At 43.3% G+C, this 62,818-nt stretch overlaps 1 protein-coding gene across 2 annotated transcripts; it reads left to right on the forward strand.

The window, feature by feature from the left end:
• Positions 1 to 273: 273 nt before the first annotated feature.
• Positions 274 to 31,930, forward strand: LOC142074718 (putative bromodomain-containing protein 10). 2 transcript variants are annotated; one of them, XM_075135545.1, is made up of 8 exons: positions 274 to 1,213; positions 2,739 to 2,939; positions 6,128 to 7,566; positions 12,605 to 12,681; positions 17,186 to 17,275; positions 24,601 to 24,716; positions 27,631 to 27,818; positions 28,299 to 31,930. In XM_075135545.1, the coding sequence occupies exons 1-8, from the start codon at positions 636 to 638 to the stop codon at positions 31,916 to 31,918; spliced, it is 6,309 nt and encodes a 2,102-aa protein (XP_074991646.1). In that variant the 5' UTR covers positions 274 to 635; the 3' UTR covers positions 31,919 to 31,930. The 2 variants fall into 2 exon arrangements, 1 of the variants encoding a protein (XP_074991646.1); XR_012670678.1 differs by lacking the exons at positions 24,601 to 24,716; positions 27,631 to 27,818; positions 28,299 to 31,930 and adding an exon at positions 19,244 to 19,373 and having other exon boundaries at positions 17,186 to 19,105.
• The last annotated feature ends 30,888 nt before the right edge of the window (positions 31,931 to 62,818 follow it).

Raw genomic sequence — 62,818 nt, forward strand, 5'->3', positions numbered from 1 at the left:
GGATGACACACGCAAGCAGGGGCAGTTTCTGGATGGCAGGAAGCAGCTGGCGGGGTCCTCTTGCCCGCTGCAGGTAGTGGGAGAAGCCAGAGGAGCTGGATTGAACGCTAGCCGGTGCTTTCTTCGTCCCTCTCCTGAGAAGGGAGGGATGTGTGTGTGTGGGGGGAGGAGGTGATGACGCTTGAATGCCCCGTGAAGAGGGCGGTACCTGAGGACAAGGGACAGGGAGCTACTTCCGGAGTAGGCACAGCAGAAGCAGTAGCCTTCACTCAGTGCCGATGGGAGGAGGTGTGCAGGCAGAGCTGTGTGCAGGTTCAGTCGAGCCCATTTTACGTGGCTGACTCGGACCGGGACAGACCCCAGTGAGGAAGCTTGCACTAACGCTGAGGAGGGACGGGTCACTCAGTAGCCATGGCCGCCTACTCTCCTGTTGCTTCAGAGAAGTTAATGTTCCTCTTCCCACTTTAGGGTAAGGGTGAGGACGTCGGAGGGAGCGTGCTGAGAGACTGACTTGTGTACATAGGTGAACTCGATCTCGGTTTCCCGGCTTGGTGAGAGGGGGAGTAGAGAGGGCTTTAGCCGATGCTGAAGAGCTTAATTCCTGGGCTGAGTGCCCCCTTCAGGAGCGGTACAGTATGTGTGCATGCATACCCGGGGTGAGAGAAATGGACCTGGCACAGCCCATGGGGGCTGTGGGGAAGCTGCCGCCCGTTGCTCCAGACAGAGCGGTTTCAAAGGATCCAGCCCTAGCCAGCGGCCCTCCAGAGAGGGAGGAGGATCATCAGCAGGATGAGGATAATGATGATGATGTGGGAGGCAAGAACAGCAGCTGTCCCTGGGAGCAGAATCTAAGTCCGGAGTTGCAGCAAGGGTACCGCATACTGTGCGAGTTTCTTCTGGAGAAGCATCGTCCACTGACAGCACCTTTCCTGAAGCCGCTCGCAGATCAGGCATCCATCAGGGATGAAGGAGGAGGTGCATCCCAGTCAGGTTATGGCAGCAGTCGCTCCTTTCAGCAATCAGCTGGAATGTGGCTACTGAAGATGGAAGAGAAATTTTCCAGTGGGCAGTACACAGGGATAACGGATTTTGTGGCTGACTTCCGGCTGATGCTGGAGATGTGTTACCGGCTTCATGGTGTGGATCACTGGCTATCCAAGCAGGCCCAGAAGCTAGAGGTGATGCTGGAACAGAAGCTGGCACTGCTGTCCCGGTAGGTGTAACAAAGGATTGTGTTCAGAGGCTCTGGCAGGTGCTATTTATGTAAACCAGAGTTGGGAGTGTGTATTTGACCTGAATACTAAATACCAAAATGAAAAAAGGCTTATCAGTTCCTGGCTAGAGATTTTGCTTCTGACAGAGGCCTCCCATGACATATATGAGCGCTTGTTTGGATGTAATGATAAATTTAACTGTTTCCCTTATTTTTTGCTGGTGTAAGTCAATAAATCTGCCCAACTTCTATAGAATGTCTCTTTTAAATTGACAACCTTGTCTGTTAAAAGTAAATGATATCTCATATGATTTGTACAGTGTTATGTTACAGTGATATCCATCTTATCTGTAATTTAAATGAAATATGGAGCCCAAACTGCCTTGTTTGATACTGCTATTAAATGTCAGCATAGTACTTGATGATGATATAAAAAGGGAAGACAGTCCTTGGCCCATGCTCATTATAATCTCAAAAGGCAAAATGAAAACTATGGTATGGGTAAATACAAGTCCCTGGTAGCAATTTATTCTTTGGCCAAGACAAGTGGAGAATGGAAAACTTTCAGATATAATGTGAAAGGCCCAACTTGAGTCACAACTCAGGTATGAGTTTTCTTATTAGAAAACTGTGAGGTGCTTCTTACCCTGAAAGGTCTATCAGCCTTCTGTGGAAGGAGCTTTGTATTTTGTTTATCAAAGCTGCAAGTTGTATGGGGGAAGGGGGGGTAGGTGTTAATGAATACGTGAAGTTAAATATATCCACTGTTCTCAAACTTGTTAGTGACACAGAGCAGTGCTGCCTGCTGGTGAGATGGACCTTGCTCATCTAGTGGGAATGCTTAAGAAGTGAGGTGCGGAACCCAGTTGAATAAGCTGTAGTACATGCATTCTGGCTTGGTGCATTCTGGCTTGGTGCATCAACACTACGCCTTTTGAAACTGTTTTTTGCATAGCAACAGGTTTGGGGTAGAGGGGAAAGAGCTGAACCCTATGGGGCACGAACATTGCCAGTGTTCTCAAGTGAAGTTTGGTTTAAAAAAAGATTGGGAACTACTGACTTAAAGGAGTAATTGCTGACAAGGTAAGGAAACAGCTCTAACAGAGTTCCAATACTAGTCATGTTTCCCTGTACTGCAACAGATAAGATGAGGGATAACAAGGGTTTCCTTACCTTGTGAATCCATGTCTGACTTGAGTCAAATCTAACTTGGTTAGCTATTTATGTCAGCAATTAGTTTTTTCTAAATTATTCTCCAAATAATATTCAGTTACTTCTTTGAGTTAAATATTCACCATTTTTAATAGTTCATGTCTTTAATTGTCAGTTGATCGCTTCTAAATTTAAACTTTTGTAAGGGAACCTATATTTTAGAGCTGAAAAAATTGGCAATTCTTATCATGGCACTTCTGCTCAGGAAAAAAACAATTATTAATGTGATTATTCTGTGTTTGGAAGCATAGGTGTCAAACTGCTGCTCGTCAGGAACATTGTAATTGTGAATTGACTTGCTTTTTCCTTCTAGGCATTTGAGAGCAAAAACAACAATAGCTGTAACATCAAGAGGGTGCTATGGGCTGGAAGATGAGATGGGAAGGGCACGCACTTCAACAAGACGTCGTTCCACACCTCGTACTTTAGTAGGCTTGACAACAGGTGTCTTTGAGTCCATAATGGCTCAGGTTCTGAGGCAGGAAGAACAGCTGAGAGCAAAGGAGGAAAAGAGGTAATAGGAAAAAAACTGGGGGTGGGAGGAATTGTTTTTAATAATCTTGTCTTCATGTTTCTCTAAAGCATCTTCTTTAGGAGAATAAAAATTATCACAGAATCATTCAGGTTGAAAGGGACTTCAGGAGGTCTCTAGTCCAACCTCCTGCTCAAAGCAGGGTCAGCTATGAGGTCATACCAAGTTACTCAGCAGGGCTTTATCCAGTCTGGTCTTGAAAATCTCCAAGGATGGACACTGCATAACCTCTCTTGGCAACCTGTTCCAATGCTTGACTATTCTCATGGTAAAAAAGTTTCTCCGTAGATCTGGTCTGAACTTCTCTTGTTTCAACTTATGCCTGTCGTCTCTTGTCCTGCTGCTGTGCATCACTATGAAGAGCCTAACTCTGTTGTCTTGATGGGCCTCCTCATACATATTGAAAGGCTGCTGTTAGGTCCCCCTAAAGCCTACTCTTCTCTAGGCCTCTCCTCATAGGGCATGTGCTCCAGCCCCTTGACCATCTGGGTGCCTCTCCACTGGACTTGCTCAAGTTTATCAATATCTTTCTTGTCCAGTTTGGGCCCCCCAGTTCACAGCATTGTTCCTGGTCCTGAGTTTACTTATGAACCCAGGACTTCAATACAGTGCATCCACAAATTAAGTAATTAGTTTTTGATTTATCTTTTTCTTGGGGAAAAAAATGAAGCACTGTTGTATTGTGTGCACGTGACAAGGTTTTGGTAGCGGGGGGGCTACAGGGGTGGCAAGAAGAGGTAAGGAGCTGCCCTGTGCCGGACAGAGCTGGTTCCAGCCAGCTCGGCAACAGACCCATTGCAGGCCAAAGCTGAGCTAATCAGAGGAATTGGTGGTGCCTCTGTGAAAACATATTTAAGAAAGGGGAGAAAACACCAGTCAGGCAGAGGAAGAGGGAACAAATAAAGTAAGAAACAGCAGAGGGAATACCAAAGTCAGAGGAGGAGGACGTGCTCCACGGCAGAGCAGATATTCCCTGCAGCCTGTTGAGAACCCACACTGGAGCAGATGGATATTCCCAAAGGAATTGTAGCCCATGGAGAACCCATGTTGGAGCAGAGGGAGAGTGAGAAGAAAGGTGCAGCAGAGAGAAACCTCTACATCCTGACCGCAGCCCTTCCCCCATGCCCTGTGCCACTTGTTGCCTCACTGAAGGGACTGAGTGTAACCTGCGTGGATAACAAGGCGGGGAGGAGATGTGCTTGGAGTGAAGTTGAGCCTGAGAGGGAAGTTGAACCTGGGAAAGGAGGAGGAAAGGTGTTTTTCCTAAGTGTGTAAATGTTTGTTTCTTTTTTCTGTTATGTTTTTTTTTGTTGTTTCCCAATATCTGAATCAGTACTTGAATATTTGTATTATATTAATTGGCAGTCAATTAAGTTAATTTTCCCCAAGTCAAGTCTGTTTTGCCCGTGACAGTAACTGGTAAGCAATCTTCCTGTCTTTATCTTGACCCGTGAGTCTTGCTCTCCTGTTCTTCCTATTTTCTCCTTCTATCCTGCTGAGGAGGGTGGGGATTGAGCAAGAGGCTGGGTGGGAGTTTTGCTGCTAGCCAGGGCCAATCCACCACAACCGTGGTGAAGAGGAAGAATTTGGGCATAGCAGTTTGAAAATAAGGTCATGTAAATTCCAGTACTAGGCCACATCTGTGATTTGTATATCCCATATCTTTTTTCCAACAATGGTCAGTACTAGAAGCTTCAAAGGGAAAAAATAAAAAAAATTGAAATAAACCTGGAAAAATCTTCCTGTAGAGACAATTTTATCGTAATTCTATCTTTTAGAGTCTACTTTGTGCCCCGAGATGAAAATGTTTGTACATCATTCAAACATAAAATAAAACCCCTCTCTTACCAATGTAACACTAGATATTCTTATTATTCATACACACATTTTATTTGTATTATTCGTGCAAAAGTCCAATTATTCACTTTGAAACTTACCTAACATATCTTGTGTGCTAATAAATTTGCTAGTAACTAAGCTAAAGGTGATTATATAAAGTAAAAGCATTTTTTTTCCTCCCAAACTTGTTGTCTTTGAATTTCACTGTACTATGAAAAAAGTAAGTAAAGTACCTTGTCCATCTTTTAATGTTTTGTATACTTCTGTCATGTTCCCTCTTATTAGTGCTTTGTCTGAAGTCCCAGATTTCTCAGCCTCTCTGTGGAAGGTTTTTACGGGATTCTTGACATGTCTCTGAATACCCACTACTTTTGCTCTATCATTTTATTATTTTTTTTTTAGATAGGGGGACCAGAACTGAATACAGTGTTCCAGGTGAGGGCATACTATTTATTAACGTAATGACACTTTATTTTGAGACTTATTTCTTTAGACTGGACATTAGGAAGCATTTCTTTACCAAGAGGGTGGTCAAACACTGGGACAGGCTTCCTAGAGAGGTGGTCGATGCCCCAAGCCTGTCAGTGTTTAAGAGGCATTTGGACAATGCCCTTAATACCATGCTTTAACTTTTGTTCAGCCTTGAATTGTTCAGGCAGTTGGACTAGATGATTGTTGTAGGTCCCTTCCGACTGAAATAGTCTATTCTATTCTATTTATTATTTTTCCATCACATTCTTCATGCATCTTAATATTTGCTTCCTTTTTGACCATCACTACACATTGATTAGTAACACGTCTGTGGGGAAAAGGAAGTACTTATGTATATGTGAGATGCTTATAGTTAGGCATGTGTATTTGTGTACCAAAGTAGGAAGTTAGAAGGTTGGTGTCACAAGCCATAGTACAATCATTTGAAAGTAAGACTTCACTAGGTATTTGTTTTAAGAGATTTTATTTGGGTGATTGATGATCAAGTACATAGTCTGCTGATACAGGACAGTAGAAATATTGAAAGTGCCAAAAAAGAGAGAGGGGAAATATATTCCCCTCCCCCCAAAAAGAACACCCAAACTGTTGCTATTTGCTAAGTTGTTCTTCTGTTTTAGAACTAGTGGTGATGAGAAATAAGGGACTTTAACTTCTCATTTTGTAGCAGTGATTTTAGACCCACTCTATAATCCAAAATAAAGACAAATTATATAATAATTTATGTGCTATTTTGTTACTTTGAAATATGTATGTTCGCCATACCATAGTTTTAATTTCCCTTTGCTATTTCTTTTAGTATATCTAGTATCTGAATTTTCAAACTTTTTTCATTTGAATAGGCTGAGAGAGCAAGAAAGAAAAGAAGCAGAAGCAGCTAGTCGGAAAGAAATAGAAGAATGGGAAAAGTCGCTTTTAGCTCAAGCAGCACCTACAAGAATGGAGACAATGTGGGAAATTCCAGCTATTGGTCATTTCCTCTGTTTAGCTCAACAGATTTTAAACTTACCTGAAATAGTGTTCTATGAATTGGAGCGTTGTCTTCTGATGCCTCAATGTAGTGCTTTTTTATCTAAAATAATGACTTCTTTGTTAAGTCCTCCTCATCGCAGATCTACCTTGCATCGAAAACCAATCCTTCCTTATGGGACTTGGGAAGCAGCACTTAGACAGAAAGTACAGCAGTGGTATACTGTTGTAGGGCAAACTGACAACCCCAATGGCTGTGCTGAAAAACTTGGGCTATGTCCCCAGTTTTTTGAAGTCCTTGGAGAAGTTAATCCTTTGGAAGAAAAACCATTTCATGAGCTTCCATTCTACCAAAAAGTGTGGCTGCTAAAAGGTCTCTGTGACTTTGTTTATGAAACACAAAAAGATGTCCAGGATGCTGTGCTAGGTCAGCCCATCCATGAATGCAGAGAAGTAATCCTTGGTTATGACTACTTGGAGAATGCTTATGTTCATTTTCCACAGTTCTGTGGTGCAGATGTTCGGATTTACAGGCAAAAACCTCTTCAGGCCCCAGAATTTCCAACTCATGCCATCAAAGTAAAAAAAGTACCACAAATTAAATTGGAGAAAGTAAAATGTGACCCTGTAAACAAAAGCAATGAGGAAGTTGCATCTGATAGCAGAGAAGAGCTGCTACCTCATGCCAACACAGAACCAGGGAAAAATGTTAATTACAGTGTTTGCTGTCCAGGAAAAAAAAATCACTTGGATGGCTTTAGTGACACCTCAGAAAAAATAAAACTTAACTATGAAATAAAATCTCAAAGAGTCTATGACATCATAAAAACTGGTTGTTATAAAGAGAACTTGGTGAAAACAATTCATTCAGGAGAGATTGTTGGCTTTGGAGAACTACTTAGCACAGGAGAAATTAGGGTTGTAGAAAATGGGGAGAACTGTGATGAAACTTGCATAGTAAAAACTGAGCCCAGCCTGTCAAAAGAGAATACCCTGAAAACCTGCCAAATGCATGTCAATGACAGTCATAATGACAATCCAGACATGACTTGCCACAAAATTGCTAAAGAAACAGTATTGGAGAACTCATTGCAAAATAATAAGAAACTAAAACTTACTAAAATGCTGGCAAAAAAGAAGAAAAAGAAAAAAAAGAAATTGAAAGATGCTTTAAATGAAAATCTACAAAGAAAACTTGATGACTTGCAAAAAAAGCATGAGATTCATCCTCATCCATTCAAATCTTATAAACCTGAGAAGCAGAACAAGTTGCTTATAATCAAAAAGACAGCGAAACACGAGCACAAATCTGGTAAGTTGATTTTTTGTTTATTGCACTAAAAATAAGGGAAATGTTGGGGTTTTGTTTTGGTTTTTTTTTAGTGTGTTAGAAATTGTTCTTGGCTGAATAGGTCACATTTTACTTTGAACTGGGACAGCGTTATTGTATTACATGTTTCTGATGTTAATTTTAATGTAAGTTTCCTATTCCATAATACAAGCATATAAAACAGGCTCATCAGTTGATTGAACCATGATTCATGTGCAGACTTTACCCAGAGAGAACATAATTAATTGGGAGAGATTTTGTTACAAAAAGTATCTAGGACAATTAATCTGTTTCAGAAAGCATAGTTTAACTTGTAGCAATTGTGGAAATATTTGTCCCCTTTCTGACAGTATTACCTCATGCTAGTTGCAGAGAAATGTAGAGTAAATCATGTGAGGTCATGATTTTACTAGTAGAACTGTGTAATCTTAATTGCCTAGCAGTACAGATTTGACCACAGGCCCACGATCACATTTCTGCTAAATTAGCCAGACCACTTAATACAGACTTTCTGAGAGTGGTATTTTTTTAATTACAGATACGGCTCAACTAGATATTGTTATAACTTAAGAGTGGTACAGATGAGTTATACCTGATCCAGCAAGTTTTCCAGGATAAAGTTATCTTAAAAAAAATTTTTTTTACAATTTTGAAATTAGTAAAGTTACAAAGTGCTAAACCAGTACAAATTATCATGTGACTGAAGCATTTTTGATTTAGCATGAAGCACCCTAAAGCTGGATCTTCCATCTTGTTGAAGCATGGGCCAAGATATATGTTATGTTTTAATTGAGTGTTTCAAACATGGCATTTATGGAAGCAGCAGCAGGTTTACTTTCAGGATACTGTAATACTGTTGTATTAGGTTTACATGGCAAGGTTTTGGCAGGGGGGGCTGCAGGGGTGGCTTCTGTGCTGGACGCAGCTGATTCTAGCTGGTGCTGCAATGGACCCACAGCTGATTGAAGCTGAGCCAATCAGCGATGCTGTTGGTGCCTCTCTGATAACATATTTAAGAAAGGGTAAAAAATGCTGCATGGCAATTGTGAGAGAGAGGAGGGAAGAGGGGGAAAAAAAAAAAAAGCGTGAGAAACAATCCTGCAAACACAAAGGTCAGTGAAGAAGGAGGAGGAGGTGCTCGAGGCACCAGAGCAGAGATTCCCCTGCAACCTGTGGAGAAGACCACTATGAAGCAGGTTGTCCCCCTGTAGCCCATGGAGGACTATGCTAGAGCAGATATCCACCCTGTAGCCCATGGAGGACCCTACACCAGAGCAGGTGGATATGCCATGAAGGAAGCTGCAGTCCATGGAGAGGAGCTCACACTGGAGCAGGCTTCTGGCAGGAACTGTGGCCTGTGGGGGACCCATGCTGGAGCAGCCTGTTCCTGATGGACTGTATCCCATGGAAAGGACCCACGTTGGAGCAGTTTGTGAAGGACTGTCTCCCATAGTAGGGACCCCACACTGAAGCAGGGGAACAGTGTGAGGAGGAAGGAGTGGCAGACATGAAGTGTTATGAACTGACCCCGTTCCCCATCCCTCCTGTGCTGCTCACCAGGAGGAGGAGGTAGAAGAGTTGGGAAGAAAGGAGTGAAGTTGAGCCTGGGAAGAATCGGGGTGGGGGGGGAAGGTGGTTTTAGTTTTGTCTTTGTTTCTCACCATCCTACTCTATTTTTCAATGGCAATAAGTTAAATTAATCTTCTCTGGAGTCTGTTTTGCCTGTGATGGTAATTGGTGAGTGATCTCCCTGTCTTTATCTTGACCCCTGAGCTTTTTTTGTCTTATTTTCTCCTTCCGTCCCTTTTGAGAAGGGGGAGTGAGAGGGGAGCTTGGTGGGCACCTGGCAGCCAGCCAACGTTAACACACCACAGGTTACATAGGAGTAATATAGTATGGCATTTTCTAGCTTTTGAACATTTCACTTTGCAACAAAATAGCATTCCTTTAATATAGTTATGTTGTGTATATATATTTAAATACAAAATAGTCTTCTATATACAGTGAAATTGTTGGTTTGAAAATTCTACTTGGCCAGTGGAAATAGAGCAAGTGTGTGTGTATTTTTTTAAGCAGGTATTGTTTGTATCTGGATTTTAATTTAAAAAAAAAGGTTTAACTTTTATCACTGCAAATGTTGTCCTAGAGTGGAAACTGAGATAAAAATAAGTTTAAATTTATTAATATTTATTAATTTTAATCTAAATAGCTCCTGGTCCTCCAGAATGTTATTTTCAGTGTTGTAGCTACTGCTGGATAGGTAAGATGCTTGTAATACATCAGGGAGGTGGGTCTAACAACCACAGCTGTTATATAGCTGTAGCTATTTAAGAAAGTGGCCTCAAATATTTCAAACTCATGACTCTTTGGATATTTTTTTTTCAGTCTGAGAAATTAATTTATTTTGGTGAGGAGGGTTTTTTATCATTAACTTACCACATCATTGTGGAGAGAGAGACCTCCTGAGGCTCCTTCCAACCTGAAATATCCTAAGCGTAAGTGAATTTGAATATTTTTGTGTTAAAGATTATTTACTTGCTCAGTTTGGAAATTGGGCATAGGCGCACTGTTCCTGAGAGCTGCAATGCATCAAAGCATGTCTTTAAGGAATTTTCCTGAAAAGCTGTCAAAGAAAAAAAACCTTTAAAACCTGGAGAATATAAACAGTATTATTTTTTTAATTAGTGGGGAACAAGAGGCTAACTTTTTTTTTAATAGTGAGATTATAAATTCTATTGCTATAGTACTCCTTGGTCCTGCTGATGAAAGGGAAGGGCTTGGGAAGGAGTGGATGGATCCTGCAGGTCAACACCTGGTCACGCAGATGGTGTAGTCAACAGGGATTTAGCTTTTACAATCATCACTCTGAGGACTACTAGAGAGAGATGGGATCCACCTGACAGTGGGGCAAGAGCATCTTTGCCAACAGGCTGGCCAACCCTGGTGAGGAGAGCTTTAAATTAGGAATGACGGAACAGGGAGATGACACAACCCACAGTCAAGTGAGGAAGTGGTGGGTGCTGGCCAAAAGGAAAGGGTGCAGGATGATGGAAACAAGGGAGATGCCAGGAATGATAAAACAGGCTAAAGGGGCACCCACCTCAAATGTATGCACTCAAATGCACGCAGCCTGGGAAACAAGCAGGAAGACAGGCAAGGAAGATGAGGGGGGTTGCCCTTTATGTGAAGGAGCAGCTTGGATGTATGGAGCCCTTCTGTGGGCTGGATTGCAGTCTGACTGAGAACTTGTGATTCAGGATCAGAGATGAGGCCAGTAAGGATGACATCATGGTGGAAGTTTGCTACAGACCATCTAATTAGGGTGAGGAAGTGAACGAAGCATTCTTTAAGCAACTGGAAGAAGTCTCTATATCACAGATCCTGGTTCTTAGGGGGACTTTAACCTCTCTGACATCTGCTGGAAAGGCAACATGGAGGCATACAAGCAGTCAGGAAGGTTTCTGGAGGGTGTTAGGGATTAACTTCTTGATACAGGCATTGGATGTACCAAACAGGGGTAACACACAGCTGGATCTGCTGTTCACTAACAAGGAAGAACAGGTTGGGGAATGTGGTCATCAATGGTAGCTTTGGCTGTAGTGGCCATGAAACAGTGGAGTTCAAGATCCTGAGGGAATGAGGAAAGAGTAGCACAGTACAGACCCAGGCCTTCAGGGGAGCAGATTTCAGCTTATTCAGGGAACTACTAGGTAGGATCCCATGGGAAGCAGCTCTGAAAGGCAAAGGAGTTCAGGAAAGTTGGCAGGTCTCTAAGGACAGCATTCTCCAAGAAAAAAAATGGTCCATCACAATACTTGGGAAGACAAGTAGATGTACCAGGAGACCAGTTTGGCTAAGCAGGGAACTCCTGGTAGAGCTCCAATGCAAAAAGAGGCCAGGGACAGGCTACAAAGGAGGAATTTAGAAATGCTGCCCAGGCATGTAGGGATGTTCTCAGGAAAGCCAAAACTCAGCTGGAGGCGATGCTCGCAGGAGAAGTCAAGGGCAACAAGAAGAGCTTCTACTGCTACATTAGCAATAAAAAGTTGAACAAGGAAAATGTGGGCTTGTTGTTGAATGGGCCAGGTGATTTGGTGACAGTAGATGCAAATAAGGCTGAGGTACTTAATGCCTTCCTTGACTTAGTCTTTACTGGTGAATTCTCCTGGACCCCTCTTCTCTCCAGGACTGTCTCTAATGGATTTCTTCCAAGCAGTTCTGTAAACAGGTCAAATTCTACTTTCCTGAAGTCCCCTGTTGTTCCTAGCTGTATGACATAGCTACTTTGAAAAGTTATATGTGATATATTAACCCTGATACTTTGTGAAGTAAACCAATTACCTTAGGTTCAAGGAGTGTGGTGGGTTTTTTTTGTTTAAACATCTATATTATTACATAGTTCAGTTGGGTGGGAATTGCTTTATGAGAAGGCATTTGCTTTCTTCAGATACGTTTGATTTTTGCCACAGTTGAAACCAGACTGCTATAAAAGATGAAACTGTAATCTGCTTTCACATGTTAATTTTGGTGTATTCATGTGGGGATTTCTGCAAACTGCTTCTGCTTTGAGAATATATTTTAATATAATCTACAGAGGTTCCAGAGCCTAGTGTGTAGATTACTTTGCAGGGAACAAATTTTACAGGTAAGTTATATTATTTCTGAAATTTGTGGAGTAAGTTCTGGAGTTTGCTCCTCTCAGAACAGTAGCATGAATGATTCCACACACCACACCACACCCCCCCCCCCCCCGAATTAACGTAATGTTACAATAATTGTATTTATTTTAGGGGGTTGTAGTGGGGTTGTTCTTTGAAAGAGGAAAGGGGGGGCTGCTATTTGCAGATGCTTATAGTTTAATGTTTGATTTGGTTAAGTCTGTTTCTGATTCATTATGCTTATGTGACTTGTTATCAGCCATCTATTAATTATAATGTAACTTTCAAGGCTGTATGTAATTGTTTTATTAATGAAGGGCAAGAAACAGCATTATAAAGCTTTTCTCTTTTAATCTTGCAAGGAAAAAAATCCATATCTAAAAAAGCAATCAAGAAGAAGAGGAAAGCTGTTGCAAAGTCTACTGTACCAGAATTTCAGGTAAATTATTTTAGTTTTTAAGTACTTGAAATCTGAATGTTTTAAAGTAATTCCCTCAGTGGTTGACTGAGACCGCAGAAATTATAGTTAAAGGTGAATCTCATTTTTCCAATTGCAGCTAAGCAGATTTGAAAATTTTAATCTAATAACACTTTCAGATGTGAATTTTACTTTTTGTTGATAGAAAATGTTTTAGCATTTCTATTATGTGCAGCTTATCTTAACTAGTATTGTGCAACACTATATAACACATCAGTTAAAGCACAGAGCTTGAAAATCTAAGAGATGCTTGTAATTAATACTGTAGATGCTACCAAATATGTAGTTTTCATGGATAAAATTACTTGGGTTTTACACGATCGTGACATTGATATTTGAATTGATGAGATATAGCTTGATCAGGTAAAGGGCTTGGAGGAAAAAATTTTAGACTTGCGGACTCCTCTTGTTTTTACCTATTACCTCTTAGCTGTATGTGAACTTTAGACCAGAGAGCACTAAGAGAGTACTAATTATAATGTGGTTTTTATGATACTATAGCAGAAGTATTTTAGTTAGTACTTCAGCTATAAGTCACAATTCATCCATACATGTTTGCTTGAGTTGGAGCTCTCCTATGGTTATAAATATATCTTTTCATATTCCTTATGTTAAGAAAACAACCTCTGCTATTCTGAGCAATAAGGCCTCACTAAATTGCAGTTATCCTGCAAAACCCTCAAATTGAATCAGTTTTGTCCATGATGATGTAGTGTTTCCAGGTGGGGCTAGTAGAACTTCTAGAGATTAAAATCCCTTAATAGTGGTTGATGCTAAATAAGGGCCCACATCCTAATGTGCATTGACTTTTGTCTACATTCTAATGTTAGGGGCTAAAATTGCTCTTGGCGAGTCCAGAAAGTATGCAAAATGTTAAAAATGTGTAAATTTTTTTTGGCACATTCCCTGCATGCGTGTTCACTATTAAATTATAAATCCTGTTATGCATTATTAAACTGTTGCTTTTAAAAAAAATAACTATCCTACAAGGCATAGTCTGTCTAAAATAGTATTGAAAGTTTAGCCCGACTTTTTTTTTTTTCTTAACCTGTGTAAACTGTAGGATAACTAAAATGTATAACAATAATCTGGGCACTGTTTGATCAGGCTAAGTTCTGTCAATACCAGTAGTGCAGCTTTACTAGGGGACGACTTAACCATTGATTTCAATAGGACAAGCAGGGTAGATTAGGACTATTTTTCAAGCATTTGTGAATATTAAATTGAGTGGGAATACTACTGAAACTTAGATACTGCAGTGTAGTGTCCTTTCTTGATGCTCTCTAATTCACATATATGATGGCTGAACTTAATAAAATTATGTAAATGTTTATGATAGCATTTTTTTTAATCATTTGGTGAGGCACCTCAAGTCTATGCTTGATGTGCGATATGCAAAGGGAAGTGTTTTAATAACCATAAGTTTATTACTATTCATACATGGACATCAGTTTTTTTAATAAAAAAACACACACACCAACTTTTTGAAGAACGTAAATTTCTTTATGTTCATGCAGTCTACTGACATCCTCACACTGTATAGATCCTTAATGCACATACACCACTGATGCATTATTCATTTTATAAGAATAGATCCTAGTACTTCAAATCAAAACAACCAAACTTTAAAGCTAAATAAATTAGTATTAACTTTTAAAATATTTTCAATATAATAGTATACCCAAATTATATATTATATTAAAATATTAATAATCATATTCAAGAGGTAAATGTACTAATAAATCCTAACAGTGAGAATGCCATGTTAAAGAACTGTTTGAGGAAACATATGACCCATTTTCTCTGCTCTTTTTCATAGTTTTAATGTCAAGAACAAAACAATAAACACACAAATCGGCAAACAAAACTCCCTTACTTCTTTGTCATCTCAATCCTTAGCTCGCATAAGGAAAAAAGTGTGTAGATGCAAATTAAACTGTCCTTACAGAATAAGAACACATGAAAACAGAAATCATATTTTTAACATTCTGAAAATGCAAATGATCTGACAGGTGACATGACAGGTGATAAATCGTGTGTTTACAAGTTAACTATTGTGTACTTTTTTTAGAAAAACTGAGTCCCAAGTTTATTGTTACTTAGCAGTGTTTTAAAGATATTACAATAACTATACTGCTATAGAGAAAGGATACTAATTTTTTTTTCATGCAAATAAAATACATTCATGTTTGGTAATAAATGATCTTTCTTAGTCTTTCCCCTTTCCCTTATATATTATGTATGCATATAGCTACATATGCATATGATATTAATTTCTTTAAGGCCTTTTATGGTGGTTCTCAGTACAGTATCAGAGTGCTTCAGGTATTTTTGATGTATTTGACAATAGCTCCTCTAAGTTGAGCTTCTGTTTTATCAGTGAGGGAATTGAGGCACAAAGATAGTAGGTTCAAAAGTCAGGATCTATGTATTTGAGTTGTATTTCTCATTCATGATGGTATGTGCTGATGATGTGTTGATATGTGCTCAGCAATTTTGCAAATGAGATCCTAATGTCTGAAGTGAGACACTAAAAAAATGAGAAACCAAAGTCTTCACAGGTTGTTGGATTATCACATAAGAGCTCTGTCATAGAGCCAAAGGTAGAGCCAGTATTTCAGTTGACTCAGGCATGAGATCATCATTCCCCTCCTGGCTATCTCTTTCCTTACTCAGTTCACTCTATTTCTAACTCTGCAGCAACTGATGCAAGAATTCTATGGACAATATCCTTTTTTGCTTTATACTTCTGATTCATCCTCAATCCATGGTACACTGAATTAATCTGGGGTCATGTGGGAGGAAGAAAAGAAAAAGCCAGGTTTAAGATTGGCTATACATGACTATAACTCATTTGGCTGTATACCTTATGATTCAGTTATAACTATATCATTACTTCTTTTTTTTCCAAAGTGCTTGACTTTCTAAACTTGTACACTTTTGTAAAATAACAATGGTATAGTATCACAGTTTGTGGGCTTTCTTTTTTCCTTGAAGGAGTGTGAACCATTGAGTGTAATCCAGTTAGCATTTATATGGTTCATTAAGAAGGTTTGGAGTTTTAATATTAGAGGTATGTCCTGTGTATATAGAATCTAATAGTTACTCATAGCAATAGTATAATTATTTAAAACTTTACTTGATAAATGTAGACACTTAGTTTGAGTTGCTATATTTTCCTAACCCTCTAAAATGTACACAAACTATGAAAAATTGTAACTGCATTTTTGCAGTTTCTCAAATTTTGATATCTTACTAAAAGTATCTGTCCTATATTTTAATGATGAAACATAACAGTTACTCCTTTGGGGTTTTGGTTTATTTGTTTGAGTTTGTCCAAACTTAAAACTCAATGTGTTATTGAAGTCAAAATACATTGTCATGAATTAATGAGTTTTGAAAAAAAAAAGTAGCAGGTGTATGTTAATGACGTTTTGGGTTTTGTGTTCTATTTGTGTTTGACTTTACTAAAAGATTTCAACGTTGTCAGTATTAATGAAAAGCCTGAAGATGAACTTTGAATAATTTTTGATATAGCATATCTTTAAATGAATGACTAACCTGGATAAGGGGTTATCTTCTCAAAGTTAGCTTTTGGAAAAATATTGATGTTTCAGTTATTTTGTTGAATCTTCCCCCCTACCCCATATATATACACAGAGATGTAAGTCTTACCATGCAACAACCTGAAAGATAATAGCTTTCTAGTTTGTAGTTTAAAAGTCTATTATGGTCATAAATTATTGTAAATTAAAATGTTAAGACAACTTTTCTTTGTGCAGAAATTTGGTCAAGAAAATAACATGCATATTCTGAAAGGGAATGTTATGAAGCAAGACACTTTCCAAGATTCTAATAGGAGGACATCAGTACAATGTGATTACAGTACTTCTGTTAAAACCATATTTTATGAAAATGGCTGAATTTATTAGGTTACCTTGCTCATTGTAACCATATGCAATTCTGTCAAAGTAAGAGAAGTTGTACTAAGTATAACTGCATTACTTCCTTACTTCCACAGTGTAGCACAAGGCCTAGTGTGCTTTGGTTCACCAAGGAATTGCTTGGTACTCGAAGCTGCTCAGAGTCATTGTTATACTTGGGACAAGTTTCCTAGCTTGTAGTATTCACTGCACTATTTCCTTTAAGAAAATGCTTATGTTTTGAAATGGAAACTGACAGGCAGAGATATGTGTTACATCTGAAGGCTGAATTATCTTCTAATGAATTTGCTTTCAAGAAGTCCTGGATATTTTTGTGCGTTTATGTATAAATTGATATATGAAAATAAAAAACAAATGGTGGCCTAGAATAACAACATGTAGTTTATAGATTATTTTTTAAAAAGTAATTGTGTGGGGGGGGTGGGGTGTCCAAATGTCACATTATCAAGTGTTTGAAGTGTTTATGTGGGTTTTTTGTGTGTGTTTGGTTTTTTGTTGTTGTTTGTTTTGTTTTTTTTTAGCTTATTTGCACTAATCTTGATGAGCTCAGGGAATTAATCACAAAGATTGAGAATGAACTCGCGCATCTGGAGGACATGAAAAAGAAATCGGTATGTGACAAAAAAGAAAACTCTTGTATGGATATAAATCTATTCCAGTTATTTGCTGAGGCTTGTCAACAGAAGACTTTGTCTCATCAGTAGTTGCATGGAGCCCTATAAGGTTAATGTCTGGAAGTGTTATATTTATTTTCATCACCTCTTTATATATAGTGCTCAATTCACAATGTTGTCATAAGTAGAATTGATAACTACATATCAATGTTTTTGCATTGCCCAAATAGAATGTGGGTAGTGGCAGTATCTTAGAGTTAATTCACTCCTATTAATCATGTGGATATTCTTTCTCAAAGCCAGATTCTGCTTAACCAAGCAATGATGGGGTAGAGTTCTCACATTTGCTTATGCAGTGCTGATCAAATGTTCTCATGCATTGATGCTCTCATGTCATTTAACATGATTCCTGACACATCCTCTTTTGCAAGCAATTATATTTGGCTTTTTCCTATTCAATTAGATGGTCCAGGAAAGTTATCCTTTCTGGTTCTAGATCAAAGATTGATGGAAAAATTTTTCCTAGCATATATTCGATCACCTCATAGTTGTTTTAGGACAATTGGTATCCAAGATAAGAAGTGGTAGGTGCCATGCCCTCAACTTCCAGCAGAAGCCATGCCTGCTACTGACAGTCACATGTCCTGCTTACCCTGGAAGTCCCTACCCTCTTCTAGTCACGTAGTCTGTTTACTCTACCTCCTTTTGCTCCTGAGGGGCTGCCGTTTTATAAAATTGCATACCTCATGTGTTTTCACACTGGCAGGACCAGCCACCCCTTCCAGTTTACTTGTGTATTGGGTGTAAATAGCAAGGTTTTGGTAGCGGGGTGGGGTGTGTGGCAGCGGCCTGTGGATATGCCCATGCCAGAGCAAGTACTTTCCTGATGGGACTGCAGCCCATGGAACCCATGTCAGAGCAGAGGAAACAAGTAAGACAGAAGGAAAAGTGAAAGAAAAGAGTAAGGAACAAGGAGCAACAGAAACCACTATGCACTAAACCCAACCTCCTGCGCCTCCTGTCACCTCACCAAAGGGAATGAGTGTAATCTGTGGCAATAACAAGGGGAGTGGAGACTTGGAAGGGGGAGGAGAGGTGTCTGGAGTGAAGTGGAGCCTGGGAAAGGGTGAGGAAAGGTGTTTTCCCTAAGTGTTTAAATGTTTTATCTTCTTTGTTTTTCAATAGCCAAATCAGTAATGAAATGTTTATGTTAATTGGCAATAAATTAAGCTAAATTCCCCATGTTGAGTCTGTTTTGCCCATGACAACCTGGAAGTACATTAGAAAAGGAAGCCCCCTTGCACTACATACAGAGGCCATCATTTTTGACGACATCATTCCCCCCCCGCCGTATTTTCGTACTGCTCTGTGATTAGGTGGTTACCAGTTTTTGATACCATCATACTCATATGATCTCAGAGCAAGCAGAAACATATTTGGAGTGGGGAGTTCAAAAGCTGGGGGGGATGGATGGACAAGTCAGAACATGCCCAACTGCTACAGATCCATACTCGGAGGCCCACCAAGGGCCCCTCTGTGCAACCTCCACTCCATGCAAAGAAGAGATGAATCCTGTGAGCTGGAAAGAGAGGTCCACACGGGACCACCAGGATGACCATGCAGTATTAACTGGGGCAGCCTTTGGGCTTTGTGCTGTGCTGCAAGAAACGGGCAACGCTGGCCTCGAAAATGGAAAACCAGATGGAAAAAAAAAAAACCTACTTCAGAGGAACATGTATGTGGGGACAACAAGGAAAAGCCCCAAAGGGCTTCCTGAGACCAGAAGAACCAGCCAATGGGCCTGTGAATTGGAAACTATATTTCAAGGTAAGCTTCACACAGAGAAGGGTGGGTGGTGGAACTGGGGGAAGCTCCCTTTGCCCACAGCTGTGGGGGAGCTTACAGCTACCTATAAGACCAATATGGGGTGAAAGCTTGTGCTACATGTGTTTCCTTATCCTCTAGGTTGATGATGACTTTATAGAATGTTTTAAAAATCTCTGGCTGACTGAGGAGGAAGAAGACAGAAGTGTGCTGTGCACTGTTCATGTTCCTGTCTGGGCCTACAATTGTCAAAGAAAGGAGAATGGGTGTAGAAGGGACAGCGGGGTGGGGGGTGGGGGAAGGAAAAAGGCTGGAGAAGCCTGGCCAGCGACCAGCACCCCTCATACCCTGTTAATAAAGTTTCTCTGTCCGTGAGTGAAATTGTCCGATGTTTGATTTCTTTACATTTGTATAGCAGCAGCGTGTTAGCAGACGTGTCTACGCCTCCACTTCTGTTAAAAGACATCTACTATGTTCCTGGGGAGGTGGGAAGCTTTGGGGCTCTAAATCCCCTTTCTGAAGCTGCTAAAGGCAAATTGCCAATCTGAACAGAAGCAACCTGGCTTGCAAACCAGAATGCTTACAGTTTACATAAGGCAGCAAGAAAGCACTTTAAAAGAAAAAAGGTGATTGTGGCAGAGGTGGATGCTCAATAGCAGACAGACTTGGTGGATATGTGACAGTTTTCCAAACACAATGATGGTGTTAAGTACATCTTAATGGAGCTAGACATATTATCCAAGTGTGCTTGGGCCATTGGTTGAAAAGGCAAAACAGGTTCTGAAATAGCCGGGGCTTTTGAAACCATTTTTATCAGGGGGCATGCACCTCAGAAATTACAGACTAATTGGGGAAAAAGAACTTTTAAACAACCTGTAAAAGCAGTATAATGCTTATCATTTTATTGCTAATAATGAAATAAAAGACACTGTCATAGAGCATTTGAACGGGATGCTCAAAACCAAGATGTGGAGATATTTTACAGCACGCAGCACTTGTTGTTATATTGATGTGTTATCAGACCTTTTAAAGAGCTATAACCATAGCTTCTACAGAACTATCATAGAATAATCCAGGTTGGAAGGGACCTCGAAAGATCATCTGGTCCAATCTTTTGTGGGAAAGGGAGCCTAAATGAGATTATCTAGCACCCTGTCCAATTGCATCTTGAAAACCTCCAGCGATGGGGACTCTACCATGTCCCTGGGGAGGTTGTTCCAGTGAATGATTGTTCTCACTGTAAAAAATTTCTTTCTTATATCAGAGCCAAGTCTGTGGGCATGAACCCTTTAAACTCTGCTGGGGTTTGAAAAACTATATACAGGAATGTGATTAAAATTAAAGAATCTGTGCCTCTGCTCAAAAAGGGAGACCAGGTCAGAGTGTCTAGAACAAAAGAGAGATTTGAGAAAAGTTATGAGCAGACATTCAGGGATGAAATTTTCATAGTAGCTGAAACTGTGAGAAGGAGATAGATACCCATATACAGCTTAATAGACTACAATCACAAAGCAATTGAGGGAACGTTTTACCCTGAAGAACTTCAAAAAGTGATTCCTGACGTGGACAGAATCTACAACGAGGGTGGCCTTTGTTTTAGATAAACGGCTATATCAGTTGAGTGGGTCAACTGGTTGTGTAAATGGTCTTCCCTAAGATAATCAATAGAAAGTATTACTAACTTCCTGAGCCAGCCAGACCAACATGTGGGAAGTGTATACGTAGCTCAGCCTAACATAGAGTATAAAAACTGAACAGCCAACAAAATTAATTTTGAAGAGAGCAATGGGCTTGAGCTGGCTTCAACCCATGTATTCCTTCCCAGAGACTGGGGATGCCCAGCATCATGATGGTGAGCATAGAGAGACCGGTAATGGGAATCATGTTTGTATTGTGATCCAACTGTATCCAATTGCTATATTGTGTTTGTGTTGTGATTTCAGTATATTTCTGTATCACTCAGCTAAATCAAAGTCACATGTCAAATACCTTCAAATAAGTAAATTTGATATCAAACATTAAACCCTCATCATGTGGAATATCTAGAAGAACCTGGTCAGAGAGTATTGGACTCTTTAAAGGAGGAGAAATGTGACCTGTGATCATTTTGTTCTTCCCTGAAGTGATAATTAATATAATGAAGTCTTGAAGTCTGTTCTTGACTAAAGCTTCTACCTGTGTCTATTCAGCCCATGAAACAATTGTTTCTTCATAGTTTATTCAGTGGCCATACCTAGTTCATATTCGATTTTTCCCTATATAAATCAGACTGCCTTATTTACAGGTAAATAAGTCTCTTCAGCTTTACCAGCTTCTTCTTTTTACTCTCCAGTTAATTTTCATGAGTTTTTTTATTCTATCTTGTTTTCATTCATCCTATTCTTTGCTAAACATAAGATTCCAATCTGACCAGGTAATCTCTGACCAGGTTTTTTTAGATATTCCTCACGTGTAGAATTTAATTTTTAATACCAAATGTACTTATTTGAAGTTATTTGATGTTACATGGGATTTTGATTTAGCAGAGTACTGAAAGCACAGCAACGTACTGAAATCATGATACAAGTACAAATTACACTTAGCAGAGTATACCAATTGCAATATACAGCTGAATCACAAACGTGATTCTCATTACCGGTCTCTATATTATGCTCACCTTCATGATGCTGGGTGTTCCCAGTCGCCAGGAAGCAATATGTGGGTTGAAACCAGCTCAAGCCTGTTGCTCCCTTCAAAGTTCTTTGTTCATTGTTCTGTTTTTATACTCTGTTTTGAGCTGAGCCACACATATACCCCCCCATGCTGGTCTGGCTAAGGAAGACATATATTTGCATTCTTTATATTAACTCAGGGGTGAACAGCCATTTGTTTCATTGAACTGATATAACCAGTTGATTTGCTCAACTGGTTGACCTAGTTTTCCCCAGTTGACCCACCCAACTGATGTAGTGTTTAGCTAGAACAAAGGCCACCCTCTGGTCCCCTTTGTGTTGAGATAAGTTCAGCTTTCTTTGCAACAGCTGTGGTCAGTCACTCCCTACCTTCTTCCCTGACCTTCATGAGCTATGACATAGCCCTTGCCTAGCTCCTCACAGTCTTCTTCCATTGTAGGGGTTCATTGATTGGTCATATAATCACATTGTTTATTTTGGCTATTTTGATTTTTGATATGATACATTCCACTAATATTATGCAGTATATCAACTCATCCTTCTACAACTCTCTATGAAATGTTATACGTGGTCTTTAAGAGGAAAATAAATCTGCATCATTAATATTGGTTTACACATTCACAGCTAATTCTGTTGACTATTGACACTAATAAGCAATATCAAATGCCTAATTAGGCTACAATATACAAGTAGGCTATTTTCTAAAACAGTACTTGATGGAAGCTTATCACATGCACTATGACCAGGCCACAAATGGGGGTATATCAGAAGACAATTTCCTGACTTCTGTTTTCAACATCAAACATTGTATGGTAATATGGTACCATTTTCCATATAAAAACTTTGGGGTTTGTAACTTTAATTAAAGAATGAATGAATAGCTATTAATTCTGTTCTGTAACATCTAAATGATTATTCATAAAAATAAACAGTGGCTCAAGCCCTCAAATAAGCATGCAGCTTGACATTGTACAGTACACAGTGGGCAGACCTGCTAGGAACAGGTAGAAAGGAATTTGTTCCACTAGTCACGGAGAGCACTGCTGCAGACTGCTGAAAGGCTGCCATGTCAGGCCTGGATCAGCTTTTCCTGCACTAAATTTCTGTGCATGCTGAAATACAGATAGCTATTAAAGAACAGAGTTCTGCCAAAAGCTAAAGACGTATATAAAAAAGGTTCCTAAGTCTTGCTTCTTTTTCTGCTGCAGAACCATACTGTCTCCTGTCGTCAGAGAGGTTGTTAAAACAAAATCATCAGTGAAGTAAAAATGCACGGAATTGGTACAGTGACAGAAGCATTATAATGTACATTATCTGGTTGTGTAGCTGCCCATATATACATGTTCTCTCATTTTTGTGAGTGACTTGATAATAAAGTTTTTAGAACAAATATTTATAAGGCATACGTGTTTAAGAATGTAAAAAGATGTGTTTCACAGCATTATATTCACTGTGATTTTTTTTTTTTTTAATATCGCATATTGCCTGTCAGGAAGCAGCAAGAATAGCTGCTCCACAAATGTAGGTGAGCTGGGAGCTGAGGGTGACAGCAAGGCAGGGGAAGTGCCCTCACCAACAGGGTGCACTTCCACTGCACCCAAGGAAGAAGAGCAGAGCAGGTCCAGTAATGGTAATCAGGGTCAACCACAGTTCATTTATGGCCAGGCAAGTTCAGAGTGACGAGGCAGGGCCGAGGTCAAGCCAGGCTGGGGTCAGTAAGGTATGCTGCTGGGCACAGCATACCTACAGCATAGCTCAGGCAAGACCCAAGGGTGAGGGCTTGAGCTTAAATGCAGCCCCGAGCAAAAGGGGGAGGTCCCCGCCAAGGCATCTCCCAGCTCTTTCTCACACATTAGTGGTTTTCCCAGCAGTCTGATCCCAAGTTACATGGCTGCACCATATCAGAGCTGCCCTTGAGCACAGGCAGCCAAACCCCAAGGAGCAGGGGCAGGGGGAGGGTGCAGAGCCTGTTGGTTCCCTTAGGGCCCTGACAGCAACTATTTAAATGAATAGTGAGGAAAACTGTGTGCTGTGCATGCACACTACTCATTTTTTCACAATGTTTTTTATCCTCAGTCAGCCTTTCCAGTTTTAACAAAACAAGAATTCTTTATGGGTGATTATACATGCTAAATTTCAGTTTGGAAAAGAAAGCAGTTTTTAATTGCAAGATTGAGTTAAAAAACTAAAGGTTTTTACAGCTGCAATGTGTTCCTTACTCCATAGTCTGTTACTTTATAAATGGCCAATTTACAGAACTTTCCTTTTAAGAACTTTATCTAGAATTTTGGATGAGCAAAGTGTAATGCAAAGTGTGTGTGTGTGTGTGTGTAAAATCCTGAAAATGATACCAACTTTTGTTTTTGTAAGGGTCTATATAAATTATATCACTTATACATTAAATGAATAGTTATACAATTTTTTATAGAAATATCTTTTTAATATTAACTTTTGAAGCTTTGTATATTTGATTGCCTTCCTTGACCTGAAATGTCTACGACATATATTAAGGTTACTCATATAAGCAATTTTAAACATGTGGTGTAATTGTTAGCAGGGTTCTATTCATTTCTAATTTTGAGCAATCTGAAAAAGTAAACATCTCTGCACTGTTGCTTTTATAAATTAGGATATTATCTCTTTGCACTACACAAACTGTAGAGTATTAGGTTTGCCTTATGAAAGTTGGTAATAGACATTGTGAGACTTAATATTGTTCTAGTTATTATTTTTCTATGTTGTAAGTGTACCAAGATTGTTGTAGGACTACTATAGTATAACAAGATTCAGATATAATGCAATGCTAAATGTTATTTATGTTTGCAGGGAAGATGGTACCATCGAAAGCAAGCTGTAAAGGAATTACATAGTACATTGATACGACTACTTAATGAACTGTTACCATGGGAACTAAAGCTAATGAAAGCATTTCAAAGAAACAGGTAATTAGCTGCTCTTTTTAACAATAATACAAGAAATTTGAAACAAAATCCAACTCCTTACTTTTAAAAACCAGTCAGTCTTAGCTGGCTTCTAAAATCATGGTAATGAAGATATAGAAATTGAGAATAGAAATGATATCTAAGTAGCATTTTAGTCTGAAGAGGTAAATGTTATTTTCTGTAACAGATTTACTGATTACAAATAAATTTGAGATTTAACCCCTGTTTTTTTTTCACCACGATGCTCTAGAATCCCTAAACATGCTTGTCTCAAGCTATGCCATATCATAATCTAGCCGTGGCTAATATTGCTGTTTGTTTGATCAAGAAATTCCTGAAAAACAGTATTAAAAAACCTGGACCAAGTCTTCTTACAACTTTTTAAGTCAGTCTATGGTATTAAGTACTACCTAAAATTACCTGAACTGGTCATTAACAACCTCATAAGAGAACTAGTTCTTAAATTGTTATTATTTTGAGAGTCTTTCTAGTTTTGTAAATTAGCGTATATCTGGGATCATGTGCATCAGACAAACATCAGTGTAGCAGTGATAGGATTAAAGCTAGTTAAGATGGGTAATATCAGCAATGAAGATGAGGTGAGGACTAGAACCCAGATTCAAAGCCCTTTAAAGACTACATATGTTGCTACTGCATCTTGAAGCTTGTGCTACTGTTGTCTGTTAGCTAATGTCACACTTATCTTAGAAGGAGGATCCAGGGAACTACAGGCCAGACAGGTGAATAACTGTTGGGAAGGTTATGGAGCAAATCCTCCTGGAAGCCATTTCTAGGCACAAGAAGGACAAGAATGTGACTGGGAACAGCCATCATGGATTTACCAAGGGCAAATCATGCCTGACCAACTTGATTGCTTTCTACAATGAGATGACTGGCTCTATAGACAAAGGGAGAGCAGTGAACGTTGCCTACCTTTGGCCTTTGACACAGTCTCCTATAGTATCCTTAGAGCCAAATTGGTGAGGTATGGACTGGATAAGTGAACAATAATGTGTATAGAAAATTGACAGGACTGCTGAGCTCTAAGTGTCACGATCAGCAATACAAAGTCCAACTGGTGGTTGGTTACTACTGGTGTCCCTCAGGGATCAATACTGGGGCCAACACTGTTGATTGTCTTTATTAATGACCTGTATAATGACTCAGAGCACATTCTCATAAAGTTTGTGAATGACACCAAATTGGGAGGGGGCGGTCAATGTGCTGGAGGGCAGAGCTCTTATTCAGAGGGATCTGGACAGGCTGAAGAAATGGTCTGACAGGAACCTCAAGAAGTTCAGCAAGGACAAGTACCAAGTCCTGCACCTGGGCTGGAATAACCCTATGTACCAGTACAGGCTGGGGACCCACTGGATAAAAAGCAGCTTTGCAGAAAAGGACCTGGGGGTCCTGGTGGGCAACAAGTCGAACGTGAACCAGCAGTGTGACCTTGCAACAAAGGAGGCCAACAGTGTCCTGGGCTGTACTAGTAACAGCGTAGCCAGCAGGTCCAGGGAAGTGATCCTTCCCCTCTATTTGGCACTTGTGAGACCACATCTGGAGTCCTGCATCCAGTTCTGGGCTCCCCAGTGCAAGACAGACACAAACATACTGGAGCAAGCCCAGCAGAGGGCCACCAAGCTGGTCAGGGGGCTGGAACACATGACATATGAGGAGAAGCTGAGAGGACTGTATTTGTTCAGCCTGGAGAAGAGAAGGCTCAGAGGAGACCTTATTGTTGCCTGATCCGAGGATGCAGAGAAGACAGAGTCATACTCTTCTCAGAGATGCAAACCAACCGAGTAAGAGGCAACAGACACAAGTTGGAACATGGGAAATCCCAATTAGATATAAGGAAAAAAAATCATCATGAGAGTAGTCAAACGCAGGAACAGGGGCCCAGAGAGTTTGTGGAATACCCACCCTGAGGTGTTCAAAACTTGACTGGACAAAGCCCTGAGCAACCTGATCTAATTAGACTTGCTTTGAGCAGGGAGTTGGACTAGAGACCTCCAGAGGTCCCTTCTACCCTAAATAATTCTAAGATTTAAGGAAGTACCAAAACCTTATTTTTACTGTCATAGTGGTTGAGTTTAGGTCCAGGCTAGAATTCTATCCTAGACAATTTGCTAATTACTAGCATCTCTTCACTGTTTTCTTAATGTATCTCTCTGATGTCATGTTTACCACTGGCTGAGCTCTGTAGTTCACTGTATTTATATGCTAAAATACCACTAGATCTCATCTGAGCAATGATATAGAAGAAAGAACAAGGGAGAAAGTAGCATTGTGTGACTATCGAGGTAAGTATCATGTTATGGTGGATATTATTTTGCAAGAGTGTTCAAATGGAGTGAAGTACCTATGTACTACTATCTTCTGCACATTCCTAATGGAATATGAGCTTCTGGAAGTGAGTGGCAGCTATTTTAGTGGCTGAAAAATGAGGAAGGTGTTTTACTGAAAAAAGGAACATTATGGTCATCTAACTGCACCAAAGACATGATGCATTCCTGAATGCAAGAATTGCTTATTTTTCTAGATGAAGCTGTCTTCAGAGGAAAGAACAGATTTGTAGATTTGTTACAGATGTACCTGTATTGATTAGAGTATTAATTATCATAGTGTAAGGTGGAAAGCAGGAAATGGAGACAGGAAAGTAGTGATGGGTCAAATTTTACTCAGTCTTGTTGATTATTGTTAAAGGACTTAAGAGGATAGAATTTCATTTCAGTGAGGGAAGACTTTTAGAGACTTGAATATAGCTACCCTGCACATTTTTAAAGGGCATAGGTTATTGTAGGCTATCTTTTCTATTTGAAATTTTTTTGGGGAGAAACTTACAAATAAAAGCATGAAAAAATTGAATCTTGTTCCTCAGTAAAGTTAGTTGTTGTGTGTCATTATTTTCAAGGTCTCGATTGAAGAAAGACTATGATAACTTTCAAAGACAGACAGACCATGATAAATTTACCAGAGAATTATGGAGTAATGACAAAAGTGAGGGTGATGCTGGCAAAGAGTCTTTTGAAGTAGTAACCAGTAAATCTTCAGAGTCTGTAGAACATGAGGATGTTTCCAAAAAAGATCACCTAGACTATGGTAAGTACTTACTGAAATTTAATAGCCTGGACTTGATTCAAGGGCCTATTATTTTTTTCATGCATGTTTCTGTCATATATTTTACCTTAATTATAGTGTAAGCATACCAGATTTTGTGATGCACTTCTGATAGATGGTAGACCAGGAGAAGGGGCAGAGATGACCTAGATGAGAATTTTGATTTTATGTATTAGTAAGCTTTTGCAATTTTTGTGCTTAATTATTTCTGTGATAAAATAGTAGGCCTGCTCAGAAGAATTTACATTAAATCAGCTGTAGCTTAAGTTGTTAAAAAAAAAGTAAAATACATTACAGATGATTAATGCTGTCATCACCTCAGAAACTGTTCTTGATAGCTGTCCTGACAAATGTTTATGAACTAGCACTTTGCCTTTATCTGAACATTGTCAAACTGTCGTATAGGTGTATCAATTGCAAACTTGTAAAACACTTAAAATTTTTACTTTACTAATTTTGCAGATGAAATGAAACTGTTAGGGATGGTTTTACCTACAGGAAAAAACAGACTTCTAAAAAGAGATTGGACTTCTAAAGAAATACATAAGATGCTGCCCAAATCTGTTAAACGACAGTCTGAGCAGAACAGTTGTCTGGATGATAGCACAAATGAGCTTTTACCGAGAAAGAAAGCTAAGTTGAACTCTACTGAGGCTATAGTCCAGAGTTCTGAAAGTGGCATGCAGACAGACAGTTGTTTGACTGAGCTGAAACAATATGAACAACCAACTCCAGAATCATTTTTCCTGTCAGATCCTGCAACATCAATATCAAACTTTCTGAAAGGGACCAAACCCATCCAGGCCTTGCTTGCCAAGAGTATTGGAAACAAAGTAACATTAACAAATCGACTGCCACCTCCCCCAGGCATAAATGTATCTACTTCTGAAAAAACAGTTATATCACCTATGGAATCACTGCCAATAAAACCAGCACTGCCTTGCCAGACCAGTTCAAAAAGTCCTTTGCAAACAGCATGCAAAATGCCAGGTAGCCATTATGTATCAAGAGACCTTCACAACAGCTCAATGAAAATTCAAATGCAAGCTGTGACTGACCCTAAAACTGGAGAAAAAGTCATGCAACCTAAGAATTTTCTTATTCAGCAGAATGAAGGAAAAACTATATTGAAGAACATTCAGTCATGGCAACAAAAGTCTCCTGAACTGCACTGTACAACGTTCTCACAAGCAGCAATTGTCAATGTTTCTTTAACACCTGTCCTGGTAACACCAACTGCACATGCTACCAATACACTGCCTAGTACAATTTTTAACAAGCATATTATGCATCTGTCACAGATAACTAGTCCTATGAACAGAATGCAATCATTGCCTTCTATAAACTCAACAAGTAACTTATTATCATCAACAATTACAATGAGCCACAGTGAAACTGAGAAAACCAAGCCTACAGTTTCAGCTGCCCCATTCCCTATATCTTTGGCTTTACCCACTGTTTCTACAGGTAGTCAGCCTTTTACATCAGCAACAACATTAAGTGGATCTACAAATACTACTTCTTCCTTTCATAGTCTCACATCACAGACTAGTGACTCCTTTGAAGCTAAGCAAGAACTAAAAACAGTGTGTATAAGAGAATCTCAGGCTATTCTGGTCACAACACGAGATGGGAACACAGGAATTGTTAAAGTACAGACAAACCCAGACCAGACTGCAGCTAATAGTTTATCTCCTAATTCAGCTTTTGCTTATGCACCTCAACTTAAGGCATTTTTAGTGCCAAAATCCACAACATTATCAACCTCTACTCTTTCATCTATAACAACAGCCACGTCTGATTTTCCAGTTTTTGGACAAGCATCTGTTTCTGTGTTTACCACCTCAGCAGCTGCTTCTTTCAACATTCCATCTTTTCCTGCTGGCTTAAATCAGATAATGGGGAAAAATTTCAAATGTATGTTAGGGCAGCTTCCTCATGGGGGCATTTTGAATCAATCAAAGAAAACCTGTCATGTATCCTCTCCTACTTTCTTGGCCCCCCTTTCCTCGACTAGCACTTTGATGTCAGCAATTCCAAGCAGTCCTGTTAATGCAATTAGTGTTGAACAGGATAACACTGGCATTACCCCAAATTCTTCAATGCAGCAACAAAGTGATACTAAAGCTAAAAAACATCCCCTTATACAATCTGAGATTAGTATAGCAACAAATGGTGATGTAATCAGTGGTACTCCAATTCAAAAAGTTATGTTAGTCAAAAATCCACCTATTTTGTCTCCATGTGGGGCTACAGGAGTCAATATTATACCTTCTCTAACTTCCACTGGTGTAAGTGCTCAGAAATTAGTTTTCATTAATACTCCACTTCCTAGTGGTGCATCAAACGCTAATCTAGTTGTGGAGTCATCAAAACAGATCCTCCCTTCTTCCCTAAACAAAACATTTGTTAATGCCACAGAGCAGCCACAGTTTGTTTTGATCCCATCTACAGTAGAAGTACCAATAAAAAAAAAATCATCACCTAATGTGGCTCAAGTAAAAGATGTGAAAATTGGACTAAACATAGGGCATGCCTTTGTAAATACCAAAGGCAATGAACAACAAACTCCACCAATTAATATATTGCAGTCTGTCAATTCTAAGGGAGAAGACAAAAAGAGTATGGGTCTTACTTTATGTTTGTCAAGCAGTGGTAGCTTGGTTCCAGTACGTTCAGGGTTTACAAGTCAAAATGTTACATCATTGAATAAATCCATAGGTGTTGTAATGAAAGATGCAACTGCCTTTACAGTAACGGCAGCAAATGCATGTTTGGAATCTGTTTCAGTAACACCAAGTGAGACTTCTGTTGGGACACAACCTACTGTCTTGATTGATGGAAACAACACTTCAAGAATAAGGCCGGGTTTAGCTAAGCAACTGTGTACATTGAATATCAGAAATACTGTGGGTATATCAACTGTGGAAACAAGACATCTTGCTTCACCTGTGCTAATTTCAACTACACGACCAACAGTATCTCCTCAGAACTTATCATCTACTTTACAGTTTCCAGCTGTTAGCCTGCCTGGATCTATAGCCATCTCCCCCAAAGTGATACATACAGTTCCTCACTTGATAGCAGTTCCAAATCTCCCCTCACTTCCAAAAGACCAGCCACCCGCATTGCTTCAGTTTCAGTTACCAAGTATTTCAGCTGCTTTGCCATCTAATGCAGATATTCACAAGCCTCAAACTATATTGTCCTCTGCTTCACGAAATACAGGTAAAGTCATTAATTTTCCCAGCTTTTCTTCTCTACAATGCCAGCAGATGTCTCCCAATATAGTGAAAGTAAGTCATACTTACACCTGTGCTTCTGCTATTCAGATGTCTACAACTTCACCCTCTGTAACAAGCCAGGCAGGAGATCAATTGAATGAACCTTGCATTCAACAGAAAATAATTAACACCAGTATGCCTTTGTCACCTGGAACTGAGATAATGATTAATGGTACTCATTTTATTGTTCCATCACAAGGCCTTGGACCTGGCAGCCATGTTCTTCTCCTCTCTTCTAATACAAAGCAGACTCCTCTTCCTTTAGCTATTAACCATGGTCAAGGGGCTCAAGGTGTACCAATTGTTAATCCTGTACCCCTAAAGATCACACTAGCACCCACTAATTCATTAAATTGGCAAACATCAAAACATCCTTTGAAAAGCTCTACAAAAATTGTGAATTCTTCTGGGTCTGCAAATGCTTTACCCACTGTACACACAGTGCCCCAGATATTGAATACTCCTGCTAGCTCATGTGCTTCACTATCAACAACAACACTGTCTATGTCTTCAGTGATAAAACCTCCAGCTAATCTTTTAGTTGCAACTTCTTTGATTTCTGCCATGCACCCTGAGAACTCTCAGTTATCAAGTAACACTTCAGTGTTTGCCTTAGATAAATCTATCAAAAAACTGTTGGTAAGTCCAGAGGGAGCCATTCTGAATGCTATCAATACTTCAGCATCAAAAGCTTCATCACTGCCTTCTGTTGTAATGTCCACAAGCAGAAATCCTATCACTGTCTTTCCTCCATTTCAATCATCTTGCCTAGATAAACCTGAAAAAGCTGCATACTGAACTTAGAGCAAATGAGCCACTTTGAAATGTTGAGGCATTCTTTTTCTTTGGAAGTGGTTGTTATAACTTAAACCATTTCTTATTTTGTTTAAAACGTAGTGGATTTCTTTAAAAAATTGTTAGATTATGGCTCTTTTCCATTTATCTGTGGGGCTTGAGAGGAGGAACAATATATTCAGGTTCAGTCAGGGTTATGCTTTCAGAGGGTTAATAAAATAGTCATGACATGAATTTGTATATATTCCTGAATTCTTAACAATCTCTACTAAACTATATGTACAAAGAACTATGCTGTTTTATTCATGTTTTGTTGACCCAATGTATAGGGTTTTTAAATTTTTTTAGTAATTTTGGACCAGTGTACTGTTCAGCAACAATGCAGAAGAATCTGCATGTAATAAATCAAGGTGCTATACTGCTTTGTGTTGGTAATAGTTTAAAAGTGTGTATATCTGTTGCATTGTGGCAGAAAATACATATATATGCACATCTTTTCATTTAATGCAGAAGCATCTCACCATGGCTGGGTGCCTCTCTGAAGTGCCTGAAGTGCCTCTGCATACAATAGGGAGCAAACAGAAGGAATTAGAGGTCTGTGTGCAGCTGCAGGGCTGTGATCTCATCAGGATCACAGAGACATGGTGGGATAGCTCAGACAGCTGGAGTGCTGCCATGGGTGGATACAGGCTCTTTAGGAAGGGCAGGCTGGGAAGGCGAAGAGGGGGAGTTGCCCTTTATGTGAGAGAGCAGCTGGAATGCATGAAGCTTTGTCTAGGGATGAACAATGAGCCAGTTGAGAGTTTAGGGGTTAGGATTAGAGGGCAGACCAACATGGATGACACTGTGGACTGCCTGATCAGGAAAAAGTAGATGATGCCTTCTTCAGACAACTGGAAGAAGCCTCACATTCACAGGTACTGGTCCTCATGGGGGACTTGAACCTCTCTGACATCTGTTGGAAGGACAACACAGCAGGGCACAAGCAAACCAGGAGGTTTCAGGAATGCATTGATGACAACTTCCTAACACAGTTGATTGAGGAGCAGACAAAGAGGTGCTCTGCTGGTCGGGGATGTGAACGTTAGGGGTACCCTTGGCTGCAGTGATCATGAGATGGTGGAGTTAAGGATCCTGAGAGGAAGGAACAAGGCAAATAGCACGCTCACAACCCTGGACTTCAGGAGAGCAGACTTTGGCCTGTTCAGGGAGTTGCTTAGAAGAATCTCATGGCAGACAGTCATGGAGAGAAGAGGCATCCAGGACAGCTGGTTGATTTTCAAGGATCACCTCCTCCAACTTCCAATTGGTCCATTTTGAAGAGCAGAAAAATCAAGGAAAAGCAGCAGGAAGCCTGCATAGATGCACAAGGAGTTCCTGCCTGAAGTCAAATATAAAAAGGAAGCCTACAAGAGGTGGAAGCAAGGTCAGGTGACCCAGGAGGAATATAGAGACACCGTCCGATTGTGCAGGGATGGGGTTAGGAAAGTCAAAGCCCACCTGGAGTTGAATCTGGTGAGAGACGTGAAGGGCAACAAGAAAGAATTGTACAAGTACATAAGCAGCAAAAGGAAGGCTAGGGAAAATGCAGACCTGCTGCTGAATGGGGCAGAGACCCTGGTGGGAAAGGACATGGAAAAATGCCAAGGTACTCAATGCCTTCTTTGCCTCAGTGTTTACAGGTAAGACTGGCCTTCAGGAATCCCAGGCCTCTGAGACCGGGGGAAAGTCTGGAGCAAGGAAGACCCTTGGTGGAGGAGGATCAGGTTAGGGAGCATTTAAACAAACTGGGCATACATAAGGTCACGGGGCCTTACAGGATGTACACAAGTGCTGAAGAAGCTGGCCAATGTCTTTGTGAGGCCACTCTTGATTATCTTTGAAAGGTCATGGCTATCTTGGGAGGTTCCTGAGGACTTAAGAAGACAAAGCCAGATTCTTCTGAGTGGTGCCCAGTGACAGGACAAGAAGCGATAGGCACAAATTGAAACACATGAAATTCCTTCTGAACATAAGGAAACACTTTTTTACTTTAAAAATATTAAATATATTGTTATTTTTAATATTGGTCCAGATCTGATTAGAAAAACCAAGAACACTTGTGACTTTTTAGTGTGGTTGATGTTTCTGTTATATTAGAAAATTTGAGTTATAGCCATTGTTAACTAATGACTGTCACTTGATTTCTCCTTCTAATGTTTTAGTCCTTCCCCCATTTTTTTTCTTAAAAATTCAGCAGATGATAATGTGGACTAACAGCAGATGCTCAGTTGGAGTAATTATGATTGTGACTGCTCTCTTTGGATCAGTGCTTCTTTTTATGCTCTGCATTAAAAAAGTATTCAAGTGATTTATTTTAGCATATCTCAGTTCTCATCATTCTGTTATGTTAATTCATTGTCACAAGGGTAGAATCAGATGATAAAAATTTACTTCAGATCCTTCATTCTGAAACCACCAATCTCTACAACATCCTTTCCTTTATCTGACTTTATCACATATGCTAGCTAAGTTAGCACAGTGAAATAGGTTGTCAGCCTCTTACAGGCCTCTTGTCAGTGCATCTCCATTGGTCTGTTTAAAGGTGATGATACAAAGTAGTAGGACTAGTCCTTTTTCCATATAAAGGTCAAAGCACACCTTATTCACCAAACATATATGCAACTTTCCAGTTCCTTGTCTTCACTTGTGATTTGGAACCTGAAGGACTGTCGTGGTTTAACCTGGCAGGCAGCCAAATAACACGCAGCCGCTCACTCACTCCCCCCGCCCCCCAGTGGGACGGGGAGAGAATCGGAAGGGTAAGAGTGAGAAAAACTCGTGGGTTGAGATAAAGACAGTTTAATAGAACAGAAAAGGGAGAATAATGATAATAAATAATGATAGAATATACAAAATGAGTGATGCACAATGCAATTGCTCACCACCCGCGCTGACCGATAACCAAGTAACGATCGGTACTTCCTGGATCACGCCTACCATTCATATACTGAGCATGACGTCACATGGTATGGAATACCCCATTGGCCAGCTGGGCTGGCTGTCCTGATTATGTTCCCTCCCATCTTGTGTACCTAGCTCAGTCAGTAGGCACGGGAGCTGTCCTTGGACTAGAAAACATCAGTGTGTTATCAACATTCTCCTCATACTAAATCCAAAACACAGCACTAGGAAGAAATTTAACCCTATCCCTGCCGAAACTAGGACAGTATCCACCCCTTATTCCATACCATTTACGTTATGCTTAGGTCTCACATTTTTCGATACCTTTCAATTAATCACCACTATCTTTTTTATATATATACATATATAATACATATACATACATACATACATATAATACATATACATACATATATATACATAAATATATATAAATGTCCATTGAGTTCTTTTAGTCCACAACTTTGGGCTCCATCTGTCATAACAGTCTTTCAGGGCCAGAAGGATGGTGTGTGGTGTTGGGCTGTTGCATCCTGAAGCCAGTTCTCATTTTGGTACTGCTGCGCTCGTTCAGTTCTATCATCGTTGCACTTTGCTTGGTTTCATCGGAGTTAGTTCATTCTTCATTAATCTGGGTGATTTTCACTGCTATACCATTGATAGCAACCATAGAAATAATGATATACAATATCATATAACAATTGACATCATAAAATTCAGTTCATTGGCTATTTTCACCCAAAATCAAATCCCCTTGAGGTACACACCGGACCTCCCCATCCTTTCGCATTACCCACCAAGTGCACCCAGGTCCTTGAGCAAAAGCAATCCCACGGATGGGTTTTCCCTTGCCAGAGGCAGGAGTAACCCAGACTGTCTTCCCCAGCATATTTCTTATGTGCACGACAGGGACTTTATCCCCCTCTACAGTACGTAAGAGTTTTGATTGGGCAGGGCCAGCTCGATTGACAGATCCCCTGGTGTTGACTAACCAGGTGGCTTTTGCTAAATGTGTGTCCCAATGCTTGAATGTCCCACCACCCATTGCTCTCAGCGTAGTCTTTAGCAGTCCGTTGTATCGTTCGATTTTCCCGGAGGCTGGTGCATGGTAGGGGATGTGATAGACCCACTCAGTGCCGTGCTCTTTGGCCCAGGTGTCTATGAGGGTGTTTCGGAAATGAGTCCCGTTGTCTGACTCAATTCTTTCTGGGGTGCCATGTCGCCATAGGACTTGCTTTTCAAGGCCCAGGATGGTGTTCCGGGCAGAGGCATGAGGCACAGGGTACGTTTCTAGCCAGCCTGTGGTTGCTTCCACCATGGTGAGCACATAGCGTTTGCCGTGCCGGGTTTGTGGGAGTGTGATATAATCAATCTGCCAGGCCTCCCCATATTTGTATTTCAACCATCGTCCTCCATACCAAAGAGGCTTTACTCGCTTGGCTTGTTTGATTGCAGCGCACGTTTCACATTCGTGGATAACCTGTGCAATAGCGTCCATGGTTAAGTCCACCCCTCGATCACGAGCCCATCTATATGTTGCATCTCTTCCTTGATGGCCTGAGGCATCATGGGCCCACGGAGCTATAAGTAATTCACCCTTATGTTGCCAGTCCAGATCCACCTGAGCCACTTCAATCTTAGCAGCCTGGTCCACCTGCTGGTTGTTTTGATGTTCTTCAGTGGCCCGACTCTTGGGTACGTGAGCATCTACGTGATGTACTTTTACAACCAGGTTCTCTACCCGGGCAGCAATATCTTGCCACAACGCGGCAGCCCAGATGGGTTTGCCTCTGCGCTGCCAGTTGTTCTGCTTCCACTGCTGCAGCCACCCCCACAGGGCATTTGCCACCATCCATGAGTCAGTATAGAGATAGAGTACTGGCCATTTTTCTCATTCAGCAATGTCCAAGGCCAGCTGGATGGCTTTCACCTCTGCAAACTGACTCGATTCACCTTCTCCTTCAGCAGTTTCTGCAACTTGGCGTATAGGACTCCATACAGCAGCCTTCCACCTCCAATGCTTTCCCACAAGGCGACAGGACCCATCAGTGAACAGGGCATATTGCTTCTCGCTTTCTGGTAGTTTATTATACAGTGGGGCTTCTTCAGCACGTGTCACCTCCTCCTCTGGGGATATTCCAAAATCTTTGCCTTCTGGCCAGTTCGTGATCACTTCCAAGATTCCTGGGCGACTGGGGTTTCCTATTCGGGCCCGTTGTGTGATCAGTGCGACCCACTTACTCCACGTAGCATCGGTTGCATGATGTGTAGAGGGGACCCTCCCTTTGAACACCCAGCCCAGCACCGGCAGTCGGGGTGCCAGGAGGAGCTGTGCTTCAGTACCAACCACTTCCGAAGCAGCTCGAACCCCTTCATATGCTGCCAATATCTCCTTCTCAGTTGGAGTGTAGCGGGCCTCGGATCCTCTGTATCCCCGACTCCAGAACCCTAAGGGTCGACCTCGAGTCTCCCCTGGTGCTTTCTGCCAGAGGCTCCAGGTAGGGCCATTCTCCCCGGCTGCGGTGTAGAGCACATTCTTCACATCTTGTCCTGCCCGGACTGGCCCAAGGGCTACTGCCTGAACTATCTCCCGTTTAATTTGTTCAAAGGCTTGTTGTTGCTCAGGGCCCCATCTGAAGTCGTTCTTCTTCCGGGTCACTTGATAGAGAGGGCTTACAATCAGGCTGTAATCTGGAATATGCATTCTCCAAAAGCCCACAATGCCTAAGAAAGCTTGTGTTTCCCTTTTGCTAGTTGGTGGAGACATGGCTGTTATTTTGTTGATCACATCCATTGGGATCTGACGACGTCCATCTTGCCATTTTATTCCTACAAACTGGATCTCCTGGGCAGGTCCCTTGACCTTACTTTGTTTTATGGCAAAACCGGCTTTCAGAAGGATTTGAATTATTCTCTCCCCTTTCTCAAAAACTTCTTCTGCTGTGTTGCCCCACACGATGATGTCATCAATGTATTGCAGGTGTTCTGGAGCCTCACCCTGTTCCAGTGCGGTGTGAATTAGTCCATGGCAAATGGTAGGGCTGTGTTTCCACCCCTGGGGCAGTCGGTTCCAGGTGTAGTGGACGCCCCTCCAAGTGAAAGCAAACTGTGGCCTGCACTCTGCTGCCAAAGGGATGGAGAAGAAGGCATTAGCAATGTCAATTGTGACGTACCACTTGGCTGCCTTTGACTCCAGTTCGTATTGAAGTTCTAGCATGTCCGGCACGGCAGCAACACAGTGGCGGCGTGACTTCGTTCAGGCCACGGTAGTCTACTGTTAGTCTCCACTCTCCATTGTACTTTCGCACTGGCCATATGGGACTGTTGAAGGGTGAGCAAGTCTTGCTGATCACTCCTTGGCTCTCCAGTCGACGAATCAGCTCATGGATAGGGATCAGGGAATCTCAGTTGGTGCGGTATTGCCGCCGGTGCACTGTTGTGGTAGCGATTGGTACCTGTTGTTCTTCGACCCTCAACAACCCCACAACAGAAGGGTCCTCTGAGAGACCGGGCAAGGTGGACAGCTGTTTAATTTCCTCCGTCTCCAGGGCAGCTATACCAAAAGCCCACCGATACCCTTTTGGGTCCTTAAAATACCCTCTCCTGAGGTAGTCTATGCCAAGGATGCACGGAGCCTCTGGGCCAGTCACAATGGGGTGCTTCTGCCACTCATTCCCGGTCAGGCTCACTTTGGCCTCCAATACAGTTAACTCTTGGGATCCCCCTGTCACTCCAGAAATACAGATGGGTTCTGCCCCTTTATAGCTTGATGGCATCAGGGTACACTGTGCACCAGTGTCTACGAGAGCCTTATGCTCCTGTGGGTCTGATGTGCCAGGCCATCGAATCCACACAGTCCAGTAAACCCGGTTGTCCCTTTCCTCCACCTGGCCGGAGGCAGGGCCCCTCTAATTCTGGTCATAGTATCCGCTTCTCACTTGCAAACGTGAGTCAAGAATTCCTTCATTACAGTCCAAAGTAAGATCAGCCCTTCTACTCTGTCTGGGGAACTGTTCACTGGAAACTGGACCGTCGTGAGACAGGGTTTTCCTGAAAACTGGGGCAGCATTTTTCCTGGGAGAACCCCCTTGTGTCATTGTTTTTCCTTGCAACTCACGTACACGTGCCTCTAGGGTCAAGGTAGGTTTTCCATCCCACTGCCTCATGTCCTCTCCGTGGTCACGCAGGTAAAACCACAGGGTGCCCCGTGGTGTGTACTTTCGATATCCTCTCTCTTGAGGAGAAAAACGCTGACTCCTAATGGCTGAGATACTGGTCCGTACAGGTGGAGAATAGGACCTATTTTCTTTGAGTTGCTGGACTCAGGAAAAAAAGGAGAGTTTATCACTTGTGGAGGAAGGGGCAGGCAACTCAGGAAGAGTACAGGGATCGCGTTAGGTCGTGCAGAGAGGAAATTAGAAAGGCAAAAGCCCGGCTAGAACTCAACCTGGCCACTGTCGTGAGAGACAACAAAAAATGCTTTTATAAGTATGTTAATGACAAAAGGAGAGCCAAGGAGAATCTCCATCCTCTATTGGATGCGGGGGGGAACGTTGCCACCAAGGACGAGGAAAAGGCTGAGGTACTCAACGCCTTCTTTGCCTCAGTCTTTAGTAGTCAGAGTGGTTATCCTCAGGGTACTCAGCCCCCTGAGCTGGAAGACAGGGACGACGAGCAGGATAAACCCCCCATAATTCAAGAGGATGAAGTTCATGACCTGCTATGCCACCTGGACGTTCACAAGTCTATGGGGCCGGATGGGATCCACCCGAGGGTACTGAGGGAGCTGGCGGAGGAGCTTGCCAAGCCACTCTCCATCATTTACCAGCAGTCCTGGTTAACTGGGGAGGTCCCGGACCACTGGAGGCTCGCCAATGTGACTCCCATCTACAAGAAGGGCCGGAAGGAGGATCCGGGGAACTACAGACCGGTCAGCCTGACCTCGGTGCCGGGGAAGATCATGGAGCGGTTGGTTTTGAGGGTGCTCACGAGCCATGTCCGGGACAACCAGGGGATCAGGCCCAGCCAGCACGGGTTCATGGAAGGCAGGTCCTGCTTGACCAACCTGATCTCCTTCTATGACCAGGTGACCCGCCTAGTGGATGAGGGAAAGGCAGTGGATGTGGTCTACTTGGACTTCAGTAAGGCCTTTGACACTGTCTCCCACAGCATTCTCCTAGAGAAGCTGGCGGCTCACGGCCTAGACAGGTCCACTCTTCGCTGGGTAAAAAACTGGCTGGACGGCCAGGCCCAGAGAGTTGTGGTGAATGGAGTTAAATCCAGTTGGCGGCCGGTCACGAGCGGTGTTCCCCAGGGCTCAGTACTGGGGCCGGTCCTGTTCAATATCTTCATCAATGATCTGGACGAGGGGATCGAGTGCTCCCTCAGTAAGTTTGCAGACGACACCAAGTTGGGCGGGAGTGTTGATCTGCTCGAGGGTAGGAAGGCTCTGCAGAGGGACCTGGACAGGCTGGATCGATGGGCCGAGGCCAACTGTATGAGGTTCAACAAGGCCAAGTGCCGGGTCCTGCACTTCGGCCACAACAACCCCAGGCAACGCTACAGGCTTGGGGAAGAGTGGCTGGAAAGCTGCCCAGAGGAAAAGGACCTGGGGGTACTGGTTGACAGCCGGCTGAACATGAGCCGGCAGTGTGCTCAGGTGGCCAAGAAGGCCAACGGCATCCTGGCCTGTATCAGAAATAGTGTGGCCAGCAGGAGCAGGGAGGTGATCGTGCCCCTGTACTCGGCACTGGTGAGGCCGCACCTCCAATCCTGTGTTCAGTTTTGGGCCCCTCACTACAAGAAGGACATGGAGGTGCTGGAGCGTGTCCTGAGAAGGGCAACGAAGCTGGTGAAGGGTCTGGAGCACAAGTCTTATGAGGAGCGGCTGAGGGAACTGGGGTTGTTTAGCCTGGAGAAGAGGAGGCTGAGGGGAGACCTCATCGCGCTCTACAACTACCTGAAAGGAGGTTGTAGCGAGGTGGGTGTTGGTCTCTTCTCCCAAGTAACTAGCGATAGGACAAGAGGAAATGGCCTCAAGTTGCGCCAAGGGAGGTTTAGACTGGACATTAGGAGAAATTTCTTTACTGAAAGAGTGGTCAGGCCTTGGAACAGGCTGCCCAGGGAAGTGGTGGAGTCACCATCCCTGGAGGTATTTAAAAGACGTGTAGATGAGGCCCTTAGGGACATGGTGTAGTGGGCATGGTGGTGTTGGGTTGACGGTTGGACACGATGATCTTAGAGGTCTTTTCCAACCTGTATGATTCTATGATTCTATGATTCTATGACCTCTTGGGACAGTTTCTCTACAGCCGAGACAAGGGAGGAGGAGATAGTTTCTTCAAAATCCCGAAGTCTGTTAACCACCTCATCCACCGTTGGTGCTTCTTCCTCTTTCCAGCACAGTACTGCCAACGAACTGGCGTACGATGCTGGTGCGCTCCGTACCAGCTTCCGCCACATGGGTCGCATGCACTGGACGTCATCTGGATCTTTGGGCATTTGGTTGTCGTTCAGGTCACTATAAACCACCTCCAGCACACCTAATTCTCTCAGGTACTGGATACCTCTCTCCATAGTGGTCCATTTGCCTGGGCGATATATAACATCTTCCTTGAAGGGATACCTTTCCTTCACGCCTGACAGCAGTCGCCTCCAGAGGCTGAGGACCTGTGTCCCTTTTCCAATTGCTTTGTCAATGCCTCCTTCCCTAGCAAGGGATCCCAGCTGTTTGGCTTCCTTCCCCTCCAATTCCAGGCTACTGGCCCCATTATCCCAGCATCGGAGCAGCCAGGTAACAATGTGCTCGCCTGGACGATGGCTGAAATCTTTCCGCATATCTCGCAGCTCACTGAGGGATAGGGATCGGGTGGTTTCCGTCTCGTTTATGAGTTCTTCCTCTTCCTCCTCCCCTCCTTGTGATGTCCCTGCTCTTTCATCATCCCTTTCTACACGACCTGATCTCCGCTTCCAAGATTTCCTCTTCTGTACAGGGGCAACGGATACCAGCAAGGGTTGGTCCTCTGGTTCAGCTGTAGTGCCTGTTGCCGGAGTTTGAGTGGCTGCAGTGCCTGTCGCAGGGGTTGGAGAAGCTACGGTGACTGTTGCCGGGGTTTGAGTAGCCACAGGGGTTGTCATGGGGGTTGAAGTAGCTGCAGTGACTGTCTTGGGTTTTTGAGTAGCCACCGTGTCTGTTGTTGGGGTTGATCTCCCGCTGCCCACCGCCCCCGGGACCTGCCGCTCCACCCGCCCCGATGAGGCACCGCCGCTTGCCCTCCCTCTTTTCTTGTTCCTGAGGGTTGATCTCTGGACAGTATTCCTGAATAGGTGTTTAACCCTAAACAAGGCCTGAACCACATTCAGGAGACATAGCAATAGGAACATGCTTGTTTGAGCATCCCAAGGATATTCAAAATTCTCAGGGAATATTGTGGACGTCTTCATGAAGAGGATAGAAGAAAAAGGAGTTTCTGACGATATGGAAGGGAAGATGAACAAGTGGGAGAGAGTGTCCCATCCCGTCTCCCCCTTAAATTCATTCTCCGAGGAGAAACAAGTGCAATTACCAATAATTTCTAAGAGGTGGTTCCCGAGGTACAGAAATGACGGCAGTGCCGAGTACAGATACCAGATTAGACTTACGACCAATGATTTTATCTCCTCATAAAACAGCAACAAAATGATAATCTTGGCCCAGTTCCAAATAATGATAAACAGCACAAAAGGGAACATATACTGCAAGCAAGGTATTACATGACCCAACATTGAGAGCCAGCCCCACAACTTTGACAGCCAATACATCAACATTGTGACCAATCAATATAATGGATGCTTATAACAATTTTGCCTTAACACACTTTGGTCAGATCTATCATTATCTCAACCCTTTGAGCCCCACGTTGGGCGCCAAAAAGGACTGTCGTGGTTTAACCTGGCAGGCAGCCAAATACCACGCATCCGCTCACTCACTCCCCCCAACCCCCAGTGGGACGGGGAGAGAATCGGAAGGGTAAGAGTGAGAAAAACTCGTGGGTTGAGATAAAGACAGTTTAATAGAACAGAAAAGGGAGAATAATGATAATAAATAATGATAGAATATACAAAATGAGTGATGCATAATGCAATTGCTCACCACCCGCGCTGACCGATAACCAAGTAGCGATCGGCACTTCCTGGATCACGCCTACCGTTCATATACTGAGCATGACGTCACATGGTATGGAATACGTCGTTGGCCAGCTGGGCCAGCTTTCCTGGCTATGCTCCCTCCCAGCCTCTGCATTTGGTAGTGCATGGAAGCTGTCCTTGACAGTGCACTTAGCAACAACTGAAAACATCAGTGTGTTATCAACATTCTCCTCATACTAAATCCAAAACACAGCACTAGGAAGAAAATTAACTCTATCCCAGCTGAAACCAGAACAGTATCCACCCCTTATTCTATACCATCTACATCATGCCTAGGTCTCACATTGTCCAATACATTCCCATTAATCATCACCACCTTTCTTCTCTTTTGATATATACACGCACAGATATCATTCTCTTAGTCTATGGGCCATCCCTCTAAAATGTCCATTGAGGTCGTTTAGTCCATGACTTTGGGCTCCATCTGTCATAACAGTCTTCTAGGGCAGGAGAGATGGTGTGTGGTGTTGGATTGTTGCATGCCGAGGCCCATTCTAGTTCCATTATCGCTGCGCTCGTCTGGTTCTATCATCGTTGCACTTCGCTCGGTTTCATCGGGGTTAGTTCATTCTTCATTAATCTGGGTGATTTTTACTGCTATACCATTGATAGCAACCATAGAAATAATGATATACAATATAATATAGCAATTAACATCATACAATTCAGTTCATTGGCTATTTTCACCCAAAATCAAATCCCCTTGAGGTACACACCGGACCTGCCCATCCTTTCGCATTACCCACCAAGTGCACCCAGGTCCTTGAGCAAAAGCAATCCCACGGATGGGTTTTCCCTTGCCAGAGGCAGGAGTAACCCAGACTGTCTCCCCTAGCATATTTCTCATATGCACGACAGGGACTTTATCCCCCTCTACGGTACACAGAAGTTTTGATTGGGCAGGGCCAGCTCGATTGACAGATCCCCTGGTGTTGACTAACCAGGTGGCCTTTGCTAAATGTGTGTCCCAATGCTTGAATGTCCCACCACCCATTGCTCTCAGCGTAGTCTTTAGCAGCCCGTTGTATCGTTCGATTTTCCCGGAGGCTGGTGCATGGTAGGGGATGTGATAGACCCACTCAATGCCGTGCTCTTTGGCCCAGGTGTCTATGAGGGTGTTTCGGAAATGAGTCCCGTTGTCTGACTCAATTCTTTCTGGGGTGCCATGTTGCCATAGGACTTGCTTTTCAAGGCCCAGGATAGTGTTCCGGATGGTGGCATGGTGTCCTGTTTTTGGCCGGGATAGTTAAATTTCTTCCTTGTGCTGTGTTTTGGATTTAGTATGAGGAGAATGTTGATAACACACTGGTGTTTTTAGTTGTTGCTAAGTACCCTAATAGTCAAGGACTTTTCAGCTTCCCATGCTCTGCCAGGTGCACAAGTGGCTGGGAGGGAGCATAGCCAGGACAGCTTACCCACACTGGCCAATGGGGTATTCCATACCATATGACGTCATGCTCAGCATATAAAGCTGGGGGGAAGAAGAAGGAAGGGGGGGATGTTCGGAGTGATGGCGTTTGTCTTCCCAAGTAACCGCTACGTGTGATGGAGCCCTGCTTTCCGGGAGATGGCTGAACACCTGCCTGCCGATGGGAAGTAGTGAATGAATTCCTTGTTTTGCTTTGCTTGCATGCGCGGCTTTTGCTTTCCCTATTAAATTGTCTTTATCTGAACCCATGAGTTTTCTCACTTTTACCCTTCCGATTCTCTCCCCCATCCCACCAGGGGGGGAGTGAGCGAGCGGCTGTGTGGTGCTCAGTTGCCAGTTGGGGTTAAACCATGACATTCCAATTAAGCACAAGCTGTTTCTCATCTTATGCACAGACAGCTTGCATTCTAGAGAAACAATATAACCCATTTTGTGGTCATACCCTGTATGTGTATCTGCCCTTGAATAGTTTTCATCACACTCCTGGTTCCCTTCAGAGGCATTAGGTAGTTTTGTCCTCAGCACCCGTCACCACATCATAGAAAGCAATGAGGTTGATCAGGCATGATTTGCCTCTGGCAAATCCATGCTGGCTGTTCCCAATCACCTTCTTGTCCTTCATGTGCCTGGACATGGCTTCCAGGAGGATTCACCCCATCACCTTTCCAGGGTCTGAGTTGAGGCTGACTGGCCTTTTGTCGCAAATGAGTGGTTTAGAGGCCGCTCAAAGAATCACTGTTGATGGTATTAGCAGAAAGTGATTTTAATAGAAATTTATAAAAGCGCGACTTAACAGAGTTTGATGGCAAGGTTCACTCTGTCACTTACTACACAGATGAAGCATAGAAAGGAAAAGAGCATGGGAAACTGAGAAATCCTTGGCTAATGTAAACACTACTTAGCAACAACTGAAAACATCAGCGTGTTATCAACATTATTCTCATACTAAATCCAAAACACAGCACTATACCAGCTACTAGCAAGAAAATTACCTCTATCCCAGCCGAAACCAGGGTATTGTGTTAGAACTGAGTTGGGATGATTTATACAGAGGCCAAGAACGAAAAGGTTAAGGGACACCCTCCCGTTGAGTCACGAGGTTCAGAGAAGACCTGGCTGGATCCAATCTTAGTCTCAGACTTGGGCAATGGTTTATGTCTGATACGAAAAGGGTAAGGAGACCCTTCCATTGAGTCACAAGGTTCAGAGTAGACCCAGCTAGGCCTACCCCTAGTCCCACACTTGGTCAACGGTATATATCTAAAGATTATGTGTTTAGCAGCAGTCTAAGGTTCATTTACAATCTTAAGATAGATCATAAGATTTTAGCAGACTATATTTGCTAGCAGGTACTTTCATCAATACACACGCACACAGATGCAAAGATGGATAAATATACAAAGATATACCTGTTAAAAATCCCTCTCGAGTTCAGTGAAATACTCATGTAAAATGTCTTGGCATTTCTCAACGGGCGAAGGGTTGAGCCTCGAGGAGCATTGCAGCCCAGGTCCCGTGCCAGCCGGCAACGGTCCTCCGAATATCGCAAACTCGAGAGTTTGCAAACTCTGAGGAGCATTTCACTCAGAGGGAGATTCTGGGCACAACCCGCTGCGGTCCAGGAGAGCTCAAAGGGTCTCACTTAGGACCACTGTTTATAGGTTCGCAAGATGATTGACTTTAGTCATCCGTAAATTTCCATCCTGGCCACAATCCGAGGCAGTAGTGACTAAAATTCTGAAGGTTTCGGTGTTGTTTCAACTGAGCTACAACTCAGATAAGATGGCGCCTGGGACAGGCAGTGGGAGTACATTCCCAGCCTTAGCCATGCAGAGTTTCTGATATGGTCAAGGAGCGCTCAACTGTCAGACTCAGTACACCAAGGCCGAGGTTTCATGGGAATTTCTGAGATCAGCGAGCGGCTCAGGAGAAGCGGGGGGGATGCACCACCACACCTTTGGTTCCCCAGATCCTCCTTCTTAGCTTTCTGGAAGATGGGTGTGACATCTGCCTTTTTCCAGTCATGAGGAACCTCCCCTGATTACCATGACCTTTCAAAGATGATAGAGAATGGCCTTGTAATTACATTGGCCAGCTCCTTCAGCACCCTCAGATGCATTCCACCTGGTCCCATGGGCTTGTGTATGTCCAAGTGGGTTAAGTGATCCCCTAACTCTTTCTTCCTCTACTGTGGCTACTTCACTCCCCCAGACTCTGCTAGTAGTCTCAGGGACTTGGGAGGCCTGAAGGCAAACCTTACCAGGGAAAACTGAGGTAAAAAAAGCATTGAATACCTCAGCCTTTTCCCTGTTGGTTGTCATTAGGTCCCTTGCCCCACTGAACAATGAACCCACACTACCCTTCATTTTGCTATTGATGTACTTAGAGAAACCTTTCTTGTTGCCCTTCATCTTTTAGTGTTTGAGCACAGCCAGGAGCTCCTTTTTCACCCATGCTGGCCTTATACCACGCTTGCTCAACTTCCTGCACATTGCAATGGACTGCTCTTGTGCTCTGAAGAGGACAGCTCCTCCAAGGGCAACTCCTTGAAGATTACCCAGCTCTCTTGGGCACCCTTGCCCTCCAGGGCAATTTCCCATGGGATCCTGCCGAGCTGGTCTCTGAACAGGCCAAAATCTGCTCTTCTCAAGTCCAGGATTGTAATTCTGCTGTTTGTCTTGATCACACCTCTCAGGATCTTAAACTCCACAGTCTCATGGTTGCTGCAGCCAAGGCTGCCCTCGACCTTTACACCATCCACTCGTTCTTCCTTGTTTGTGAGTAGCAGGTCCAACAGTGCATTTTCCCTAGTCGGTTCACTGATCACCCGCATCAGGAAATAGTCTTCTACATGCTCCAGAAGTCTCCTGGATTGCTATTTTAATTGGCAATAAATTAAACTGATCTTCCCCAAGTCGAGTCTGTTTTGCCCATGATGGTAATTTGGTGAGCGATCTTCCTGTCTTTATCTCAACCCACGAGCTTTTTTTCATCTTATTTTCTTCCCCTGTCCATCTGAGGAGTGGGAGTGATAGAGTGGCTTGGTGGGCACCTGGCAGCCAGCCAAGGTTAACCCACCTCACATACATAAGCTATGTACAAAACATCTATCTTAATCAGTAGCAATGGATCATGCATACGCTGGCGTGGTCACCTTGGACCATTGGACTGCAGGCATGGGGTGATAAGATATGAGACACAGGCTTGGCACTGGAGACCCCATGGCTATAAACAACTCACCCATTGTCAGTTAAAGAAATACAGATCTGGAGCTGGACAAAACTGTTTTAAGGGTAACAAAGAGAACAAAGAAATCATATCTAATGTACTTAAAAGGCACCATAGATAGTAAATTTGGATATAACCTGGATCTGCAGACCAGTGAAGAAAAAGAAAGGTGTAAAAGCATGTTAACAAACATAAAAATGACCCTAAGTGGATTCTATAGGGAGGACCTTAAAGCCATCAACATGAACATCATATTCCTCCCAGCAAAGGACTTGGGATGGTGACAATTCACCATAACACCCCCACCACAAACACTAGTATGAAGCCACCAACCTTAGAGCAGAGGAGCAGAACATAACATCAGGAAAAGGTGTAGAAACTTAGAAGTGTGTGTATATAGAATTTTAACTGCATTATTATTCTTTCTTTTTCTGTAACAATTAGATCTGGACCCTTTTTCATTTATGCTAACAATAAATTCTTGACTTTACTTATATATAAGGTGTACTTCCTCTTTGCCTATAAACAAGATTTTGAGAGTAACAATCTCCAGAGGGAAAATGCAGCTTTCCACATCTCAGGTTGCAGGGAGTGCCTGAGGCCTCTCCCTGAGGCTGTGGCAGGTGGAGGCAGTGTTCTTGCCTGCAGGAGGTATGCTCTGGCTGAGGAGCTGTGTTGCCAAGTTAAGGAGATGCAGGAAAAAGTAAACAGACTGTGCAACATCAGGGGAGATGAAATAGAGATTAACAGGATGTGAGGCTAGTACTGCCTTATATGGTATTTCTGAGCACTGTGAACCAAACCTCCAGCTAGTTTGGGTACTCCAAGAAGCACCTCCCCTACCTCCAATTTCCCATGTTGTTAATTTATGACAATATCTTGTGAACCCAAAAACCCACCACCTCTCTTCTCACAGAACTGGAAAAACAAGGAGTAGTTGTTCACACCCACTCCCCTTTTAACAGCCCTGTTTGGCCAGTGCACAAACCCAACGGGTATTGGCGTCTGACCATTGACTACTGAGGCATAAATTCTGTCTCCTCTCCGCTTCATTCAGCAGTCCCAATAGCTGCCGAAGAACTCAATGCCATTCACCTTCTTCTTATCTATGGATGGTGGTTTTGGATGTTAAAGATATGTTCTTCCAGTGCCCTATCCATTCAGATGACCAAGCTCGCTTTGCTTTTACTTGGAATGACATTCAGTACACCTTTACTTGTTTACCTCGAGGCTATCACCATAGTGCTACCATTGCTCATGATCTAAGAGACCATCAGCTAGGGCCTCAGCCTTAGCTGAAATTTCTCCCACTCCTGATGTTTCTTGCCATCGGTATATCAATGACATTCTTCTGGGCAGACCTACATATGAATCTGTTGCACAAGATATGACCCTCTTAATTTCAACCCTCAAAGAACGTTGGGATCTTTCTATTCCTCCCAGTACATGCCAGGGTCCTGCCAAAAACCTGATTTTCTTAGGAGTCTCCTTGTGTGCTGGTACCAAAGGTATTCCTGAAAGTGTTTTGCAATCTGTTTTATCTTTACCTACTCCCTCTGCCAAACATGACCTCCAGAGCCTCCTAGGCACTTTAAACTTTTGGTGTGCCCATGTCCCTGGTTTTAGTCAGCTAGCCCATCCTTTGTATTCCTTGCTGTGCAAACATTCCACCTGGAACAGGAACGTGAGTCGTCAACAGGCCCTAACCCTTCTCCTACAAAGTATTTAACAGTATCAATATTTGGGACCCTTCACCCCTACCTACTTGAACTCAGGGTCCAGTACAGTGAAAACAGTGCCTGGTGAGGATTGTTCCAGGAAAGAGGTTCCCAAGGACCCTGCCTCTAAACCAATCCGTTTTGTTAGCAAGGTGCGCAATCCTCTTATTGGGAATGGGAGCATGCTTTACTCACCACCTTCCTTGCCCTTTCTGATATTTATGAACTCCTTGGGGATCGTCCCCTTACACTTAAGGTTTTATATCTTATTCTTCACAAATGTCCTTCGTAATGTTCCTTTCCTGAAGGACGTGCGCAATCCTTTACCATTCAGCATTGGGTTCTTGGTATCTCCACTATCATTGACAGAGTCCGACCGTGAGGTCCCAACCATTTTATTCTCACCCCTCTCTCCTTTCCTTATCCTGTAGCTACCAATGATCCCTCCAACTCACCTATTACAGAAGCCCCTCCTTTCACCACCCTCACAAGCTCTTGTAGGGACTACAGTGTGAGCACGTATTCCCCCTACCAACACCATCACCACAGCTCTAATTACAGGGGTACTAGGACCAAATTTGTACGAAGGAATTCTGAAAGGAGGAACTCAAATAACTACCTGCTGCTTGGCTTGTAGCCTAGACAGGATGCATTTTGGTTCTTTTCTTACAGATTGCCTCCTTTGACATCCTGCTACTCTAAAGAAGAAATCCCAATTTCCTATGACTCTTGGTTCACTAAACTTACAGGACAAATGGGAAAACCTGGCTCACAGAGCCCCACTACTTTAATATTGACTGATCCATGATCTATCCTGTGGATCATTGACAATGGGCCTGGCAGGGAAGGAAGGGATGGTGATTGGTAGACACTGAAGCTTGCATCCCTGAGCCAGATCTGGGGTTTGTATGTGATTGGAATTCCTTTAGAACCTTTGATATGTGCCTTAATTCCCCTAGCAGAGTGTCATTTCTCAATAGACCTCGATGAACACACTGAGACGACACTTGACAGCTGTGCATCTTTACGATCTTCATGTCCTTTTGTATAACCATACTTTATCTACTAGTGTTAATCTATGTACCTGTTATTTTACAACCCTATCTGGATGCGATTTTAACTATACTGCCCCAATTATCACTTATCAAGTACTGTCAACTAACTATACCCTCGACCACCACATCACCCCTACCCCTATTGGTATGAATTTGTCTCTAATTGAATGGGTTTTGCAACATGAAGACTTACATTGACTATTGAAACATGCAAAGGAGCAGGCACAACAAATTTTAATAGCTGTCCACCATGATATCACAGAGATCAAACAAATCCTGGAATGTGTTAAAAAAATAGTCAGATGTAGCTAGTGGGAGTCCCTTTTAGGATGGTCTCCACTGCTACAGGGATATTGAACGCCTCACTTCATCCCTCTAGTCGTTATCCTTATTTTGAGCGGTTTCTTACTTGTTCTAGTCATCATATTATATATTTGTACTTGGGTTTTGGCCTGCACTATTCTGATGGTTTCTCAACACACCACCTTATTGACTGCCTTGACTCAATTTAACCCTTCATCACTCCATGACCAAACTCCCCTCTGCGCCTGACACCCCTGGGGAGGTGGGAGGCGTTGACATCGTTGTTGGTCTTACGCCACCATGACAAGATGACCACCCTTTCCCCCACTGAGTCACATAAGCAAGGGGTGGAAATGTGGGACTAATATTGCCTTATACGATATTTCCAGACCCGTGCACACCAAGGGCAGAACTGGCACAGAGGGGGAGCAGAGGTGGAATGTGTCGATTGGTTAACAAGTCCAGATAGTGCTTCCGTGACTCAACCAAGGAGGACTGTCTGATCAAGGAATTTGGAATTCCCCAAGCCTGTTGGCTGGTCTGACACTCATCTGAAGAAGCCACACCTCGCTTCCTGCCAGCCTGCCTCATGCTTATATAAGTCTTTGCACATCTTGATATTAAGTTTAGCCCAGTATTAGTGAATTACTGGACTTACTGTCATTTTGACATGGTTAATTGTACTGATGATTTGTATTTGTTACTGTGCCGTTATTCTGAAATAACGGTAAATCCAAAGCTGTTGGTCTGCTGTCTGTTACCGTATCCCAAACCTATAACTTGACTGGGACACCTTAAGGCCCTGTACAGGATCTTCACAGAGACCTTGCAAAGATGAAAGTCTGAACCCCTAACTGCCCAGAAGGCGGAGCAATCAGAGATTGTGTTTGAGTGGCAAATGGAGACTCCCATGGTGTAGAAGGCTGGAGGCCTATGACTTATGGCAACAGGAGGAAGTCTCCTCCACCTGCAGATCTGCAATGGCAGAATAGGTTCAGTGCCCTGGTAGGAGATGATGGAAAGAAAGCCATGTCTGGAGAAATATCAGAGCCAGCCAAGCTCTAACCATGCATTGGCACCAAGAGGAAGCAGCAGGTGATAGTAGATAGAGACTCCCTCCTGTGAGTGACAGAGGCCCCCATCTGCTAACCTGACCTGCTGTCTAGGGAGGTTCATTGCTTGCCAGAGGCTTGGATCTGGGACACTGTGGAGAAACTGCCAAGGCTTGTTTGGCCCTCAACAGTCTATTATTCCCTGTTGCTTATCCACACGGGCACCAATAATACTTCCAGGAGAGACCTGGAACATAGCAAGAGTGATGACATGGCTCTGGGGGCCAGGGTCAAGGGCATGGGGGCCCAGGTGGTTTTCTCTTCCATCCTGCCAGTGAAGGAGAAGGTCCTGAAGAGTGGATGGATCCTGTGGATTAACACCTGTTTGTGCAGCTGGTATAGTCAACAGGGATTTGGCTTTTACAACCATGGGAGCTTCTTCGAGGATCAAGGACTGATGGGGAAAGATGGGATCCACCTGAGAAAGTGGGGCAAGAGCATCTTTGCCAATAGTCTGGACAACCTGGTGAGAAGAACTTTAAATTATGAATGATGGGGCGAGGGGGTGATGACCCACTGCCAAGTGAGGAAGTAGCAGACCAGGTTGGCAAGCAAAGGGTGCAGTGTGATGGGTACAAGAAAGACCTTGGGAACAATAAAACAGGGCAGAAGGGGGCTTGCCTCAAGTGTAGGTACAGAAATGCATGCAGCTTGGGTGTACTGGGTCTGGTTGTGATGGAGTTAATTTTCTTCATAGCAGCCTGTATGGTGCTGTGTTTTGGATTGGTGACCAAAACAGTGTTGATAACACACCAATGTTTTAGCTATTGCTGAACAGTGCTTGCATAGCATCAAAGTCTTCTCTGTTTCTCACTCTGCCCACCCCAGGGAGTTGGCTAGGGGTGGGCAAGAGGTTGGGAGGGGACACAGCTGGGACAGCTGACCTGAACAGACCAAAGAGATATTCTATACCATATGATGTCATGCTCAGCAATAAAACTGGGGGGCGGATTTTTTCCAAGGTAGCTGTTGCTCAGAGACTGGATGGGCATTGGGTGGTGACTGATTGCTTTTGTATCGCTTGTTTCTTTTTCTTTTTTTTTCCCTTCACTTATTAACCTGTCTTTATCTCGACCCATAAGTGTGGGGTTTTTTTCTTTCACTTTTGCCCTTCTGATTCTCTCCCCGATTCTGCTGTGGGGGAGTGAGCAAGTGACTAGGTGGGGGCTTACCTGCCCTAGAACTAGAGCACTGCATGTGGTCACGAAGCTGTGACATTGTTGGAATAACTGAGACATGGTGAAACAGCTTGCACAATTGGAGTGCTGCAATGGATGGGTACAAGCTCTTCAGGAAAGGCTGGCAGGGCAAATGTGGAGGGGGACCCGTCTACGAAGGATTGGCTCAGATGTATGGAGATCTTCTATGGGATGGATGAAAATCTAGTTGAGAACTTATGGGTCAAAATCAGAGGAGATGCCAATAAGGATGACATCATGCTGGGAAATTGTTACAGACCACCTGATCAGAGTGAGAAAGTGTCTTTAAACAACTCAAGGAAGTCTATGAATGTGGTGGGTTGACCCTGGCTGGATGCCAGGTGCCCACCAAGCCGCTCTATCACTCCCCCTCCTCAGGAGGACAGGGGGAGAAAAATACGACGAAAGGCTCGTGGGTCAAGATAAGGACAGGGAGAGATCACTCACCAGTTACCGTCATGGGCAAAACAGACTCGACTTGGGGAAATTAACTTAATTTATTACCAATCAAATCAGAGTAGGGTAATGAGAAATAAGAATAAATCTTAAAACACCTTCCCCCCACCCCTCCCTTCTTCCCGGGCTCAACTTCACTCCCAAATTCTCTACCTCCTCCCCCCGAGTGGCGCAAGGGGACAGGGAATGAGGGGTTGCGGTCAGTTCATCACACGTTGTCTCTGCCGCTCCTTCCTCCTCACACTCTTCCCCTGCTCCAGCGTGGGGTCCCTCCCACGGGAGACAGTCCTTCACGACCTTCTCCAATGTGGGTCCTTCCCACAGGCTGCAGTTCTTCACGAACTGCTCCAGCATGGGTCCTTTCCACGGGGTGCAGTCCTTCAGGAACAGATTGCTCCAGCGTGGTTCCCCCACGGGATCATAAGTCCTGCCAGAAAACCTGCTCCAGCATGGGCTCCTCCCTCTACGGGGTCACAGGTCCTGCCAGGAGCCTGCTCCAGCACGGGGTCACCACGGGGGTCACAGCCTCCTTTGGGCACATCCACCTGCTCCGGCGTGGGGTCCTCCACGGGCTGCAGGTGGATATCTGCTCCACCGTTAACCTCCATGGGCTGCAGGGGGACAACCTGCCTCACCATGGTCTTCACCATGGGCTGCAGGGGAATCTCTGCTCCAGCGCCTGGAGTGCCTCTTCCCCCTCCTTCTCCACTGACCTTGGTGTCTGCAGAGTTGTTTCTCTCACATATTCTCACTCCCCTCTTCTGGGTGCTGTTGCGCAGCAGCTTTTCCCCTTCTTGAATATGTTATCACAGAGGCGCTACCAACATCGCTGATTGGCTCAGCCTTGGCCAGCCACGGGTCCGTCTTGGAGCCGGCTGGCATTGGCTCTGTTGGACATGGAGGAATCTTCTAGCAGCTTCTCACAGAAGCCACCCCTGTAGCCCCCCCGCTACCAAAACCTTGCCACACAAACCCAATACAATGAATCAAAGATCCTGGTTCTTATGAGGGACTTAAACCTCTCTGACATGTGCTGGAAGAGCAACACAAAGGGACGCAAGAAGTAATCTCTCTTCCCACATCTCTCAAGCCTCTGAAACTCAAGACAGGGACTGGGGGAATGAAGTGCCTCCCATCGTAGGAGAAGATCAGGTTTGAGGACCACCTGAGGAACCTAAACATACATAAGTCTATGGGGCCTGACAAGATGCATGCCAGGGTCCTGAGGGAATTGGCTGATGTAGTTGTCAAGCCACTCCCCATCATATTTGAAAAGTCATGGCAGTCAGGCAAAGTCCCCAGTGACTGGAAAAAGGGAAACATCACACCCCTTTTTAAAAAGGGTAAAAAAGGAGGACCCTGGGAACTACCGACCAGTCAGCCGCACCTCTGTGCCCAGTAAAAATGATGGAACAGATCCTCCTGGAAGTTATGTTGAAGCAAATGGATGACAGGGAGGTGATTAGGGACAGCCAACATGGCTTCAGCAAGGGCAAATCGTGCCTGACTAATCTGGTGGCCTTTTACGATGGAGGGACTGAATCTGTGGACAAGGGAAGAGCTCTGGATGTCATCTACCTGGACTTGATATGGTCCCCCACAACATCCTTCTCTCTAAATTGGAGAGATATGGGTTTGATGGATGGACTGTTAGATGGATAAGGAACTGGCTGGATGGCCACGTCCAAAGAGTTACAGTCAATGGCTCAGTGTCCAAGTGGAAACCAATAATGAGTGGTGTCCCTCGAGGGTCCATACTGGGACCAATACTGTTTAATATCTTCATCAACAACACAGACAGTGGGATCAAGTGCACCCTCAGCAAGTTTGCGGATGACACCAAGCTGAGTGATGAGGTTGATTCACTAGAAGGAAGGGATGGCATCCAGAGGGACCGTGACAGGCTTGAGGAGTGGGCCCATGCAAACCTCATGAAGTTCAAGAAGGCCAAGTGCAAGGTCCTGCACCTGGGTCAGGGCAATCCCCAGCATCAATACAGACTGGGGAACGAATGGATTGAGAGCAGCCCTGCCGAGAAGGACTTGGGGATACTGGTGGACGAAAAGCTGGACATGGGCTGGTAATGTCTGCTTGCAGCCCAGAAAGCCAATCGCATCCTGGGCTGCATCAGAAGAAGTGTGGCCAGCAGGTCGAGGGAGGTGATTCTGCCCCTCTGCTCTGGTGAGACCCCACCTGCAGTACTGCGTCCAGCTCTGGGGTCCTCAGTACAAGAAAGACATGGACCTGTTGGAGCGGGTCCAGAGGAGGGCCATGAAAATGGTCAGAGGGTTGGAACACCTCTCCTATGAAGAAAGGCTGAGAGAGTTGGGGTTGTTCAGCCTGGAGAAGAGAAGGCTTTGGGGAGACCTTATTGCAGCCTATCAGTACTTAAAGGGGGCTTCTAAGAAAGATGGAGAGAGACTTTTTACCAGGGCCTATAGTGACAGGACAAGGGACAACGGTTTTAAACTGAAAGAGGGTAGATTTAGATTGGACATAAGGAAGAATTTTTTTTACGACCAGGGTGCTGAGACACTGGAACAGGTTTCCCAGAGAAGTTGTGGATGCCCCATCATTGGAAGTGTTCAAGGTCGGGTTGGACGGGGCTCTGAGCAACCTGATCTAGTTGAAGATGTCCCTGCCCATGGCAGGGGGGTTGGACTAGATGATCTTTGAATGTCCCTTCCAACCCAAACCATTCTATGATTCTGTGAAGCTCCATCACAAGTACTCTAGTTAGGCAACCAGGTTAGTACCTGGTTAGGTACTTTTAGTCCTTAAAGACCTGACAGATTTCCTCAGCTCCTTTGCCCTTTGGAGCTGCCGCCCACGGGATCCCACTGTCCAATTTCCTGAATAAGCCAAAATATGCTGTGAAATCCAGAAGATTTCTGCAGAGTGTCAGGTATGCCTTCTTGATACAGGTAGTAGATGAATCAACCAGGGATGATGCACAGCTGGATCTGTGTGGTGGGTTGACCTTGGCTAGCCGCCAGGTGCCCAGCAAGATGCTCCATCACTCCCCCTTCTCAACAGGACAGTGGGAGAAAATAAGATGGAAAAGCTTGTGGGTTGAGATAAGGACAGGGAGATCACTTACCAATTACTCTCACAGGCAAAACAGGCTTGACTCGTGGAAAATAATTTTAACTTATTTCCAATTAAAATAGATTTGGGTAGTGAGAAACAAAGACAAAAAGTTAAACAACATCTTCCCCCTACCCACCCCTTTTTTCCCAGTCTCAGCTTCACTCCTTCATTCCTGACTGTGCCTCTTTCGTCCCCCCCCAAGCAGCACAGGGGGGGTTACGGTTAGTTAATAACAGTTCCTCTCTGCTGCTCCTTCCTCCTCACGCATTTCCCCTGCTCCAGCGTGGGTCATCTCCATGAGCTGCAGTCCCTCAGGACAAACCTGCTCTGGCATGGGTCCTCTCCACAGGCTGCAGTCCTTCAAGAAAAAAACACAACACTGAGCGCAAGTTCCCCATGGGCTACAGTTCCTGTAAGGAGAACCTGCTCCTGTGTCGGCTCTCCACGGGCTGCAGCTTCCTTCAGGAAATATCCAACTGCTCCAATGTGGGGACCACCATGGGCTTCAGTGTGGATATCTGCTCCAGTGTGGTCTCTTCCATGGGCTGCAGGGGAATCTGCTCCGGCACCTGGAGCACCTCCTCCCCCTCCTTCTTCTCTGACTTTGGTGTTTGCAGAATTGTTTCTCGTGCTTTTTTTTCCTCAGTCCTCACTGCCTGTGCAGTGTTTTGCCCTTTCTTAAATATGTTTTCACAGAGGCACCACCAGCTTTGCTGATTGGCTCAGCTTCAGCCAGAAGTGGGTCGGTTGCAGAGCTGGCTGGAACCAGCTGTCCGCAGCACAGGGCAGCCCCTTACCTCGTCTTACAGAGGCCACCCCTGCAGTCCCCCACCCAGCTATCAAAACCTTGCCACATACACCCAATATAAATCCAAACTTTTATTCAAAGTGGATCTTTAAATCCGATCTGGTTTGTAAATAACATGGGTGACATTAGAATAGTAATAGATCACCATAGAAAGGCTTGTGGATACTTATCCCACCCAAATAAACTGATCAGAATTTTTTTTTTCAACATCCTAAAGTGACTGTATTTATTTGTGTTTCCACATATTCCATCTTCATTCTATTCTACCAAAAGTGAATCTCTAAGGTAAAAGTCAGTTGCAGAAAAAGTGTGTATTTATTAATCTTTGATTGATTATAGTTTTTCCTGACTTCAGCAGCCCTCTGGAGGAAAAAATGCATCTAGTCCCACAGCAAGAGATAGGCCTAAACTATTATTACTAGTAATAAAATACTTTACAGTTACTGTAGTTACTAGAACTACTTCAAAGCAACTCAATTGTACTCGGTTCACTTGTTTGAACTGATGCATCCTTGGGTACTTCTACGATTTTTGAGGTTTTGTCATGACCTAAAGGGTTACCCAGCCTGTGGGTGTGTAGAGATCGCGACTGTGGGTTCGTAGGATTCTGTAATACACAAGAACACAGAGGCTTTTATCCTCTAAATTTCTCTACTTTATTACAGATTACCACAAATACCACACAAATCACCACTAGCAAGTATACCTATGACTAATAAAATGAATATATATATATATCAAGCCATTACAAATTACTATCAGCAATCAATAATACCAACAATCAATATTATAGCAACAACCAATAACAGCAACAACCAAGTAGGCATATACTATTACAGGTTACTAAAAACTTATCCTTAGTGAAGCAAACTTATCAACAATATAAAAGCAGGTATACTTATGATAGATTACTTATATGGATAATACTGGTATCAAGTGAATTAGACAGATCTCAGAAGGGGCCAAACCATCCCAGAAGTGGGAGAACAAACCGAACTGCCCCCAGAAGTGGGCCCAGAGGGGGACCAATAAAATAAAAAAGAAAGTTCATGCAGAGAGCTCAACCTGTTTAGGAAAAGTACGTGCAGCACAGGAAGTTCTCAGAGAGAGAAGCTCCATTTTGGATAAAAATTAAGTCATTTTTACATCACAGAGACATAAGAGGGAGTGGGACATACTTTTTCGAGCAGCCAATAGATGCTGTTAATTTCTGGTTTTCACCTGGAACAGCCAATAGATGATGATGTTTTCTGTTCTTTCAGACCAATTTTTATTTTTCCAGACTGTTTTCCTGTTCTTGCAGTTAGACCAGCCAATGGCAGTTACTGATTCCTACTTCCTCAGGATGTTTTCCCCTTTTTCCAGACTATTTTTCACCTTTTCAGACGATAAATTGCTGTTACAGTTCCATGTTTATGCTCTTATTGATGGTATCTCGGGATGTCTCTGGTTTCAAGGTACCCAGCTGTACTTCAAGGATGCTTTGGGTTCACAGGCCTAGTTCCCAGGCTCACAGTTCCCAGGCTGGCAGGCAATTTCTTCTGTTCAGTAATTTCCCCCTTCTAACCAGGTTGCCTTTATGGCTGCTCATATCAGGTGTAATAACTACAGTATTTGGCCCACTCAGAATTATTTGGTGTACTGAGAGTCTTGCAGAAGATATTGTATTTGAGGAGTGAGTTAGTGATCTTGGGGAAGCAGTGTCAGCCATATTAGGCCTAGTAACCCATATGTTAGCATGAGTGACCGCTATATAGCCCTATGTATGTAACAATGCCAGAGAACATGGGACTCTTCTAAGCAGATCCCTGAAGAGGCCAAAGTCTGCTCTCCTGAAGTCCAGGGTTGTGATCTTGCTTTTTTCCCTCCTCCCTGCCCTCAGGATCCTGAACTCCACCATCTCATAATCACTGCAGCCAAGGCTGCCTTTGACCTTCACCCATAAGCTCTCAGTTGAATGCAAAAAAGCTTTATGCACAAGGAGAGACAAGCTGCAAAGGTAGATTAAAGAAATATTGCCTGGGCATGTAGACATGGTGTCAGGAAAGCTGACTGTGGTGGGTTAACCTTGGCTGGCTGCCAGGTGCCCACCAAGCCGCTCTCTCACTCCCCCTCCTCAGCAGGACAGGGGAAGAAAATAAGATGAAAAAAAGCTCGTGGGTCAAGTTAAAGACAGGAAGATCGCTCACCAATTACCGTCATGGGCAAAACGGACTCGACTTGGGGAAGATTAATTTAATTTATTGCCAATTAAAAATAGAGTAGGATAGTGAGAAACAAAGACAAAACTGAAAACACCTCCCCCCCTTCTTCCCAAGGTCAACTTCACTCCTTCGTTCCTGACTCTTCTGTCTCCTCCTCCCCCATCTTCAAGAACTACTCCAGTGTGGTTACGTTCCATGGGGTGCAGTCTTTCAGGAACGGATTGCTCCAGTGTAGGTTCCTCTCCATGGCCTTCCTGCCAGGAGCCTAGTCCAGCGTGAGCTCTCCACAGGCTGCAGCTTCCTTCAGGGCACATGCACCTGCTCCAGTGTGGGGTCCTCCACGGGCTGCAGTGTGGATATCTGCTCTGAGGTGGTCCTCCATAGGCTGCAGGGGGACAACCTGCTTCTCCATGGTCTTCTCCATGGGCTGCAGGGGAATCTCTGCTCCGGCGCCTGGAGCACCTCCTCCTCCTCTTTCTTCTCTGACCTTGATGTCTTCAGGGTTGTTTCTCTCACATTTTTTCCTCACTCCTCTCTCTCACAACTGCTGTGCAGAGTTTTTTGCCCTTTCTTAAATATGTTATCACAGAGGCACCACCAGCTTCACTGATTGGCTCATCTTTGGCCAGTGGTGGGTCTGTTTTGGAGCTGGCTGGAACTGGCTCTGTCCGATATGAGGGCAGCCCCTGGTCTCTTCTCACAGAGGCCACTCCTGCAGCCCCCCCTCCCCCCTGCTACCAAAACCTTGCCACGTAAACCCAATACACCAACGCTCACCTGAATTTTAGACTTGCAAGGGACATCAAGGGCAAAAAGAAGAGCTTCTACTGTAGGAAATATCGTAGCAACATTGTATCAACAATGTAGCAAATATCAATGTGAGACCTTATAGGAGGGGAAGGTGATTTTATTTAAAAAAAAAACTGAAACAAAACAAGTGTCAGTCACAGTCTCACACTCACAAGCAGCACAGTAAGTCTCCAAGAAGTCTGTCCAGCAGTCAGGCACCTGTCAGGGTCCTGAGTGCACTAGTAGGCCTTAATGGCCCTGACCAGCCTCAACAGAGGTCTCCACCCACACCCCCTACCCATGGGCCCAGGAGCTCCATTTAAGCTCAGCCATGAGCCATGGGTCTTCTGTCCCTGCCTGAGCTACGTTGTAGAAGTGCCTGTCTCCAGCTCAGCCACAGCCATGGCTGTGCCAGGCTATGGCCCCCATTGAACTGGACCCTGAGCCGCAGACTGACTTCCTGGCTTGACTTCGGACCTGCCCCATCATCATGAACTTGCCTGATGATCTAGACTCTTGGTTGACCCTGGCTACCCTTCTCGGGTCCCCATGCCTGGAGGTTTTCAAGATCAGACTGGATAAAGTCCTGAGCAACCTGGTCTAACCCCATAGCTGACCCTTCTTTGAGCAGGAGATTGGACTAGAGACCTCCTGAGGTCCCTTCCAACTGGAATTGTACTATGATCCTATATTAAGGAAAGTTAAGTCCTGTTGTATTCTCTTCCTCTCTGGAATGCCTGTGAAATACTTAACTGGGTTCAGTAGTAGAGAAATATATTTCGTTATCTGCAGTTTGCAGCTGAGACAGCTGCTACCTTTGCAGATGTAGGGAAAACACGTAAGATATTTGTTATCACAAGGAGCTAGTGGCCTTGGACAAAGGTCCGGCAACATGTTTAGTGCTAGTTTGCTCTGTATAAGGAAGGGACATAAAAACAGCACATGATGGAATAAAAGTGGGGAAGTCCCTGTCAGCTTGAGCCTCAGTACAGACAGGACTACGCAGCATGCTGTACACCAGAAGAGAGATCCATCTGATGCCATCACCTTGGGGCTCCTGGTATCAGAAGGGACGTAAGACACCATCTAATTCAATTACTATCATCAGTTCCATATAATTTCTGGTTTTGTGTCAATAAACAACCTCTTTTGCTTGCATCCTGGATGTGGTGTGTTGTTTCCTTGAATCCTCGTTGTCTGCCCAATAGCTAGACAGAACAGCAGATAACCTGAGGATAAAACATAAGTGTTCCAGACAGTAGTACTAGGGCCAAGAAAGGAGCTTCCATCAGCTGATCTATTGCTCATTTTTTACTAATACTTATCCCACTGTATACTACAACAGACTTAGACTTTACTATATAATAATTAGAACCTACCAGAAAAAATAGCTAGTGTTGCATAACAGCTAGTTTGCCTATGTCAGCAACTGTGGGTAGGCTCTATGAGAACTAGTTATACCAACTCATTTACTTGGGTTAGTCAAACTATTATTCTAAAATGCATTCCAAACCCTGTGTGTGATCAGAGCAATGCAGTAGAGGGCCAAGTAAACAATAGAAGATCTGGCTCAAGGAGCATACAAATAATAGACTCCTGTAAAAACATGTGAAGCAAATATTTATACTGATATTTGAGGTACAGACTCTTCCTTGAAATAGCTCAGCTACAGAATACATGTTTATGGAGAGAGCTGCTATAGAAGCAGCAAGTTTGAAAAGTTTGATAGAAATTTTGGATTGCAGAGTCTCTGACACCAGGCTTGTTCTGGGAATAGCATTTGGACTTAAAAAGATTCTAAAACAGAAGGCTTTTAAGGATCTTCCTATTTCTCAGTACTTAAGTTGATAATTTCAGAAATCATTCACTTAATAAAAAGAGCTTTAGTTTAGCAGCGTATGAAATACCTGCCAAAACCTGACTTACAAGTGCTTGGCTCTTGACTGTGATCAAGCTTTTTGTTGAAAGCAGAGTCTCATCCCACCCACTGTACCTGAAGGTCCCCTTTTGTTCTCTTCATCTAATACTTTTCACCCCATTACAGATCTAGCTTTAAAAAATTAGTTTTAAAAATTTAGTTAATTTAAACTAAAGAAGTCTTAAAAATGAAAAAGAAAGTTCCTCAGTGACCGTACAACCAAAGTTCATATGTAAGCAATAGTTAGTTATATGGGGGGGAGGGGAACAACACACAAGATTTTTTATGAAAGCAAAATGTAACATTTAAATCCTCTTAGAAGAGGTAGAGAGCCACTGTTTTAATTGATGCCATCCAGATCTGCAGTACTGATGTCATACCAATTTATTGCTATTAATGATAAAACCAGATTTAAGAGCTATACCAGCAATATAGCAGGAGTATAATTGTGATCTCCAATATTC

This window comes from Calonectris borealis, chromosome W, assembly GCF_964195595.1.
Source record: "Calonectris borealis chromosome W, bCalBor7.hap1.2, whole genome shotgun sequence".
Taxonomy (NCBI): Eukaryota; Metazoa; Chordata; class Aves; order Procellariiformes; family Procellariidae; genus Calonectris; species Calonectris borealis.

Bases quoted from the DNA above. Each gene is read 5' to 3' on its own strand.
- LOC142074718 (XM_075135545.1), top strand. From the start codon at position 636: ATGTGTGCATGCATACCCGGGGTGAGAGAAATGGACCTGGCACAGCCC. The intron at 2,940-6,127 runs GTAATAGGAAAA...TCATTTGAATAG, and splicing joins AGAGCAAAGGAGGAAAAGAG to GCTGAGAGAGCAAGAAAGAA. The intron at 12,682-17,185 runs GTAAATTATTTT...GTTTTTTTTTAG, and splicing joins CTACTGTACCAGAATTTCAG to CTTATTTGCACTAATCTTGA.